Genomic DNA, 72,089 nt, shown 5'->3' on the forward strand with positions numbered 1-72,089 from the left:
CCCTCTGGCCCTAGACTCCCCCATTATAGGAAACATCCACTCTATCCAGAGCCTACAATATTCAACAGGTTTCATTGAGATCCCCCCTCGTTCTTCTAAACTCTATTGCCAGAGCCATAAAACGCTCCTCATATGTTAACCCTTTGATTCCTGGGATCATTCTCGTGAACCTCCTCTATTCGGTCCTCAATGCCAGAACATCTCTTTTCAGATGAAGGGCCCAAATCTGCTCACAGTACTCCAGGTGCAGCCTGAACAATGTCTTATAAAGCCTCAGCATTGCATCCTTGCTTCTGTATTTTAGTCCTCTCAAAGTGAAAGCTAACATTGCATTTACCTTCCTGATGCTGCAGCTAAACCTTTAGGGAATCCTGTACGAGGGCTCCCAAGTACCTATGCACCTCTGATTTTTGAAATTTCCCCCGTTAATAAAATAGTCCACGCTTTTTTTCCTTCCGTCACAGTGTGTGACCAAGTACTTCCCTACATTACTTTCCATCTTCCACTTCTTTGCCCATCCTCGCAATTTGTCTAAATCCTTCTGTCGACAACCTGATTCCTCAGCATTACATGTCCTTTCACCTCTCTTCCTATTGTTCACAAACTTGGCCACAATGACCCCTAGTCACCAGCAGCCAACCAAAAAAAGCCCCCTTTATTTCCACTCTTTGTCTCCTGCCAGTCAGCCAATCTTCTATCCTTTCCTGTAATACCATCGGCCCTTATTTTGTTAAGCAACCTCATGTGTGGCATGCTGTCAAAGGCCTTCTAAAAATCCAAATAAACAACATCCACCGACTCTCCTTTATTTATTCTAGCTGTTATTTCTTCAAAGAATTTCAATAGATTTGTCATGCAAGATTTCCCCTTTAGAAAACCATGCTGACTTTGGCTGATTTTATCATGAATGCCTCAAAGTACACTGAAACCTCAAGATTAATTATAGAGTCCAGCATCTTTTCAACCACTGAAGTCAGGAGAACTGGTTGATAATTTCCTTTTTTCTTTCTCCATTCGAATCAGAATCAGAATCAAAATCGGGTTTATTATCACTGACATGTGTCGTGAAATTTGTTAACTTAGCAGCAGCAGTTCAATACATAATATAGAAGAAGAAAAAAAAGTAATAAAAAATAAGTGAATCAATTATAGTATATATATATATATTGAATAGATTAAAAACAAATATATATATTAATGAAGCGAGGTAGTGTTCACAGGTTCAATGTTCATTTAGGAAACGGATGGCAGAGGGGAAGAAGCTGTTCCTGATTCACTGAGTGTGTGCCTTCAGGTTTCTGATGGTAACAGTGAGAAGAGGGCATGCCTGGATGCTAGAGGACCTTAATAATGGACACTGCCCTTCTGAAACACTGCTCCTTGAAGATGTCCTGGGTACTTTGTACGCTAGTATCCAAGATGGAGCTGACTAAACTTACAACCCTCTGCATCTCCTTTCAGTCCTGTGCAGCAGCCCCCCACCCCCCCACCTCACCGATACCAGACAGAGATGTAGCCTGTTAGAATGCTCTCCATGGTACATCTATAGACATCTTTGAGCGTATTTGTTGACATGCCAAATCTCTTCAAACTCCTAATGAAATATAGTTGCTGTCTTGCTTTCTGTATAGCTGCATCAATATGTTGGGATCAGGTTAGGTCCTCAGAGATCTTGACACCCAGGAAACTACTCACTCTCTCCACTTTTAATCCCTCTATGAGGATTGGTATGTGTTCCTTCGTCTTACAATTCATGAAGTCCACAATCAGTCTTTCATCTTACTGATGTTAAGTGCAAGGTTATTGCTGTGACACCACTTCATTAACTCCACTAATGCTTCCACATTCTCTTTAGCTCCTCTTTCAGAACCCTGGGGTGTGGTTCATCTGACCCATGTGACTTGTCTACCTTCAGACTTCTCAGCTTCGCAATCACCATAACTCATATAATAGCAACAAAAGCAACAACACTCAATTCTGCCCTCTGACACACTTGCATTTCTGGCAAACTGTTAGTGTTTTCCACAGTGAAGTCTGATACAAAATACTTATTAACTTCTTCCACCATTTCCTTGTTCCCCATTACTACCTCACCAGCATAATTTTCCACTGGTCTGTTTTCCACACATCTCTCCTTTACTCCTTATATATCTGAAAAAGACATTTTGTGTCCTCTTTTATATTATTGGCTAGCTTATATTTATATTTCATCTTTTCTCTCATTATGGCTTTTTAGTTCCCTTTAGCTGGTTTTCAAAAGTTTCCCAAACCTCTATATTTCCACTAAGTTTGGCTATATTATATGTCTTTTATGCTGTCTTTGACTTCCCTTATCAGCCACGGTTGCCTCATCCTCCTTTTAGAATACACCTTCGCCTTTGGGATGCATCTTTTCTGCACCTTCTGAATTTTCCCCAAACATTGCTGTTCTGTCATCTCAATTGCTAATAGTTTCTTCCACTCAATTGTGGTCAGCAACTCTCTCATGCCTCTGTAATTCCCTTTACTGTACTTTAATTCTGTTACAGGTACATCTGATTTTAGCTTCTTCTCAAACTGCAGGGTGAATTCTATCATATTATAATCACTGTCTCCCAAGGGTTCCTTTACCTTAAGCTTCCTAATTAAATCTGGATCATTACATAACTCCCAATCCAGGATTGTATTCCGCTAGTGGGCTCAACCATAAACTGTGCTAAAACGCCATCTTGTACACTTTCTACAGATAATCTTTCTTGGGATCTAACACCAACCTAATATTCCCAATCTACCTGAATATCGAAATCCCCCCGCATGACTATTGTAACATTGCCCTTTTGATATATCTTTTCTATTTCCTGTTGTAATTTACAGCCCACATCCTGGCTACTGTTCAGACGCCTGCATACAACACCCAACAGAGTTGTTTTACCCTTGTCGTTTCTTAATTCTACCCACAAGAATTCTACATCTTCTGATCCTATATCACTTCTTTCTAAGGATTTGATTTCATTTTTTTTTACCTGTGGAGCCACTCACCCACTCTGCTACCTGTCTGTCCATTGGATACAATGTTGAGCTCCCAATCATGATTTTCTTTCAGCCACGACTTGGGAGATGCCGACTTGTCAGCTTGAACCAGTCTGTCCATTCTCCTTTGAACTCTCAGTTGCAAGGTGTTTTTGCTCTCAAAACTGCAACTCACTGGATTTTTTTTTGTTTATCTCACCATTCTCTATAAACTCTGAGACTATTGTGCATGAAGACTTGAAGAGATCAGCAGTTTCTGAGATACTCAAACCACCCTGTCTGGCACCAACAATTATTCCATGGTCAAAGTCACTAGATGACATTTCTTCCCTATATTGTTTGGTCTAAACAACAACTGAGTCTCTACTCCTCATCTTTCTTTCTCTGGTCCTGTTGAAGGGTTTCGGTCCGAAGTGTTGACTGTACTCTTTTCCATTGCTACTGCCAAGCCTGCTGAGGTCCCCCAGCATTTTGTGAGTGTAACTAGGGAGTCACTTAATTTGGCCAAAATGAATTAGTCCTGATGTGCCCCATTAACCAACATCCTGACTATTTCAAACTCCTCTAAATTAAATCACTATTACCTTAACTTGTCTCCTACCCCAATTAAGCAACATAGGGTCCCAAATAAATGAAGTGAATCCCTGCAATTTTCTGGATTAGTTTTTGCTCTTTAAGAGTTGTCCCAAATAAGCAGCTGGCTCAATTAACTGATAGTCCAATTAATCAGAATGTCCCGTACTTTAATCATGAGGATAACCTCAGTGGTTGAATTTTCAGCAAAACACTGAGCTGTGGGGATATAATTGACATAGTTTTTTAGAAATTGCCCAATACTTGCTCTCTATACAAGTGACCGTTGGCAGAATCAGTTGCTTGCTCCCTTGAGGGAGCACTACAGCTAGCTGTCCATGAAGCTATTGTTGGGAATATTGGGGGACGCTTCTCAGCAGAACTGAGGCGAACAAAAGACTTGATGAAGAGGGATGGTCGACTTAACTGACAGAAAGGGCCAGATTGCCAGGGCAGGACTCCCTGAATTTCAACTGCCTGAAATAGATGGGGGAACGCAGACTGTAAAATAGATATATTAACTGACAAAAGTTAAGATTCAAGATTGTACGATGTCATTTCCAGTACAAAAATATAAAGGAGAATGAAATTATTGTTACTCTTGATCTGATGCAGCACAAAAGAGCATAATATGATAAAAATACAATTAATAAAATACTGTAACTAATAATAAAAAAAAGATTGCTTATATACATAGATTGATTGTATATCCAGGAAGTGATATTAAGTACAAAAGTATCTATACATAAAGTGACTGGCAGGATGGATGGGTGTGTGGAGGTGTTGATCAGCTTCACTGCTTGGGGAAAGTAACTGTTTTTGAGTCTGGTGATCCTGGTGTTATGTCAGAACCACCAGACTTAAGGAGAGATTGGACAAACTTGTACTCAGCATTTTAGGAACAGTTTATTCCCCTCTGCCATCAGATGTACATTGTCCAGCTCTCTTCAACCTCCTCAGAAAGTAGGGGCATTGGTGAGCATTGATTGTGCAGAATGTATACTGGGACCAAGAGAGATTGTACAAGATGTATATTCCCAGGAGTTTGGAACTGTTCACAGTTTCCACTGCTGTGCCGCCAATGTAAAGAGAGACGTGAGTGGTGTGAGCTCTGATGTCGACAACCAACTCCTTTGGCTGGTTGACATTGAGGAAGAGGTTATTTTCCTGGCACCAGGCCTCCCTCAAACTCTTCCACCTCCTTTTTGTAGGCCATCTCATCGTTGTTGGTGATATGTCCCACCACTGTTGTGTCAGCAGTGAACTTGATGAAGTGATTACTCGGGTGTCTTATAGGAGAAGACTATGAGAGAAAGGGAAGGAGGAATTTTCAGCGGCCAATTAATTTACCAACTCACAACTCTTTGGGTTGAGAGCAAACTGGAGCCTGACAGGACACTGAGCATCTGACATCTGACACTCAGATTTTCAATAAACTCATTCTTTCTCTGAATCTCCATTCCCCTCCCCAATGTTTTAAAAATCAGCAACAGTTCCCTAAATGCAATCGCCTGTGTGTTGATTACTGAGTGACCAAGATTTGGCAAATTGGAGATTGAATTTTGAAAAGCACTCTACGTTTCTAGGGCAACACACAAAATGCTGGAGGAACTCAGCAAATTAGGCTGGAGGGGAATATTGAATGGAGACTCTTCATCAGGACTGGTAAGGAAGGATGGAAAAAGCCAGAATAAGAACTTAGGTGAGGGGGTGAGTATGAGCAGGTAATGAAAAGTGAAAGCAGGTGAGGGGAAAGGAGCGTGGGTGGGAGAGGGGTATTTGTGTGAGAAGCTGGGAGGTAATAGGTGGGAAAGATAAAGGGTCAAAGAAGAAGAAATCTGATTAGAGAGGAGGGTAGACCATTGGAGAAAGAGATGGAGGAATGGCACCAGAGGGGGGTGATGGGCAGGTGAGGAGAAGAGAAGGAGTAAAAGGGGAGCCAGAATGGGGAATGGAAAAAGGAAAGCAAGAGAGGGGGAAGAAATTAACTGAAGTTGGAGAAGTCGATGTTCATAACATCAGGTTGGAGACAACCCAGGAGGACTCTGAGGTGTTGTTCCTCCAAGTTGAGCACGAGGCGAAAGATTTAAAGATTGGCTTTATTTGTTACCTGTACATTGAAATATCAAAGCACACAGTGAAATGTGTCATATGAGTCAACAACAAACAGTCTGAGAATATGCTGGTGTCAGCCCTCAAGTGTTGCCATGCTTCTGCTTCCGAGATAGCATGCTTCCGACTTACTAACCCTAACCCTAACCAGGACACCTTTGGAATGCTGGAGGATTGGTGGAAACCCATGTAGTCACAGGGTGAATGTACAAACTTCTTACAGCTGGAGGAGGAAATTGAATCCTAATTGGTGATCGCTGTCACTGTAAGGCATTGTGCTAAGTGCTACGCCATGGTGGCATAGTTCTTGCTCCTAGTTCCTTAAGGTATGTTCCTCATCGGTAACGTAATAATGGTCAATGTTGAGATCGGCCAGGAGAATTGGGCCATTTTGGAGGGGAAGATGTAATTATATTGTACTTTGTAGAGTGTTCACCAGTTTGAAGATGCTGCAGATGCTGGAATCCGGAGAAAAAAAATCAAAATGCTGGAGGGAGTCAGTGGCTCTGTCCAGATGGGCAGAAGGATCTGACTCTGTGCTGCTTTGCTGCTTTGCCCCATAACTCTATAACTCCAAAAAGTAACTCAGTCAGGGTGGATTGGTAGATTTGTAAATTGGTTTATTATTGTCACAGTTAATAAAGTACAGTGAAAAACTTCCATACTGTTCATAAATATCTCTTCATTACACAGTGACTGAGGTGGCACAGGCTAAAGCAATAACAGAATAGAGAATAAAGTGCAACACAGGTTATTAATAAGATTCAGGGTTTAATATCACTAGCATATGTCGTGAAATTTGTTATTTTGCAGCAGCGGTACAATACAATCATTTGTGGTGTGCTGTGCCGTTTGACGTGGGCGATCATGATCTTTCCATGATCACAATTGTTCTCACCAAATTTTTCTATGGAACTAGTTTGTCATTGCCTTCTTCTGGGCAGTGTCTTTACCCCAGCCATTATCAACACTCTTCAGAGATTGCCTGGTATCACAAGGACTTGTGATAAGCACCAGCTGTCCATATGACTACTCACCCCCTGCTCTGATGGCTTCACGTGACCCTGGCCCTGAGTGGGGGGCTAAGCAGCTGCTACACCTTGCCCGAGGCTGACCTGTAGACTAGCAGATAACATTGTAATACAGAATACAAAAAACTATAAATATAGTATACATGGTTCAAGATCATAATGAGAAGTTAAGTATCCTTCTTGTTGTACTAAGGGACCACTCAATACTCTTACATAACAGTAGGGTAAAAGCTGCCCTTGCGCTTGGTGGCATATGCTTTCAGGAATTTGTATCTTTGGCCCAAAGGGAAAGGGGAGAAGAGAAAATGTCCAGGGTGGGTGGGGTCTTTGGTCACGCTGAGGCAGCAAGAATTACAAATAAGCTATAGAGAGTTGTGGACACAGATCAGGACATCACAGAAAACAGCTTCCCTGATTGTCATACACAACAGTCTCTAGAGTTAACAGAGAATGGCGTGAAAAGCTTAAAAAACATCCAGTGAGCGGCAATCCGCTGGAGTGTGTAGAAGGCAGGCTGCTTTTGTTGATGTGCTGAGCTGCACCCACAACTCTCTGCAGCTTCTTACAGTTACTTTGCACCTTCTAATAACATCTGCTCCTCACTGACAATCAATACAGGCACACCTGAGAAGATGGCCTGTTGAACCCATGACATTTTAATGGTGCAAGTACAATTGAGCCTATTTAAATTAATGTGAAAAAAAGATCAGCTGCTGAGGAAAGTATTTAAAGCTTTTAACATGATTTAATTGTTAGTTTAACTAGTTTTAAATTGATTTTTGGATTTTAATTGTGAAAACACATTTAATAATTGGATTTTTAAATCTAATTTTCAGGTTGTGAATCATTTTGAATGCTGGCGAATAACAAGGCGGAGATGGCTTCACTGGCTGTGGGACTCTTTGTGTTTGAACCTACCGGCTAAGACGAGCACTGGGTGTCACAACCATCACTCTGCCATGGAATCTGGGTGCCCCTGCAGGCAGGCTGCTGAACAGGGTTGAAATCACGCTCTGAGCATGCACGTTCCAGCCAACTAGTGCTTCACTGTGGTTGTACAGTACTGTGCAAAAGTCTTAGGCACATATAAATCACTAGTGTGCCTAAGACTTTTCAATAGGTTTCAACAGGTACATTTAATGTCAGAGAAATGTATATAATCTAGATCCTGAAATCCTTTTTCCTCAAAAAACAGAAGAGTGCCCCAGAGAATGAATGACAGTTAAATGTTAGAACCCCAATGCTTCCCTCAGCTCCCCCCTCCCATGTATAAGCAGCCGGAAAGCGACGACCTCCCCCACTAGCAAAATAGCATCGGCACCCTCCACCGAGTCCTCAAGTGTGCAGCAAAACATCAATAAAGGCACAGACTTGCAGTACCCCAAAGACTACTCATTCACCCGATAATTCGACATACCACAGGCTCCTCAGTACTGTAGCACAGTAGTGTAGTAAAGTTATGTATGGCACTGTACTGCTGCTGCAAGAATAACAACTTTTATGACATAAATGAGTGATGATAGACCTGATTCTGGTATGGGTCTCTATTGTGGACTGAGAGTGGGAAAGGAGCAAGGAGAGAGGAATAATGGTTGGGAAAAGGGGAAGGGAGAGGGGAGGGAGTGGGAAACTCGAGGCACATTCTGTGATGATCAATAAACTAATTGCTTGGAATCAAATGACCTTGTCTGGTGTCTCAAGTTTGGGTATGTCTGCATTCCTGCCACCGCCGTGCACTCCTTCTCTCCTACTGTCCCACACCACTCCTATGGTGCTCCACCCTCACCATTCCCAAGATCTTTTGCTCCTTCAAGATTTACAAACACTCTCCTTTCCACATTGACAAATGCAGTACTGTTCAAAAGTCCTAAGCGCCTTAGCTATATACTTCATGTGCCTAAGACTATTGCACAGTACTGTATGTAACTCCTTTCCTCTTGATTCAATCTTGTCAGTTTTTGATCAAAATCAATGCTCCATGTTTGCCTTCATCCTTTTTCCGGGAAAGAAGACTAAAGGTTTAGACTGACATTGCAAAGGAGCATTATCTATTTCGTATTTAGTTATTGCTTCTGAGCCAAAGTGTTGGCGTTAGCTTTAGAGAGTTTTGTTGGATGAACATTTTATTGTTTTTCCTTTTATTCTGCACAGTCCTTATTAAAGTTCAGTGAACTGTTCATCTGTGTCTCCCTCTGCACTTGGGCCATAACCACACGCTTCTGTCACTGAGCTGTGCTGATGAGCTGAGATCTGGCTCCTTGGCAAAAGAAATTGGTCTGGAGCCCAAACAACAATAGAAGATCTGAGGTCCCGGGGTAGATGAAGACCTCCCCTAATCTGTGCTTTAGACTGAAGGAGAGATAGTGGCCTGGTTAAGGGAAGAATGCTGAGTAGTGCATGGGATATGTTTCTCATGAGAGACAGATGGGGTTTCAGCCTACTAGGTAGCACCTCAGACAACAAGGCACTCTGTCACTGAAATAACAAACCTTAACCTTTGTGCTTCATATTCAAATTTACAATCAGTGGTCACTTTATTAGGTCGTTGGTGGAACCTGGCGTGGTCTTCTACTGCTGTCGCCCATCCACTTCAAGGTTCGATGTGCTGTATATTCAGAGATGCTTTTCTGCACACCACTGTTGTAACGTGTGGATAGTTCAGTTACTGTCAGCTTGAACCAGTCTGGCGACTCTCGTTTGACCTCTCTCATTAACAAGGCATTTTCATCTACAGGACTGTTGCTCACAGGATGCTTTTTGTTTCTCTGTAAACTCTAGAGACTGTTCATGAAAACTACAAAAGATCAGTAGTTTCTGAGATACTTAAACCAAACCATCTGACACCAACAATCATTATATGGTCAAAGGTACTTAGATCACATTTCTTCCCCATTCTGATGTTTAATATGAACAACAACTGAACCTAGACCATGTGTGCATGATTTCATGTATTGAGTTGCTGCTACATGATTGGCTGATTAAATATTTGCTTTAATGTGCAGGTGTACAGGTGTACCTAATTAGGTGGCCACTTATCACATGGACATCGAAGCATATAGTGAAATGTGTTGTTGTATTAACAACCAATGCAACCAAGGCAACACATACAAAATGCTGGGGTAACTCAGCAGGCCAGGCAGCATCTATGGAAAAGAGTAAACGGTTGACGTTTCAAGCCAGGACCCTTCATCAAGACTTGAAAGGGAGGGGAGAAGTCAGAGTAAGAAAGTAGGGGGAGAGGAGGAAGAAGTACAAGGTGATAGGTGAATGGGAGAGGGGGTGGGGATGAAGTGAAGAGCTGGGAAGTCGATTGGAGGAGGGGAATCTGATAGGAGAGGACAGAAGACCATGGAAGAAGGAAAGGAGATAAGGTGACAGAGTGAGAATCTAGAATGGGGAATGGCAAAGGATAGGGGGAAGGCAATTGCTGAAGTTCATAAAAATCAATGTTCATGCTGTCAACTTTGAGGCTACCCAGACGAAATATCAAGTGTTACTCCTCTAAACTAAGTGTGGCCTCTTTGCGCCAGTAGAGGAGGCCATGGACTGGCATATTGGAATGGGAATGGAAAGTGGAATTGATATGGGTGCTATAGGGAGATCCCACTTTTTCTCCATCATCAAGGACATCTTCAGAACAGCAGCATCTATCATTAAGGATGTTCAACATCCAAGACATGCTCTGTTCTCATTACTACCATCTGGGAGGAGGTACAGGAGCTGGAACATCCATGATTCAATGACTTAGAAACTGCTGTTTCCCCCTCTGCCCTGAGAGAAAGTGCAATGCAGGTAAACAGTCAGGTGTAAGATTGTAAGAACATAGATTCTGAGGTCAAGAGGTCATTTTATCATACAAGAGGACCATTCAGTAATCTTATAACAGTGGGATAGAAGCTGTACTTAAATCTCACGGTACATGCTTTCAGGCTTTTGTGTCTGCTGCCAAGTGGGAAAGGGGAGAAGACAAATGTCTGGTGTGGTGGGGGGGGGGGGCTCTTTGACTATGCTGGCTACTTTACAAAGGCAGTGAGAAGTGGAACACAGTGGGCTGAGTGGAATTTGTGGAGGACAGGTGGGCATAAAAGAATTGTTGACATTTCAGGTCAGGATCCTTGCATTGGGATGGAGAATGGAGAGGGAAGTTAGGAGAGAGGTGAGGGGGTCAAGCATAATATAGGGGCTATTATGCTTCCCTGTAATAGCACTTACCACTACTGTTACTATCTGAAAATATAATTCTATGATTTAATAACTCAGAGTGAGGGCTAAGTATCATAAGAAGGTAGATTATGAGGTCAAGAGTTCATCTTATCATATTAGAGAACCATTCAGTAATTTTTCATCAGTGGGATAGAAGTGGTCCTTAAACCTCATTGTTAAAATTGAATCTAAATGGATTTTTGTATTTACTTGAAAGAGCATGCAGAATCATTGTGCCATACCTCAATAATCGGTTAATTTTGCATACCTCGGTACTGGAAATATCAACATAAACTTTTATGCTCTTGTTCCTTCACCCTTTCTTTCTAGTCCTGATGAAGGAGCTCATCCTAAAATATCAACTGTTTATTCGCCTCCATAGGTGCTTCCTGATCTGGTGAGTTCCTCCAGCATTTTGGGTGTTGCTATGGATTTCCAGCATCTGTAGGATCTCTTGTACTTTTATGCTCAAGCCTCTTCAGTTAGAACTAACATTATAGACTTTAGACTTCAAGGCAGAAGGACTACAACTGAGCCTCAGCTGTCACCCAGCTTCCGAAAGTCCTCTACCACTAATGGATCGTGTTCAAAGTGCAGTTGCTCTTGTGTATGCAAATGATGAAGAACGGCAAATAGACAATGAATGACCAGATGCTGTTTGAAGAGGGAATGCTCTTCTTTGAATAAGGCAGTGTGTTATCTTTTCAGATTATTTTGTCAAGAGGATTTCATGCAAATACAGCATGTTTATTTATGCAGGAAACTCCAAACAGCATCTTGCATTTATGAATAACATTCAACAAAGTCAAAGATTCTAAGATTCTTCACAGGAACGTGATCAAATCAATTTGAAATCAATTGAATCAGAATCAGGCTTATTATCACTGACATTTCTCATGAAATTTGATGATTTGCAGCAGCAGTACTGTGTAATATATAAAATATATGATAAATTACATTAGGTTCAAGTTCAAGTTTACTGTCATCTGTCTACAGACATATATATATATATATATATATATATTTATACACACATATAACTAAATGAAACAACATTATAAATAAGACGTGTGCATTAAAAAATAAAGTCGTGCAAACCAGAGCAAAAATAGTGAGGCTGTGATCTCAAATTCACTTTCCATTCAGAAATTTGATGGTGGAGGGGAAGAATCTGTTCCTAAAACATTGGCTGTGTGTCTTGAGGCTCTTGTACCCCCAATCTGATGATAGTAATGAGAAGATGGTATTTTCTGGGTTGTGTGGGTCCTTAATAATGAATGGCTTAATTCTGAGGCATCACCTTTTGAATATGTCCTCAGTGTTGAGAAGGCTAGTGCCCATGATGGAGCCGGCTGTGTCTGCAACCCTCCGCATCTTTGTCTTTGTCTGATTCTGTGCAGTGGCCACTCCATTACAAATGGTGATGCAACCAGTTAGAAGGTTCTCTATAATATATTTGTAGAAATTTGCTATAGTCTTTGGTGACATACCAAATCTCCTCAGTCTCTGCCATGCCTTCTTGCTATTGCATTTATTTGTTAGGCCAAGGTTAGATCTTCAGAGATGTTGACACCCAGCAACTTGAAATTGTTTACCCTTTCCACTGCTGACCCCTTGATGAACACTGTCTCATGTTCTCTCGACTTCCCCTTACTGAAGTCCACAATTACTTTCTTGGTCTTACTATTGTTGAGTGAAGGTTGGTATCACAACACCATTTAACCAATTCTGATCTATCTTGCTTCTGGACACTTCCTCTTCACCATCTGATGTTCGTCATCAACAGTTGTATCATCAGTGAATTTATAGATGGCAGTTCTGCTGTGCCTAGCCACATAGTTATGGGTTTAGAGAGAGTACAGCATTAGTCTAAAGATGCATCCTTGAGGTGCATTGGCAGTAAGGACAAGAAGATATTTCTGATCTGTGCTTACGCTGGTCTCCTCATGAGGAATTCAAAGATCCAGTTGCATAGGGAGGTACAGAGGCCATATTTTCATGGTTATTGATTAGAACTGAGGATGGTAATTGAACATTGATCTGTAATCAATAAACAGCAATCTGAAATGGGTATTGCTGTTGCCCAGAGGGTCCAAGTCCGAGTGGAAAGTCAGTGAGATTGCATTGGCTGTACATCTATTGTGGTAAAAGGCAATTTGCAGCAAGTCCAGGTCCTTGCTTAGGCAGGAGTATTCAACGTCTCAAAGCATTTCATCACAGTAGGTGTGAGTGCTAATGGGCATTAGTCATTGAGGCAGCTGATCCTGCTCTTCTTGGACACTGATATGATTGTTGCCCTTTTGAAGCAGGTGTCAATCTCTGACTATAGCAATGAGAGATTGAAGATGTCTAATTGGTTGGCAAAGGTTTTCAGTGTGCTACTAGGTACAACTTCAGGGCCTGACACCTTGCAAGAATTCACCCTCTTGAAAGATGTTCTGACATTGGATGATATTGGGCTGGATTTTACTTGATCTGATCTCTCATTTGCACTTGACCAGAAGCCACTCCCTGACCCTATTCACAAATTAGAGCAGCACAAGTCAACAAATACAAAATGCTGGAGGAACTCAAGAGGTCAGACAGCAGCTAAGGAAGAAAATAAACAGTCAACGTTTCATAGTGCGACCCTTCCCTTGGCCTGAAACATCAACTGTTTATTCTTCACCCTGGATACTACTTGACCTGCTGACTTTTTCTAGCACCTTGTGTGTGTTGCTCTGGATTTCCAGCATCTACAGAATTGCTTGTGTTTATTAGAACGTTAGAAATTTTTTGACAAGAACAGGCTTTTCAACCCAACAAAGAAAGATTGCCAAATTCCAATTCACATGGTTTGCAGAAAGTCCCAACTGGTCCTCGGGTGGTGCTCCCTGGATCTGTACAGATCATCTTTAAATGGTGTATTGGTGACAAATTGGATAAATGGATTTAAATAATTAAAAAGATAAAACTTACTTCAATAAAATAATTAATTAAATGCATTTATAATATTAAATAGCTAAGAATTAACATTAAGTAAATAAATAATAAACAAACATGCTAATCCTTTCTCTAAGATGGGGTATCTAGTTGTTGGTGCTTGTGTAGGATGTGCTGAATTCACATTGCAACAGCCACTAGAACTGATAGGTCTCTTCTGATGTGCATCAACTGCTTCAAAGATACAAAGATTGAACAATTCATATTAATTTATCACATGTACATTGAAACATACAGTGAAAGGTGTCATTTGCGTTAATAACTGAGGATGTGCTGGAAGCAGCCCGCAAATGTCACCACACATTTATCCGCCAACCTTCCAACCTTCGTGCAACAATATTATGGTGTTTGGTACACTCTTCATCCAGGTGGGATAAAAGCAGCCTAGTAATTTGCGAACCAATTAGACATCCTCAGTCTCTCAGTGCTACAGTCAGAGATCACCACCAGCTTCAAAAGAGTAACAATCAGACCAGTGTCCAAGAAGAGCAGGATCAGCTGCCACAATGACCCAGTAGCATTCACACCTACACAGCCAACTCAGAACTTTCTTTATAAGTTTATCAAAGGTAACTTCTCCAAGTATCATCACCTTGTTGTTGTGGAGAGGCTTGTGAGTTCCTAAGGTCCTCAGAGCGATGACTTCTTGAGCTGAGCTCCTGGTTGGGCCACCCGTGGTGATAAGGTCAAGACAGATGTTCCAGGCAAGGAGGGATCCATACAAGACCTCAGTAGTGGATCTGGCACAAGATGACACATCACATTGACAGTGAAAGGGAAGGACGGCTGTAGTAGTGAAGGGTCTCCAGTTGTCTTGTGTTCCATGCCACCGGTCACTGACATCAATCTGTCAAGGACAGTGGACCCAGCCTCCTCATTTTAAAAGTAGTCACTCTCAACCATTCTCCTTTAAAAGAATAACCTCTTGGCATAACATTATTCTCGACACGAATGATCACAAAACGACTATAGAAGCACTACAACTCAAATAATGTAAAATACAACAATTAATACAGCAACACCTATTACAAGAAAACACTCAATATGAGATTATAGGATAAGAGCTGTGACAAACTAATATTAATTGCCAAGTAAGACTGCATTTCCTTGTTCTAACAACAGTACACAGCTTTTAACTCTTAACTAACTGCAAATCTCAATTGGTGTTCCCTCCAATTTCTCAGCCTCTCCAATTGAGTCATGTTCCCATTCCCATTCAACAGGAATTTCTTCCCCAAGGACTGCTCCACCCTTTTTTTTTGCTTTTGGAGCCCCACACATGCTGTACGCTCATTGAAAATTGGAGGCTCAGATTTCAGATTTGTCTGTACATTGAAACATGCAGTGAAATGCATCAGACAGCATTTGATGCCGCCTGATGCATGTCACTGCAAGTTTTGATATACAGTTGATAAATAACAGAATTAACAGTAAATGCTTTGGGCCAAGACCCCTCATTAGGACCATCAGAATGTGCCATTTGCTTTAACTATTGATGTGCTTGGAACACATTGCAGTGCCAACACAGGATGCCCACAATGCTCAGCACAACAATACAAGCAACAAAACAACTATAGATGGGTAGAGCAACGATGGCACTTGGCAGCAATTCCTTCGAGGTCACCTGTGGAAACAAGTTAATTTTTACCTTTAATGTCTCTCTTCTTCCTTCAAGGCGGATGGGGTTCTATCGAAGACCCTGACCTAGAGCTATACTCAAACTTTGGTTCTTTGCAGTGATGAGACCCACTCCTGGGGCTCAGTGATTGGCTATTTTTCAATGACCCAGGGATGCAGCCTTGAGTGCACCTAGGAGTGCTGAGGCTTTGCAGCCCTGGGAACGAGCCAATTCTGTGCCAATGCTGCAAACTGAAGAAAATGGAACATCAAAAACAGCAGATCAGCTGTTGGAGGTTCTGTACTCAGCGGATCACATGCTCCCTCTCTTTCTCTCATTCGTGGAGGAGAGTTTACGGTTGATTCTTGAGTCGAAGAACTCTTGAAAAGAAGCAACATGGTAGACTTTAGCATTGCAAATCAATGAGTTGTTTGTCTTTGTTGGTACCCCCTCTGTGAAAGTGTGACAGTTCTCTGTCCCTTTATGGGGGGGGGGGGAGGGAGAGTGAGAGGGAGAGAGAGAGAGGGAAAGAGAGAGGGAGAGAGAGAGAGACACTGTAGTTTGTTAAAATGTAGGGTGAAGGATTAGTTTTTTGTTGTACTGCAGATCATGGTCTTTCTTGGGCCCTCTGCTGTTGTTTGCTTGTGATGGCTTGTGCCAGGTAAGTGGGGGAGCGGGAGGGTCGATGCTATGCTGATGCTTGTACTTAGGAAGGGCGAGTAGGTGGGGCTTTGGAGTTCTAACGTTTTTATGTCACTCATTCTTTGTGGCTCTCTTCTGTTTTCAAGGATGTCTGCCAAGAACAAGAACTTTAGGGTATATTTTGTACAATTTCTCTGATATTAAATGGAATTATTGAACAGCAACAACAGCAATACAAGCCACCCCCTCCCACCCACTCAGACAGAAAGAAAGGTTGGAAGATCACGGAACAACTGCCCACACTGGAGCTCAATCCTATCCATATGTAACAGCTGACTAGAAGCGAGGTCCAAAGGAAACACCTTACTGGCGGAAAGAATGGTATACAGGCTATGAGGTTCAAGAGGGAAAAGGCAATTCAGCTATTAAAATCAAGGTCCATGGAGTATACTGCAATAATCAGTAGACACTTTATAAAAATAGACTGCAACTTGAGACAACATCTTGGCTAGCTCTCAGCTCCTTATTGGGAATACTGCACTGCCTGGGGTGTCCTATAATTGGGGCAAAACCACTCTTCTTGTGCGTAAGTCATCTCACGGAGAAGACCCACCTAATTGTTTGCTGTACCAGCATGTGAATGTTCAGTGATCTGTAAGACTGTAATCCATAGGAGCAGAACTAGGTGAATTGCCCCATCCAGTCTGCTCTACCGTTCTATCAAGTCTGATTTATTATCCCCCTTAATCCCATTCTCTTGCCATCTCAAGTAATTTTTGACGCCGCTACTAATCAAGAACCTATCAACCTCCACTTTAAGTATACCAATCACTTGGCTTTCACAGCTGTCCATGGCAATGAATTCCACAGATTCACCTCCTTCTCTGAGAAATTCCTCCTTACTTCTGTTCTAAAGGGAGCTCCTTGAATTCTGAGACTGTGTACTCTGGCGCTAGACTTCCCCACTACAGGAAACATATACAGGGATATTCAAGTTCCTCCGAATGCTGATGCACTTTAACCTCTCATCCAGTAAAATATACTCCTCATTTATCTGACCACAGTTTTCTGCATTGTATTTCATTTGCCATGTCCTTGCCCAGTCAATTAACCTGTCAACATCCCCTGAATCCCTGGTCCAGATGATTATGTTGAAGTTGTATAAGACATTGGAGAAACCTAATTTGGGTATTGTGTGCAGTTTTGGTTAGCTACCTACAGGAAAGATGGACAAAGTTGAAAGCGAACAAAGAAAATTTACAAGTAAGTTGCCTGGTCTGGAAGACCTGAATCTTAAGTGAAGATTGAATAGGTTAGGACTTTATTCCCTGGAATGTAGGAGATTGAGAGGATATTTGATAGAGGTATACAAAATTATGAGAGGTATAGATAGGATAAATGCAAGCAGGCTTTTCTACTGAGGTTGGGTGGAAATACAACCAGAAGTCATGGGTATAAGGTGAAAGGTAAAAAGTTTAAGGGGAACATAAGGGGAAACATCCTCACTCTAAGGATCATGAATGTGTGGAATGAACTGCCAACACAAGTGGTGTATGCAAGCTCAATTTTAATATTGAGGAGAAGTTTTGATAGATACGTGGATGGGGGGCTATAGAGGGCTATAGATACGTCGATGGGAGTAGGTTGACAGGGGTAGGCAATTAAAATCATTTGGCAAAAATAAATGAATGCTTATACCTCGGCTCAAGATTGATTGCAAACTTTTCCTGCCACTAAAATGAAATTAATTGGTCATAATTACACGATATTCCTGTCCCCCTTCTAATCCTACATTATCAGTTCTCTGAACCCCTGACACCACATCTGTAACCACTCCTTACTGGTTGCATCATGGCCTAGCATGGGAACGCCAATGCCCAAGAATGAAAAAGTCTACAAAAAATAATGGATGTAGCCCAGTTCATCACAGGAAAAGCCCTTCCCACCACTGGGCACATCTACAAGGAGCACTGCCACAAGAAGGCAACATCCATCGTCAAGGACCCCCACCACTCAGGCTATGCTCTCTTCTCACTACTGCCATCGGGTCGGAGGTACAGGAGCTGTAGGTCCCACACCACCAGGTTCAGGAACCATTATTACCCTATAACCATCGGGATCCTGAACCAGAGGGGATAAATTTACTCACTTCAACACTGAACTTATTCCACAACCTATGGACTTACTTTCAAGGACCCTACAACTCTATTATATATTTTACTATTTATTTATTATTATGATGATTATTATTTTCTTTTTGTATTTGCACAGTTTGTCTTTTGCACGTTGATTATCTGTTTTTGTTTTTGTGTAGTTTTATTGATTCTGTTGTATTTATTTGTTCTACTGTGAATGTCTGCAAGAAAATGAATCTCAGGGTTGCATATGGTGATGTACCGTATGTGTAGTTTAATAATAAATTTACTTTGAACTTTGAAGGAGGACTGTAATATCAGGATCAACGACATTGCAATTTCTTCCCTTGATTGTTTCAGCATCCTTGGTTTATTTATCTATTTAATGAACTACAGAGTGGAACAGGCCATTCCGGCCCTGCAAACCGCACAGCGCAGCAAACCCCAATTTAACCCCAGCCTAATAGCAGGACAATTTACAACTACTGCTTAAACTACCAACCACGATGTTTTTGGGGAGGAAATTGGAACACCCGGAGAAAACCCACACATTCATGGGGAGAACATAAATCTCTTTATCTTACCTGGATCTGGTGATTTATCCACTTTCAAAATACTGAAATTTCTCTTTTATTATTTTTATTCTATCAATATTTCATCTCTTTTTAAACAATGGTATTGGCATCATCCACTCTTGAAGCCATAAAATATTCATTGAGAACCTTATGCATGTACCATGCCTCCAGACATCCATTACCATTTAGATCTTTAATAAGCCCTACATTTTCCTTGGCTACTTATTTCTACTTATGTACATGAAATATCTTGATATTTTCTTTGATGTTATCTGCAGCTTGTTTTTCATCCATCCTGTTATCTATCCCAGTTTCCCATTCAGTTCACTCCTAGAATTTCCGTACTTTTTGAGGTTTTCTGCTATTCTAAACACTTAGTATCTTTTATAATATTCCCTTGTATGCCCTTTCTTATCTGGAGTCAAGGCCTCTTCTCCCCACTCGAAAATCAGTGACATGTGCATGGAATGAAAAACATCTGAGGGTACTGGGCTGCAAAAGGTTATTGGGTCCTGGGATTGTATGCCCGTGTGAGGCAAGAGGGCCAGTGATTTGGTGAGTCCGGCAATTGAGCCTTGAATCTGTGGTCCTGTCATTGGCTAGTTTGAGGGTCAATAGCGAAGATCGAAGCCTGAAGGTGAATCAGAAGTCCAGAAGTTGAATCCTGAATGCCAAAGCCTGGAGACTGGAGACCTGGAGGTCTGTCTTGAGGCTGAAAGCCTTGCCTATAGGTATGGGTGGATCAGAGGCGAGTTTTGCTGTTGTTGTTTTGTTGCTTGTTGTGTTTTGTGTTGCTCTGCTGGGCATTGTGGGCACGCTATTTTGGCGTTGAAATGTGAGGCAACACTTGCTGCCCCAGCACATCCTTAGGCTGTGTTGTTAGTTGATGCTTTCAATGTAAACATGATAAATAAATGGTGTGATGTGATCTGATCTGATATACCTTATCATCCAGGAACCTCCAACAATGCCATTCTATGTGGGAACATGCTTGGAGGGAAACCCTTGAATCTCTTTATTTCATTTCATTGTTTATTTTGTTCAGCAGTACAGCATGGAACTGACTCTTCTTGAACTGCTCTGAGACAGAATAATCTCCAAGTAGCTCTTCCTCGCCCACTTTTGTCAAGTCAAAGCCAAATTTATTGTCAAGTGCACAAATATGTTTTTGTATGGGTGTAATGAAAAACTTATTTCCAATAGCATCACAGGCACAAAGAATCAGATAAGCAGCATTCGTAATAACAGCAAAAAAATTAAACATGAACTATACACAATAATCTAACTGAATTATGCTTTCATCAAAGTGTTCTCCCACGATATATGACTTACCTGCCCATTTGTATCCCTAGAACAAATCCACAATAGACTTTGGATGCATCTTTTTGGCCAATTACATCATTTCTGAGAGAAGGTTCTTCGGAATACAATTTAGGAATTCTGTGCTCTCTATGCTTTACACTGACTGTATTTCAGATGATATAAAGTGATTAAAATTGCACATTACAAATGCTCTTGTCTTTTTGCATATCAGAAATTAACCTTCATGCCTATTCTTCTGTCTCTCTCAAGCAGTTTGGAGATTTCTCGTAGCCTCCCAGCAGTCTGCCTTTCTCATTTGTAGTTCAAAATATGTGATGACCTTCTTAGCATATTATCCCTTTCACAACCCAGGACACTGATTGATTTAACCACTATTATTCTCCTGTTTCCAATCCTCCATTTTTATCACCCCCTTCCATCTCATCTGTTCTGAAAAAGTGAGCAGTTTCAAATTCCATGGTGTCAACATCTCTGAAGATCTATCCTCAGAGACAAAATATATTGATGCAGTTATGAAGAAGGTACATCAGTGGCTATATTTCATTAAGAGTCTGAGGAGGTTTGGTATGTCACCAATGACTCTAACAGATTTCTACAGATGTACCATGGAGAGCACTCTAACCAATTGTGTCACCATCGGGTATGAGAGGCATCTGCACAGGGTTGGAAAAAGCAGCAGAAGGTTGTAAACTCAGCCAGCTCCATCACGGGCACTAGTGTACCCAGCATCGAGGACATCTTCAAAGAGTGATGCCTCAAAAAGGTGGCATCCATCATTAAGGACACCATCACCTTACATGTGCCCTCTTCTCAAAGCTACCATCAGGAAGGAGGTACAGGAACCTGAAGACACACACACAACATTTTAGGAACAGCTTCTACCCCTCCGCCATCAGCTTTTTAAAAGGACAATAAACCAACCCATGAAAACTACCTCACAATTTTTGCTCTCTCTACATATCTTTTTGTAATTTATTGTATTTTTATGTGTTTCACTGTAATGCTACCGCAAAACAACTTTCACAACATACCGTATGTAGGTGAAACTATGCCTGATTCCTGGTGACAAGGAATACTGTTCTACCTGTCTCCGTAAGCCATATTTTGTTTCCATTATACTCTTTCATGTGTCTGTCAATGGTCACTGCTCAGCTGTGTCAATTGGCCAACTCGTGAGTCCAGCAAGTCTATTTTCCAATCCTGGCTTGCTCAGATGTCCAATTCTGATAAACAGGAGGTAAAGGGGTGACCTTATGGAGGCTTATAAAATCATTAGATCATAGATAAGGTAAATAGCTCCAGTCTTTTCTCCAGCATAGGGGAAGCCAAAACCAGAGGGCAAAGATTTAGAATGAAGGGGACCTAAGCGGCAAATTTTCCTTATAGAGGGGGGCAGGTAGATGGTACAATTCGTCAGAGTGGCCTAGTATAATTATGACATTTAATGATATTTGGACCAGTATTAATATAGTTTAAGTATTAAGGCCATAAGAATTAGGTCAGTTGGACCATTGAGTCTGCTCTGCCATTTCATCATGGCTGATCCAATTTTTCTCCCAGTTCCAATCGACTACCTCCTTTTTATATCCCCTCATTCCCATGACCATAAGATATAGCAGCAGGTAGGCCATTTGGCCCATCGAGTCTGCTCTGCCATTCAATCATAGGCTGATCCAATTCTTCCCGTCATCCCTACACCCCTGCCTTCATCCCATACCCTTTGATGCCCTGGCTAAACAAGAACATAACTATCCCTGCCTTAAATACACCCAATGACTTGGCCTCCACAGCTGCTTGTGGCAACAAATTCCACAAATTTACCACCCTCTGACTGAAATAATTTCTCGCATCTCAGTACTACATGGACATCCTTCAATCCTGAAGTTCTGCCCTCTTGTCCTAGAATCCCCTACCATGGGAAATAACTTTGCCATTTCTAATCTGTTCCAGCCTTTTAACATTCGGAATGTTTCTATGAGATCCCCCCTCACTCTCCTGAACACCAGGGAATACAGCCCAAGAGCTGCCAGATGTTTCTCATAAGGTAACCCTTTCATTCCTGGAGTCATTCTTGTGAATCTTTTCTGAACCCTCTTGAATGTCAGTATATCCTTTCTAAAATAAAGAGTCCTAAACTACACACAATACTCCGTGTGGTCTTACGATGCTGTATAGAGCCTCACCATCACATCCATGCTCTTATATTCTAGACCTCTACAAATGAATGCCAACATTGCATTCGCCTTCTTCACAACTGACACAACCTGGAGGTTAACCTTTAAGATATCTTGCTAAAGGGCTCCCAAGGCCCTTTGCATCCCTGCATTTTGAATTCTCTCCCCATCTAAATAATAGTCTACCTGTATATTTCTTCCACCAAAGTGCATGACCATACACTTTCCAACATTCTATTTCATTTGTCACTTCTTTGCCTATTCCCTAAACTATCTAAGTCTCTCTGGAGGCGCTCTATTTTCTCAACACTACTCACTCCTTCAACTATCTTTGTATCTTTGGCAAATTTAGCCACAAGTCCATTAATACTGCAGTCCAAATCAGTGACATACGTCATAAAAAGCAGCAGTCCCAACACCAGCCCCTGTGGAACTCCACTGGTAACTGGCAGCCAGCCTGAAAAGGATCCCTTTATTCCCACTCTCGGCTTTCTGCTGACCAGCTAATGCTCCACCCATGCTAGTAACTTCCCTGTAATTTCATGGGCTCTCATCTTGCTAAGCAGTCTCATGTGCCCTTGTCAAATGTCTTCTGAAAATCCAAGTACATCACATCTACTGCATCTCCTTTGTCTACCCTGCTTGTAATTTTGTCAAAGAATTGCAATAGGTTTGTCAGGCAGGACTTTCCTTTCAGAAAACCATGCTGGCTTTGGCCTATCTTGTTATGTGCCTCCAGGTACTCATAATCTCATTCCTAACAATCGATTCCAACAACTTCCCAACCACTGATGTCAGGCTAACAGGTCTATAGTTTCCTTTCTACTGCCTCCCACCCTTCTTAAATAGCGGAGTAACATTTGCAATTTTCCAGTCATCCAGTACAATGTCAGAATCTATCGATTCTTGAAAGATCATTGTTAATGCCTCCGCAGTCTCTCCAGCTACTTCCTTCAGAACCCGAGGGTGCATTCCCTCAGGTCCAGGAGATTAATGCCCTGACCAATCAAGAATCTATCAACCTCTGGCTTAATCACATGTAAAGACTTGGCCTTCATAGCTGCCTGTTCCAATGAATTCCACAGATTCACCACACACTGGCTAAAGAAATGACTTCTCATCTCCGTTCTAAAGGGACAGTCCTCTATTCTGAAGCTGTATCCCCTGGTCCTAGATTCAACATTTGATATGTTTCAATTAGGTCACCCCTCATTTTTTTGAATTCTGATGAAGTTCTAGAGATTCTAGAGCCATTAAACACCCTTCGTATGACAAGCTACTCAATCCTGGAATAATTTTAGTGCTTTCCTCACAACTGCAAATTAATCTTTAGTGAATCTTGCTCAAGGACTGCCAAGTCCCTTTGCACCTCAGATTTTTGAATTTTTCTCTCTATTTAGAAAATAGTCTACTCTTTTTTTTTCTTTTGCCTCTACGGTCATATGGTCTTATGGTCTTAAATAGGGAGATAGTCAGAATGCTTTCCTTCAGGTACAAGTGCCATATACTAAGGGACATGAATTTAAGGTGAAAGGGAAAAGGTTTAAAGTAGATATGTGGCAAGTACTGGTGAAGGGTCTTGGCCCAAAACATTCACTATTTAGAAGGAAATGTGGTGATCATAGGCAAATGGGATTAGCTCAAATAGGTAACTTGATTGACATAAATGAGTCGGATTGAGGGCCCCTTTCTTTGCTGTATAGCTTCATTTACTCTACAGTCTAGTTATCTGGAAAAAATTATTCAAGATTCAAGACTGTTTAATATCATTTCCAGTTCACAAGTGTAAAGGAGAACAAAATAATTGCTACTCGAGATCTGGTGTAGCACAAAAAACCCAGTAAGATAAAAATGCAATAATAAAAATCACATAATAAATATAAATGTATAAGATTTCTTATACACACAGAATTATTGAATGTGCAAAAAAATGACATTAGGCACAGGAGTGTCTGTACATAAGGTGAGAGTCAGGAAATAATAAAGTAATGCTGAAGTTAGTGGGTGGAAGTTAATGGGCTGCCGGCAACAGTGGTGGAGGCATGTATGATAGGGTCTTTTAAGAGGCTTTTAGATAGGTACATGGAGCTTAGTAAAAGTAGTGGGCTATTGGTAAGCCTAGTAATTTCCAAGGTAGGGACATGTTCAGCACAACTTTGTGGGCTGAAGGGCCTGTATTGTGCTGCAGGTTTTCTATGTTTCTATGATCTGTCTTACTGCTTGGGGAAAGTATACATTTTTGAGTCTGGTGGTCCTGGTGTGGATTCTATGTAGCCTCCTTCCATGGATAGGGTGGGTAGAATCCTTCATAATCTTACTGGCCCTTTTCTAGCACGTATCTGTATATATGATAGTAGTTAGGCTAGTGCCAGTGATGCATTGGTTATTTTTGACTACACATTGTACATCCATAAAGTGATGCTAGGTACAGGAGTATCTGTACATAATATGACTGACAGGAAAAGATGAAGTAGTGGTGGGTTAGTGGGTGAATGTTTGATCAGGGGAAAGTAATTGTTTTTGAGATAATACCTTTGAGTATATAATAATAATGGAATCTACCTGTATATTGACAAGCCCATATTCTTATATTACAGTAGTTTCTACAAGTCAACACAACATCACTGGCTGCATTTCATTTTATGTCATATTGGAGCCATGATATGGAACATCTCATCACATCAGTACACAAAGGTGAAAACAACAGAATGCAGAATAAAGTGTTACAGTTACAGAGAAGGTACAGTGCAGGCAGACAATAAGGTGCAAGGGTCACGATGAGATAGACCGTGAGGTCAAGAGTTCAGCTTTTAGCTGTGAGAGGTCCATTCAAGTGTCTGATAACAGCCGCTGTCTGTAAGGAGTTTGTATGTTCTCCCTGTGACCACATAGGTTTTCCCTTGGTGCTCCAGTTTCCTCCTACAGTCTAAAGACATACTTGGTTGGTAGGTTAATTGGTTATTGGAAATTGTCCCGTGATTTGGGGGATTGCTGAGTGGCATGTCTTGAAGGACCAGGAGGGCCTATTCTGCATAATAATGGTGGGATAGAAGCTATTGGTTATATGAGGTTGGGGAGGTGGGGATGGGGTGGGGAGGAGCAATGGAGAGAAAAAAATGGACTTTGGTAGAAGGAATAAAGGTGCTGACTATTTTCTCAACAGGGAAACGAACTTGTTTAAGGTTAACTTGTAGGTTGGGTTGGTGGTAAGGAAAACAGTACAAAACTAACATTCATTTCGAGAGGACTAGAATGTAAACACAAGGATGTAATACTGGGGCTTTATAAGGCATTGGTGAGACTGGACTTAGAATATTGTGAGCAATTTTGGATCCTTATCCAAGAAGAGATATGCTGGCATTGGAGAGGGTCCAGAGGAAGCTGTCTATGCAGATTATTTCATTACACCGTGCATTGAGGTAGAACAAGCCATAACAGTAACTGAACGCAGAATAGAGTGTTACAGTTTCAGAGAAAGTGCAGTTGAAGTAGACAATAAGGCCATGATGAGGTAAATTGTGAGGACAGGAGTCCTTATTGTGCTTGATACTCAATATTTTGATAACAGTGGGATAGAAGCTGTCCTTGAGCTTGGCTTCAGTACCTTCTGCCCTGTGGGAGGGCTGAGAAGAGACAAGGCGAGGGCAGATGGAATCTTCGATTATGTTCAAAGTCAAGGTAAAATTTATTATCAATGTTTGCATGTTACTATATACTAAATTGAGATTTATTTTCTTGCAGGCATTTACAGGAAAATAACGAAATACAATAGAATTAATGAAAACTATGCATAAAATACCCTACCTGCATATTGACAGACCGATATATAAATTAACACTAATAAACGACCAATACGCAAAAGAAGGCAAATCATGCAAATAGTAAAGAAAAATAGAACGCCGATTCTCCCCAAGACTTACCCTCGATACTGATTGACTGCATTCACGGTCTGTTTTGGTTTCTAATGTTTTAACTCACCTCTCGCCACATCTCACTTGGAGTATTGTGAGCAGCTTTGGTCCACTTACCTTAAAAAGGAGATGCTGGCATTGTAGAGTGTTCAAAGGAGATTCAGGGGAATGATCCCGCGAATGAAAGGGTTAATATATGAGTAGAGATTGAGACCTCTGAGGCTGTACTCGCTGGAGTTTAGAAGAATGGGGGACGGGGAGGGGGGATCTAATTGAAATGTATAGAATATTGAAATATAGCGAGTGGACATGGAAAGGATGTTTCCTGTAGTGAGTGAGTGTAAGGCCCAAGGGCACAACCTTAGTATAGAGGGACGTCCATTTAAAGCTGAGATAAAGAGGAATTTATTTAAGCAGAGGGCGGTGAATCTGTGGAATCCAATGCCATAGACGGCGGTGGTGGCTAACTCACTGGGTATATTTAAAGTGGCGGTTGACAGGTTTTTGTTCAGTAAGGGCGTCAAACGTTACGGAGAGAAGATATGAGAATGGGGTTGAGAGGGTTAATAAATGAAACATGACTGCATGGCGGAGCAGACTCACTGGGCCGAAAGGCCTAATTATGCTCTTATGGGCTCTTTATAGTCTTCCATTTACTCTTTCAGTCTAGATAGGTTTTGAACCGAGAGTCGGCTACCTACCTACTCTACCACCCCCCCCCCCAACAGATGCAGCCCGAGCCGCTGAATTTCTTCTGTAGCTCGCTTTAGTTTTTGCCCTCTATTCTAGCACCTGCAGTCTCCGTCTCTCTATTTAACTGCTGGAGCCTACATTGGCACAGAAAACATCGCCGCAGCTACTAAAGGGTTAATTTAGCCTAACCGGAGTCCTCCAATGAGACGGTGAATTGGGGCTGAAGATCTGTTACATCAAACTACACTCCCGCCTTTCTACCGGAGACAGTGAAAATTCACAAACAGCCGAGAGTGGAAGGAGTAAAGGGCGGGAGCGGAGTCGCGGAAACTAGAGCCGGCTTTGGCAAGCCTTTACTGTGACAGCATGTCTCCTGCTTGCCAGACTCGAACTGAAGGATCAATGTGCGTCTTTACGCATATCGCTCGTTAACTCCCTTCAAAACAATGCTCTCTGCCGCTTTCCCTTCTGCTGCCCAATGCTGAAGATAACCAGAACTTACCCGTCTGCGATTCGCACAAGGTACGAGCAGGACAATGGCTAATTCTCACAAAAACACCTGTCTGAGGTGGCAAATGATGACCCTGATAATCTCGTTTTGCGCCTGGGATATTATCACAGGGCAGATTCGCTACTCGATTCCCGAAGAATTGAAACACGGCGCGTTTGTTGGGAACATCGCCGACGATCTAGGACTGGATGTCAGGCAACTCTCCGCCCGCAGGTTTCGCATTGTCCCCGCCGCTAACACCCAGTACTTGGAGGTGAATCTGGAGAACGGGATTCTCTTCGTAAACGAGAAAATGGACCGGGAGCAGTTGTGCGACCAGAGCTCCAGTTGCTTCCTGCATCTGGAGATCGTAGTGGAGAATCCGTTAGAGTTGCATCGCGTGGAAGTGGAGATACTGGACGTAAACGACAATTCCCCTAGTTTTCCTTGGCGTGAATTCCGTTTGGAGATCGCTGAGTCCGTGGCACTCGGGTCGCGCTTCCCGCTTGAGAACGCGCACGATCCGGACGTGGGCACCAACTCGCTGCAAAGCTATCGGCTCAGTCCCAACCAGTACTTCAGCTTGGAGGTTCAGACTCGCAACGAACGTAATAAGTTTCCAGTGCTGGTTCTGGACAGATCACTGGACAGGGAGAATCAGGCGGTGCATCAGATGGTTCTCACTGCTCAAGACGGCGGCGTCCCGGAGAGATCAGGTACAGCTCAGGTCATAGTTACGGTCCTTGATGTTAACGATAACGCCCCGGTCTTTGACCAGGCTGTGTATACTGTGTGCCTGGTGGAAAACGCCCCGAAGAACACTTTGGTGATTAAACTTAACGCTACCGACTTGGACCAAGGCTCATACGGAGAGGTGACCTATTCATTCAGCAACCATGCGCCCGCGAGACTGCGCCAACTCTTTCGGGTCGATGCCCATACTGGAGAAATTTGGGTCAAGGGAGTGGTGGACTACGAAGAGGCGAGTGTTTATGAGATTTATGTGCAGGCGAAAGATAGGGGTCTTTACACAGCGGCCGTGCATTGCACAGTGGTTGTGGAAATCATCGATGTCAACGACAACGCGCCCGAGGTGATACTGACTTCAGTGTCCAGTCCGATTCGGGAGGACGCTTTGCCAGGCGCCGTGATCGCCCTTATCAGCGTGACCGACCGTGATTCCGGAGAGAACGGAAAGACTACTTGCCACATCCCCGCCCATCTCCCTTTCAAACTCCAGTCGTCTTTCAAGAACTATTATACTCTGGTTACGGATGATCGCCTGGACCGCGAGAGAGTTTTCGAGTATAACGTGAGTATTACTGTCACAGACTTGGGCACCCCTCCCCTTTCCACTGTCAAAACCATTCTCGTCAAGGTTTCGGATGTCAACGATAACGCTCCCCGTTTTGCACACCCGTCCTACACCGTATACCTGATGGAAAATAACGCGCCTGGAGCGTCTATCTGTTCTGTCTCCGCCTGGGATCCGGATTCTGACCAGAACGCCTATGTCTCCTACTGCATTTTGGACAGTAAAATAAAGGGCACTCCCGTTTCATCATATGTTTCCATCAACTTAAACACGGGCAACCTTTATGCATTGCGCTCTTTTGACTACGAACAACTCAAGAATTTCCAGGTCCAAATTCAGGCGCAGGACGCGGGGTTTCCATCGCTGCACAACAACGTTACGGTGACGGTGATTATCCTGGATCAGAACGACAATGCTCCCGAGATCGTGTCCCCACTGCCGCCGAATGGCTCGGTAGAGATGGTGCCTCGTTCCGCTGATCCCGGTTACCTCGTTGCAAAAGTAACGGCGGTCGACAACGACTCTGGTCAGAACTCCAGGCTGAGTTACCTACTGTTCCAAGCCACAGATCCTGGACTCTTCAGCTTGGACCCGTCCATCGGGGAGATCCGGACCACGCGCCGCTTTGAAGACCACGATTCCCCTAGACAGAGGCTGGTGGTCCATGTCACGGACAATGGAAAACCACCTCTCTCCACTTCGGTCACCATCAGCGTCTCGATAGTCGACAGTGTTCCAGAGATCATCTCCGACTTAACCGATGGGCCCCAAACCATTGAATACTTCTCTGATTTCAACCTTTACTTAATTGTCTCGTTGGGATCCGTCTCCTTTGTGTTCCTGCTGGCCATTATCGCTCTGGTGACCATCAAGTGTCACAAGGATAGACACGGCACTCTTGGTCCCCGCTGTCCTCTCAGTACCTGTTGCTCCCGTGGACCCAGCCGTTGTTGCTGCCTCCGTAGAAGACATTCCAGGGACGTGCTGAATAACTCACACACCAACTTTCAGATACCCCCCAGTGCGAAAGCCCCGCCGAACTCCATGGAGGTAGGCGGTAGCGGCTCACTTTCCCAGACATATTGCTACAAGGTATGCCTGAGTCCCGAATCGGCAAAGAGCGACTTAATGTTCCTCAAACCTTACAGCTCCTCCACGCCCGCCGGAACTAGCACGAAGCCTGCCAGCCCCTACGTGACCACATGGAGGAAGCAGGCATTAGATGGGCCGAATATTGGAACCAATCTATCCAATGAGGTGAGTTACACAAGAAAGGTGATCCTTTCTTTGTTCTTTGAATTGGAGGGTCTCACCTCACCACTGGGCGTAATTAAACTTTATGTTGAATATACACTCAGTGGCCACTTTATTAGGTACAGGAGTGGAACCCAGCGTGGTTATCTGTTGTTGTAGCCCATCAGCTTCGAGGTTCGTCCGTACAGTGCATTTAGAGATGCTTTCCCGCACACCACTGTTGTAACACGTGTTTACTTGAGTTACTGTTGCCTTCCTGTCAGCTTGAACCAGTCTGGCCATGGCTTATTTTGCCCACACACAGGATGTTTTTGTTTGTTTTCCACACCACTCTCTGTAAACTCCAGAGAATGTTATACGTGTAAATTCCAGAAGATCAGAAGATTCTGAGATAATCAAACCACCCGTTCAGGCACTAACAATCATTCCACAGACAAAATCATTTAGATTCATCTCCATTCTGATGTATGGTCTGAACACAACTGAACCTCTTGACCATGGCTGCATGATTTTATGTACTGAGTTGCTGCCAGATGATCGGCTGATTAGATTTTGCATTATAGGTGTATACCTAATAAAGTGGCCACTGAGTTTTAAACATGGATAAGTTCTGGATTTGGCGGGTTATAAAATAACCAATAGCTAACTAGGTGTTTAGCGTTAGAATAGTGGCTGGTCTGTGAGAATCCAATAGTCAGTTGAAGCCGGGAGTTCCCAACCAGCGCCAACTCGGACGCGCTAACTAAATGGGAGAGCACTGCTTGATCAGTGCGATTATTGGACCAGCGAGCGCCATAAACGGGTTATTGTCACGTCTGGAATGATCCATAACCTGTGATTTATCTTTTTCACAGGTTTCGGGTCTCCATGGTGCGTTGTTCATTCCTTGAACGGGAATTAATGAAGAGATCCTTTCTTGCGTGATTTCCCCAGTGTAGTTCAGGACGTAGCGCTCACAGACTTTTAACTTAACTGTGAATTCAAAGTACTTTATCTATCTTGGCCTGCTGAAAATTGCTTCCACCACGAATAGAATCTGCGTCTAGACTACCTACAGTAAATTAGAGTGGCAGGGACACTGGGTCTAGCAAGCCCAAAGCAAATCTGATGAGCAATGGTATTTAATTAACCGCTTCAAAGGGAAAAGCCCTGTACAGAAACCCTTTGAACTGTTTGATAACTTCCAGCGGGGGGAAATGTTTTAAGAGGATTGGACAGTCATTTTGGCAATAAAGTGATCAGCAATGATTAAGTTGAGCTTAATAGATAGAAAAGCAACCATACTGATCACCAGCCTTCAAATTACAGCCTGCCTGCCCCTGAGGTGGCATGGAATGGAAATTATTTTAAAGCTTTGATTATTTGAGACTTTGAACACTTGCAGTTGCGATTTCAGTACCAGACATTGAAGGTCTGATCCTTTGTCCAAGTTCAAGTTCGAGTTTATTGTCATTCGACTGTATATATATATATATATATATATATATACCGCCAAATGAAACAACGTTCCTATTGGCAAGATACACAACACAGTACATATAACGTACACAAGGCTATAACGTAATATTACTATAAATAAATTAACAAATAATAAAATATAGTGCAGAAGATTGACATTTTACATAAGGTGCATTTACCACAGAAGTTAGAGAGTAAACTGTAGAACACTACTGGCGCTTCATATGTGGTGAAACCTAAGTGACGGCAGAGACTTCAGTAGTCTCACATTCCTTGTCGTAATTCTACGGTACCTTCTTCCAGATGACAGGGTGTCAAAGAGATTGAGGGATGAATGGGAGGGATCCTTGGCAACACTATACAGCACTTCTGATGAATATCTCAGATGTGTAGAAGAAAGACCATGGTGATCTTCTCAGCAGACCTCTCAATTCTTTGCAGGGTTTTGCGGACAGATGCCTTGCAATTCCCGTACCAGACTGTGATGCAGGTATGGTGGTGGCAATGGTCCCCTATTACCCACTCACCTGTTTCAAGAACCAACTAGAAGAAAACTATATTTCAGATAGATATTCCTGAGGTCAATACGAGTATTTTAATTATATTGTGTAAGATTCTTGTGAAATCAAAACGTTTGATTTTAAGAAATACAATTTTAAGATGTTGTTACCAGATAAGGTTAATATACAGAAAAGAAGAAAAACAGGATATTCCTCAATAGTTTGCCTAGAGCTAAGGTATAATTCATCCATATGCAATAACTTTGGAAAAAGGGCATTTCTGCTAGAGATGTGCACAGGCTGGTAAAGGGTAAGTCGAACCAATATGACCGCACGTTTGATTCATGTCAGATACGGTTTCTTCACTATCCCTCAGTGCCAGTGGCAGTGTGTAAATCAAAAGCTGCCCTTTTCGGTGAAGGAGCCTTTTTTTCTATTGATCAAAGAATTCTGCCCTTCAACTATTCTCGTTATTAAAAGCCTGGAACTGCATAGTCATCCCTTCTGTTAAATCAAGCATTTCAGACTTTTCGTGGGACTTAATTGCAATGGGACTTTTTAAATTTAGAGGTGGCTAATTCTCAGTTCGTTTTGCAGTCTGAAATATTTCAACTTCTCTAGTGTCCATTACCGAAATATTCATTGCGGGATTTAGTTGCTGTCCATTGTCCTGAAGTTGTGTGTCTTTTCGTGTGCAACCCAACATGTAATCATTAGGAAACACAAACCAATGACCACTTTATTTGGTATCTTCTGTAATTAATAAAGTGGCCACTGAGTATATGTTGCTGGTCTTTTGCTGCTGTAGCCCATCCACTTGAAGGTTTGACGTTTTGTATGTTCTGTTGTAACACATGGTTACTTGATTACCTGTTGGCTTCGTATCAGCTTGAAGCAGTCTTGCCATTCTCCTCTGACCTCTCTCATTAACAAGACATTTTTGCCTACATTTTTGCTCACTGGAGGTTTTCCTTTGGTTTTTACACCATTCTCTGTAGAGACTGTTGTGTGTGAAAACCCCAGGGGATCAGAAATCTCTGCGATTTTCAAACCACTCCGACTGTCACCACCAATCATTCCATGGTTAAAGTTACTTAGATCACATTTCTTCCCCGTTCTGATGTTTGGTCTTTACAGCAACTGAACTCTTGATCTTGTCTGCAGGCTTTTATGCATTGGGTTGCTAAACAGATATTCGCATTAATTGAATAGGTTTGCAGGTGCACACAACAAAGTGGCTAATGTGTATAGGATATTTAAAATGGAACTTCCATTGCTCATCCTGCCTCTAGGTGAACTTTTTGCCATTTTGTGCCTGTCATCTATTAAGCGATAATACATTCACTTAATTTCATTTCAACTTCACTTCAATTAACTTTCTGCAGAGTACACCTGCAACTGGGAACCGATTCTTCTACCAGGTGATTCTTTGTCGTCCATTGCTCCATAGGGAGGAGCTACACCGCAGAGTGCTATTGGCATCAGAGCCAAACAGCATAGTAATTTTGGAACCTGCGATGCACAACATAAGGCAATACTCTGTTGCAATTGAACAGTGGTCTGTTAACGATTTTTTTTCATTATACAGTACAATCCCACCGTGCCAAAAGCAGTTCAATTGCCTTTTTTTATGCTGTGCAGTTTTATTACATTTTCAGGTTTTGGAAATGGAGTTTCTAAGGGCAATGATCACAGTTGCTGTGGGTTATAATGGTGCGTTTAATAATGTTATATTTGATATTTATACATTATTCAATGATGCCTCTCTCTCTATATAGTTCCGTTATGTGACTGAGGATTAATAACTGCAGCATAGTGCCACAGGCATTGTGTGCTTGCTAGTATGACTCTGGGTCAAAAGTGTCTAGAAATATTTGGGGCTGGTTTATGTGTACAATGTCGCTCTCAATGTATGATGTGTTATGTGTGTGAATCAGCATCAGGTTTAATATCACTGGCATATTTGTGAAATATCTAGTTTTGCAGCAGCAGTACATTGTAATACATAATAAAATATATAAATTACAATAAGGCTAGATATATATTACACACACACACACACACACACACACAAACACACACACACACACACACACACACACACACACACACACACACACACACACACACATACAGATTGGCATGTGTGACGTTGTGGGCATCACTGAATCGTGGCTGAAAGATGATTATAGCTGGGAGCTTAATGTCCAAAGATACACATTGTAACAAAAGGACAGGCAGATAGGCAAAGGGGTGGGGTGGCTCTTGTGGTAAAAAACTGAAATCAAATCATTAGGAAGAGTTAACATACGATTGGAAGGTGTAAAATCTGGGAAATTCCAAGGATAAAAAGACTATGATGGCAGTAATATACAGATTTCCAAACAATAGTAAAGATGTGGGTCTACAAATTACAATGGGAGACAGAAAATTCATGTCAAAAGGGCAATGTTATGAAAGTCATGGGGGATTTAAATATAAAGGTAGCTTGGAAAACTTGCGTGCCTGCTGTATCCCAAGAAGGAGAATTTGTAGAATGCATATGAGGTACCTTTTTAGAGCACCTCGAGGTTGAGCCCAGTAGAGGATCAACTATTCCAGGCAGGGTGTTGAGTATTGAAACAGAATAAGGTAAAGGAACCCTTAGGGAAAAGTGATTATAATATGATAGAATTTCACCTTACAATTTAAGACAGAGAAGCTAAAGTCAGATATATTTGCATTACATTGGAATAAAGGGAGTTACAGAGGTATGAGAGGTGAGCTGGCCAGAATTGATTGAAAGGGAACACTAGCAGGGATGACGGAAGAACAGTAATGGCTGGAATTTCTGGGAGCAATTCGGAAGGCACAGGATAGATTCATCCCAAAGAGGAAGAAGTATTCTGTAGGAGATTTGCACAACTGTAATTGACAAGAGAAGGCAAAACCACTATGGAAGCTAAAGAGAGGGCATATAATAGAGCAGACATTATTGGAAAGTTAGGGTATTGTGAAGCTCATAAAAATCAACAAAAGGCAACTTAAAAAGTCATTAAGAAGGAAAAGATGGAATACAAAGGTAATAAGCTAACCATTAATATTAAAAAGAATACAGAAAGTTTCTTCAGATATGGAAAGTGAAAAGCAGAGGTGAAAGTAGATCTTAGACCACTGGATAATGATACAGGAGAGGTGGCTATGGTGAACAAAGAAATAGTAAATAAATTGAATAAGCATTTTGTGTCTGTCTTCATTGTGAAGACGCCTGCAGTATGCCAGAAGTTTGAGAATGTTGGGAGAAGAAGTGAGTGAAGTAGCCATTACAAGCGAGAAGGTGCTTGGGAAACTGAAAGGTCTGAAGATAACTAAGTAGCCTGGACTAAATGGTCTACACCCCAGGGTTCTGAATGAGATGACTTAGAGATTGTGGAGGCGTTAGAAATGATCTTTCAAGAATCAATGGACTCTGGCATGGCTCCGGAGGACTGGAAAACTGCAAATGTCACTTCACCTTTCAAGAAGGGAGAGAGGCAGAAGAAAGGAAATTATTGTACAGTTAGTCCAGCCTCAGTGGTTGGGAAGATGTTGGAGTCAATTGTTAAGAATGTGGTTTCGGGATACTTGGAGACACATGATAAAATAGGCTGTAGTCTGCATAGTTTCCTCAAGTGAAAATCTTGCCTGTCAAATCTGTTAGAATTCTTTAAAGAAGTAACAAGCAAGGTAGACAAAGAAGATCCGGTGAATGTGGTGTACTTGGATTTTCAGAAGGTCTCTGACAAGGTGTCATATATGAGGCTTAAAAAGTTAAAAGCCCATCGAAGATGGAGAGAAAAAATCAGGTACGAGCTCAGTCTAGCCAGGAATATAAAAGGGGATAGCAAAAGCTTTTTTAGGTATGTGAAGAGAAAGAAGATAGTTAAGAACAATGTTGGCCCCTTGAAGAATGAATTAGGAGAAATTGTTATGGGAAACAGGGAAACGGCAACAGAATTTAATGCGTACTTTAGATCTGTCTTCACCAGGGAGGACACAAGCAATCTCCCAGATGTATGGATGGGCCAGGGTCATAAGATATCAGAGGAATTGAGACAGATTGACATTAGGAAAGAAACTGTAGAAAACTGTAGGAAAGACTGGTAGAACTGAAGGCTAATAAATCCCCGGGTCCAGATGGTCTGCATCCGAGGGTTCTAAAAGAGGTGGGTCAGGAAATTGCGGATGCATTGGTAATTATTTTCCAATGTTCCTTAGATTCAGGATCAGTTCCTGAAGATTGGAGAGTCGCTAATGTTATCCCACTTTTCAAGATGGGAGGGAAGGAGAAAACGGAGAACTATCGCCCTGTTAGCCTAACGTCAGTCGTGGAGGAGATGCTTGAGTCCATTATTAAGGACGAAATAGTGGCACATCTTGATGGCAGAAATAGGATTAGGCCGAGCCAGCATGGATTTACCAAGGGCAAATCATGCTTGACTAATCTGTTGGAGTTTTTTGAGGGTGTAACAAGGATGTTAGATGAGGGTAAGCCAGTGGATGTTGTGTACCTAGATTTTCAGAAGGCATTCGATAAGGTGCCACATAGGAGATTTGTGAGTAAAATCAGAGCTCATGACATTGGAGGTAGGGTTTCAACATGGATAGAAAACTGGTTGGCAGATAGGAAGCAAAGGGTAGCAGTGAATGGGTGTTTCTCGGACTGGCTGGAGGTGACTAGTGGGGTACCACAGGGCTCTGTATTGGGACCACAGCTCTTTACGATTTATGTGAACGATTTAGATGAGGGCATTGAAAACTATATCAGCAAGTTTGCTGACGATACTAAACTGGGTGGCAGTGTGACATGCGAAGAGGATGTTAGGAGAATACAGGGAGACTTGGATAGGCTGGGTAAGTGGGCAAATACTTGGCAGATGTCATTCAATGTGAATAAATGTGAAGTTATCCACTTTGGAAGCAGGAACAAGAGGGCAGAGTATTGTCTGAACGGTGTAGAGTTAGGTAAGGGAGAAATGCAAAGAGACCTAGGAGTCCTAGTTCACCAGTCAATGAAGGTGAATGAGCAAGTGCAACAGGCAGTGAAGAGGGCAAATGGAATGTTGGCCTTTGTTACAAGGGGAATTGAGTACAAGAGCAAGGATGTCCTTTTGCATTTGTACAGGGCCCTGGTGAGACCACACCTGGAATATTGTGTACAGTTTTGGTCTTCAGGTTTAAGGAAGGACATTCTGGCAATTGAGGAAGTGCAGCGTAGATTCACTAGGTTGATTCCTGGGATGGCAGGGCTGTCTTACGCAGAGAGATTGGAGAGATTGGGCTTGTACACGCTGGAATTGAGGAGATTGAGAGGGGATCTGATTGAAATGTTTAAGATAATTAAAGGATTTGATAGGATTGAGGCAGGAAATATGTTCCAGATGTTGGGAGAGTCCAGTACCAGAGGGCATGGATTGAGAATAAGAGGTCAGTTATTTAAAACAGAGTTGAGGAAGAGCTTCTTCTCCCAGAGAGTTGTGGAGGTGTGGAATGCACTGCCTCGGAAGATGGTGGAGGCCAATTCTCTGGATGCTTTCAAGAAGGAGCTAGATAGATATCTGATGGATAGGGGAATCAAGGGATATGGGGACAAGGCAGGGACTGGGTATTGATACTGAATGATCAGCCATGATCTCAGAATGGCGGTGCAGTCTTGAGGGGCCGAATGGTCTACTTCTGCACCTATTGTCTATTGTCTATTGAAGATACTATCATGGATAATGTGGTGGCTGATTAGCAGGAGGCAGAAAGTGGGAATAAATTGAGCCTTTTCTGATTGGCTACCACTGACTAGTAGTGTTCCAAAGTAGTCTGTGTTGGGACCACTTCTTTTTACGTTTTATGCTAATGATTAGGATATTGGAGTTTGCAGACAGGACTCAGATACGTGGAGAGGCAGGAAATTTTGAAGAAGCAAAGAGTCCACAGAAGGACTTAGACAGATTAGAAGAATGAACAAGGAAATAGTAGATGGAATATAGTGTTGGGAAGTGTATGGCCATGCACTTTGATAGAAGAAATGAAAGTGTAGACTATTTTCTAAATGGAGAGAAAATTCAAAAATCTGACGTGCAAAAAGTCTTTGGGTAGATTTAAGGCTGAAGATGATAAATTCTTGATTGGGCAGGGCGTGAAGGGATACAGAGAGAGGGCAGGAGATTAGGGTTGAGAGAGAAATGGAGTAAAGAATGTTGGGAATGGTGAGGTTGAGCACCATGGGAGGGGTATGGGTGAGGTTGCAAAAGAACTTGTGCCAGAGGTAGGAGGTGGTCCAGGTACAGACATGTCCAGCCCTGAGACACAAGGCAAGGTCATTTGATTCTAAGCAATTGGTTTAATGATCATTACAGAATGTCTCTCTGATGCTTCCTGCTCCCTCCCCTCTTCCCACTCGCAGTCCACAACAGAAACCCATATATGAATCAGGTTTATTATTATTCACATCTGTCATGAATTTTCTTCTCTTTGCTGCAGCAGTACCATGCAATATATAAAATTGCTACAGTATTGTGCAAAAGTCTAAGGTACCCTAGCTATAGACATGTGTCTAATAGCTGAGCTATTTGAATATAGTGGTGAGTTTGTGGAATTCGTTACTGCAGGCGGCTGTGAAGGCCAAGTCAATGGGCGGAGTTAAAGTGGAGGTTGCTAGGTTCTTGATTAGTAAAGTTGCGATGTAAGGGCGGGCAAATGAAGTTGAGGGGGAAAATAAATCAGCCATGACTGAATGACATAGCAGACAATAGAACAAATAACCTCATTCTGCTCCTGTGCCTTGTGGTCTTACTTACGAAAGTACCAGTGCTGACATAAACTAAGTGGCCACTTTATTAGGTACACCTCTACATCTGCTTGTTAATGGAAATACCTGATCAGCCAATTATGTGGATAAAAGTTCATAAAAAGCATGCAGATGTGGTCAAGAGGTTCCATTCTTATTTAGACCAAATATTAGAATGGGGGAAAATCTAAGTGCCTTTGACCATGGAATGATTGCTGGTGCCAGATGGGGGTGGTTTGAGTATCTCAGACAGTGCTTATCTCATGGGATTTTCACATACAACAGGGTTTACTGAGAATGGTGGAGAAAAAGAAACATCCAGCCAGCAGCAGTTCTGTGGGTGAAAAAGCCTTGTTAATGACAGAGGTCAGAGGAGAATGGCCAGATTGGCTCAAGCTGACAGAAAGGTTGCAGTAAGTCAAATAGGCACATGTTACAGCAGGGGTGTGCTGAATTGCATCTCTGAATGCACAGCATGTTGAATCCTGAAGTGGATGTGCACCAGCTGCAGAAGACCACGAACAGGCAGCACCTAATAAACTGGGCACTGAGGGTAAGAGCTGTAGTAATTATTTTATATGAAGTTTGGCAGCCTGGCTTTTGGAAACTCCACATGTTTTGGGCAAAGTTACAGATGCCACTAAGTGCTGGGCCCAAGAGAGAGAGAGAAGCAATTGTATTTGACAGTGGGATTGCTTGCTGATACTGTAACTATTCAGAGCAAAGTGATACAGGAGAATCAGAAGCAACTGACTGAAATAAAGTTAACTTTCCAGGTAGTTGGCACAAAAACAAACAGAATAACAGGGAATACACTCATCACTTATAAACAGTAACATCTCCAAAGTCATTGGAAAAGAAGTTTCCAGAAGGACAATGAAGCCTATTTTTGGTGATAGAATATCAATTGTACAAACTCTAGTATCAAATAATCCTTATGGCACAGTAAGAGGTCACTTGGCCTATTAAGTCTGAGTCAATCTGAGCAAGAACAAAGTTAGAAGCTCAAAGTCAATTTATTATCAACGTACATACATGTCACCAGACACAACCCTGAGATTAATTTTCTTGCGGGCACTTACAGTAAATACAAGAAACACAATAGAAGTAATGAAAGACCCTCCCCAACAGAACAGACACGAGCCAATGTGCAAAAGACAACAAACTGTGTGAACACAAAATGAGAAAAATACACACAAAACAATAATAATAAATAAAGAAGCAATAAATATTAAGAAAATGAATACCATAGTCCTTGAATGTGAGTCAATAGGTTGTGGAACAGTTCAATGCCGGGCAGAGTGAATTGAGTGAAGTATTGCTTCAGGATAACTACTTCTGAACCTGATGGTGTGGATGCACTGCATGGAAAGGAAGCCTGCAATGCATAATCCAATATACTGCATGGTCCCTATAGTTCATTTCTGAATTAATGCAAGGATTTAATGTTGAGGCTTTATAAACCATTGGTGGGTCCCTTATCTAAGAAAAGGTGTGCTGACATCAGAGAGGGTTCCAAGGAGGGTCACAACAATGATTCCAGAATGAAAGAGTTACTATATGAGGACTGATGGGTGGCTCTGGGTCTGTACTCACTAGATTTCAGAAGAATGGGGGGGAATCTGATTGAAGCCCATGGAATACTGAAAGGCCTTGATAGAGTGGATGTTTCCTATGGTGGGGGAGTCTAAGACCAGAGGAGACAGCCTCAAGGGCACCCTTTTAGAATGGAGATTAAGAGGAATTTCTTTAGTCAAAGATTGATGAATTCATGGAATTTGTTGCTATAGGCAGTTGTGGAGGCCAAGCCATTGGGTATGTGTAAGACAGCGGTTGATAGATTGATTAATCAAGGCATAAAGGGATATGGGGAGAAGGAAGGAGATTTGGTTTGAGAAGAAAAATATATCAGCCATGGTGAAATGCTGGATAAGATTCAATGGGACAAACAGACCAATTCTGCGCTTAGATCCTATGGTCTTAACTCTAGTCTCTCATTCCTGACCCTTCTCCAATGGAAACAGCCTCACTTTATTTACATTTGTCAAGATGATCCATTAAATTTGTCTACCTTTATCCACACTGTGCAAATTTATGTTATGAAATTAAGCAGAGCCTGTTTAGTGAAAGGCTTAGTAATTAGTAGGATTGTACAGTACACATCCAGCCCTTTGGCCCACAATCTGTTGCTTCTTTAACCTACTCCAAGATCAATCTAGCCCTTCCCTCCCACATAGCCCTCCATTTTTTTATCATTGATGTGCCTGTCTAAGAGTTCCTTGAATGCCCCCCAATGAAGAATGGGAAGTGTTAAGTGTTTTTGATGATGTGTGGTGTTTTTGCCAAACATGACATTTAGTCACATGGCCAAAAAGCTCAATTTTGGTTTCATCAGGCAACAGAACATTCTTCCAGTCCTCCACATACCTTCTGGTAAACTCTAACTAAGATTTCATATGAGTTTTTTGTCAACAGTGGCTTTCTCTTTGCCAGTTTCCCATAAAGCTGTGACCAATGAAACACCTGGGCAACAACTGTTACATGTCTCTTGGTGGCCTCCCTCACTAGTCCACTTCTTGTACAGTCATTCACTGTTTGAGGACAGCCAGTCTAAGCAGATTTACAGCTGTGCCATATTCTTTCCATTTCTTGATGATTGACTTAACTGTACTCCAAGGGATATTCAGTTGCTTGGAAATTTTCTTGTATCCATCTCCTGACTTGCACTTTTCAATAACCTTCTCGCAGAGTTGCTTGGAGTGTTGTTTTGTCTTTGTTGTGTAGTTTTTGCAAGGATACTGACTCCCCAGCAGTTGAACATTCCACATACAAATTCATTTTTACTACAATCAATTGAAACACCTTGACTGCAACAGGTGATCTCCAATTAATTAACTATGTGACTTCCAAAACCAATTGACTGCACTAGTGATTATTTGGTGTGTCATATTAAAGGGCATGAATACTTATGCAAACAATTATTTTGTGTTTTCAATTTGTAATTAATTTAGACCACTTTGTAGAGATCTGTTTTCACGTTGACAGAAAAATGTCTTTTTCTGTTGATCATTGTCAAAAAAAGCCAAATTAATTCTACCGATATTCAATGTTGTAAAACAATAAAACACAAAACCTTCCAAAGGGGGTAAATACTTTGTATAGGCAATGTAGCCAGGGTGCCTAAGACTTATGCACAGTATTATATTTGTCAATATATAGAGCGGAGAGCATGTCTGTAACTCTGGCGGCAGCAAAGGATGTTGGGAATGGTGCGGGTGGAGTGTCGCAGAATGTTGTGTGATGGGGCAGAGAAGGATTGCCAAGGTTTGGGGTGGCATGCTTGCAGACACCCCAAGCCCTGAGACACCAGGCAAGGTCATTTGATTCCAAACAATTGTTTTTTTCTTCATTACAGAATGTCTCTCTGGCGCTTTCTGCTCCTCGCCCTCTCCCTTCACCTTTTCTCAACCACGATTCCAGTCTTGTTGCAGCCTTTCCCACTTTCAGTTCACAATATCAAAATCAGGTTTATCATCACTTACACAGGACACAAAACTTTTTGAGAGCACCAGCAGTGCAGTTCAATGCAAAAAAAAGCTATAGTACTGTGCAAAATTCTTAGGCACCCTAGCTATATATACCGTTTTATGCAAAAAACATTTGCACAAAACTGTATATGCCTCTACCAATACCCCTGTCAAGGCTTTCCACACACCCAGTACTCTCTGTTAAAAACATACCTCGGATATCCCACTATACCTTTCTCCAATCAGCTTAAAATTATGCCTCTTGGTATTAGCTACTTCTGGTCTGAGAAACTTCTCTGTTTGTCCACTCAATCTATGTCTCATCATCCTTAGAAAAATAGAGGGCTTTGTGTAACCCTAGATAATTTGTTAAGTAAGTACATGTTTGGCACAGCATTGTGGGCTGAAGGGCCTGTATTGTGCTGTAGGTTTTCTATGTTTCTATCTCTAACAATTCACGTCATTCTCCACTCCAAAGAGAAACGCCCTAGCTCACTCATGCTATAAGACAAACTCTCCAGTCCAGGCTGCATCCTGGTAAATCTCAAATGGAAGCTGATGAAGCTGATTTTGCCTAGAATTACAAAGTTCATCTTTTTACCTCGCAGATGTATATTAGAGTTTAAATCAATATCTCATTCCACCGTATCAAAAATACTGAACCCAGCAATTCTGATACAGTAATATGCGTATGGGTATTCTATGGTCGGGAATGGAATGGTAATTTATATTAAATTACTGAATGTTGATTCAGAAAGTTTTAAACTTTTATTTTAAAGTTGCTTAATCAGAAATGGAATCAGGTTTATTATCACTGACAGCTAGTGTGAAATGTATTGTTTTGTTACAGCAGTACAGTGCAATACATAAAAGATTACAGTAAGAAATATAAATATATAAATAAATAAATATATTGTGCAAAAAGGGAGGTAGTGCTCAGGGTTCATTGTCCACTTAGAAATCTGATGTCAGAGAAGAAGAAACTGTTCTCAAAATGTTGAGTTTGTGTTTTTAGGCTCCTGTACCTCCTCCTTGATAGTAACAATGTTCTTGTCCAATCCTATCCTTAATTCAAAGGGCACTGTTAATGACCTGCTCTGACTACCCAGTGGAATCCACACTGGAGTCTGCACATACCTGCTCAGAATATTGGCATTCTGCTGCAGTAGTCATTTACAGGGCTGCATCATAGGTAGTTTTAGAAGGCTTTGGAAGAAAATTGGTTTTATTCTTTGCTAATGGACCAGTCAACTGGAAGATCTGTCGGGCTTGCCGATGGAGCAGGGGAGGTGCTGATGCATGAAATAGGATTCCAGACCATCCTCCCTAGAGGGGAGCTGTCCAGGATGTCTGAAAAGCCACAATAGGGGGAGGGGTGAAGGGAGGGAGAGTCGGGTAGAGTGCAAACTGAGAGAATGATGCTTGCTGAAGTTAACATCCAGATACCTTCATAAAAAAGTGCACTAGGAAGTGACCGACATGATGAATGCAGCTGATACCCAACAGTTCTCTCTGTCAAAGTAGTTGGTCTCAGTCCTTGTTCATGTCGCATTTAATTTTCATCCACTATAAGCTACTGCTGTTGCCTTACATCATTCAACCACACAGAGCTTTGAGTGTTTGTGCTGATTGGGAGATGTCTGGGCACCTTATGTACAAACATTTCTGCATCTAGCATTATCTTATGTATATAAAATCCACCTATGTATATAAGCTATCTTATGAACTGATATTTATTGTGGTCTTTTTGATTATTATATTCCTTAGTGTGCTTTTTTATTGGATCTTTGTTTTCCTTTACACTTATTTACTGGAAATGACATTAATCAATCTTGAGTCTTGAATCTTCAATCTTGGGTAAGGACTGAAGCTGCAGTTTGTAATTAAAGTTCTCTTTGCAGTGATGTTACTTGTGATAAAAAACTTTGAAGCGGAAAGAGTTTTTTACAAAATTCAGGTGCAGCCACTCATCCATTGCACATCTGACGTTATGTAGCATATGCACTGGAGTTATTACTTTAGATGCTGTCATATTTCTGTAACACTGTGCTTGTGGAAGGGAGTTCATAACAAGAAGAAGTCCCAGATTCCAGATTGTTTATTTTTATCCATCAGTGCATATAAAGGAGAATAAAGTGACTACTACTCCGTATCTGATGCAGCATACAACAACACAAAATCATAAAGAACACACTAAAACACAATAAATATAAATATATAAGATAGTTTATGTACATAGACTGATTGTATGTACATAATGTGACACTAGATACAGGTGTATCTGTACTTAAGCAGAACCATATGGAGTATTGGCTGAGGTTATAATTTTGTTAGAATTTGTTAAGTACTATAAGTGAAGCAGCTGCTCCATTTATTGAAAATGCAAGAATTTTCAAAGTCGAAGTCAAAAGTCAAAGTAAATTTATTATCAAAGTACATATACTTTGGGCACTTAATTATATATCTGAGTATACGTAGCCACTAAAGTATATGTAGCCACTAAGTGTATACTCGTAGTCTTCTTCTGCTATAGCCCATTTGCTTCGTGGTTTGATGTGTTGGGCATTCAGAGATGCTCTTCTCCACACCACTGTTCTAGTATATGGTTATTTAAGTTACTGTTATCTTCCTGTCAGATTGAACCAGTCTGGCCATTCTCCTCTAACCGCTTTCATTAATAACTCATTTTTGCCTTCAGAACTGACACTCACTGGATGCTCTTTTGTTTTTCACATCATTATTTGTACATTCTAGAAACCGTTGCAGTGAAAATCCGAGGAGATCTGCAGTTTCTGAGATATGCAAACCACCCCATCTGGCACCAACAATCATTGCACAGTCAAATCACCTAGATCATATTTCTTTCCCATTCCGATATTTGGTATGAACAAGAACTGAACCTCTTGTCCATGTCAGCATTCTTTTAGGCATTGAGGTCCTATCACATGTTTGGCTGGTTAGGTTCTTACATTAACGAGCAGGTGTACCTAATAAAGAGAACACTGAGGGTATATGTCATCATACCTTGAGATTTGTTTTTAGAGTAAAATAAAGCAATAAAATAGTATTTATGAAAAATATGCATAAAGACTGACAAGCAATGTGTGAAGGAGGACAAATCATGCAAATAATTTAAAAAATGTAAATAAATAATGCTGAGAACATGAGTTGTAGAATACCTGAAGGTGATTCTATTGGTTGTGGAATCAGTTCAGTGTTGAGTTGATTGACGTTATCCCCACTGGCTCAGAAGCTCAATGGTTGAGGGGTAATAACTGTTCCTGAACTTGATGGTGTGGGACCTGAGGATCCTATACCTCCTGCTTGATCGTCGCAGTGAGAAGAGAGCATGACCTAGAGGTCTTTGATGATGGACGCTGCTTTCTTATAGCAGTGCTCTTTGTAAATGTGCTCAGTGATGGGGAGGGCTTTGCCTGTGATGGACTGGACTGTGATGGACTGGACTGGACACTCCTCATGCTGAAAGTTATTTATGCTTATGAAGAAATAGCTATATTGTCAATAGAAGTCTTCTTTTGATCAGATATGTAGTATTGATCTAGCTCTGTTTTAATTATAGCCACTCATTATCAAAATCCCAGTAATTTCTATACATGGCATGTGAATATGCTGGCAAGGTGTAAGAGATGATAAGAGGCATAGATCGATTGGACAGTCAGACATTTGCCCAGGGCTGAAATGGCCAATACAAGGAGTCTTAACTTTAAGTTGCTCTAGTTTTCCAGCATCTACAGAAGCTCTAGTGTTTATAACTTTAAGCTATTGAGAAGGAAAAATAGGGGGGATGTCAAAGGAAGGTTTTTTTACACAGAGAGTGTGGGTGTATGGAGTGTACTGCCAGTGATGGTGGTAGAGGTAGATACATTTGGAATATTTAAGAGACTCTTAGGTAGGTGCATGGCTGAAAGAAAAATGGAATGCAATGTGGGATGGAAGGGTTGAATTGACTTTAGAGCAGATTAAAAGTCAGCACAACATTGTGGGCTAAAGGACCTGTACTGTGCTGTATTGTTCTACAGTATGTTCTAATGTTAGCTTGAGCACTTAGTCTTTATCCTGTTAAAGTGGTGGTGAGCTATGCTGTGTTCTGTGTCGGTGTTACTGCAGTGTTGCCAGATAGAAATCTGGCATGTTATGCAATTGTTTTTTTAAAAATTGGGTGTTTGATTGGCTTCTTTTTTTTACTGGGTTCTACTGGGTTTCTTTGTTTTGTGGCTGCCTGTAAGGAGACAAAGTTCAAGGTTGTATATAGTACACATGCTTTGATAATGAACGTACTTTGACTTTGAAGAAATGGCCAAGATAGGAGGCCAGATATAACAGAGGATGGTAAATTACTTGAATTAAATTTGCATGTGTTTGTATCGGCCTGCTGTCCGTTGTCTTCTGGTGGAGATACTATGAATTTTGGGCCTAACGTATTGATGCAACCATAAAGGAGGTATGACAGCAGCTATATTTCATTAGAAGTCTGAGGAGGTTTGGTATGTCACCAACGACTCTTGCAAATTTCTACAGATGTATCATGGAGAGCAGTCTAATTGTTTGCATCACCATATGGTATGGAAGGGCTACTGCACAGATCAGAAAAAGCTGCAGAGCATTGCAAACTCAGCCAGCTCCATCATGGGGACTAGACTTACCCCACATTGAGGATACCTTTAAAAGGCAGAGCCTCAAAAATGTGGCACCCAGCACCCAAGACATTCCCTATTCTCATTAATTACCATCAGGGAGAATGAACAGGAGCTTGAAGATGCACACTCAATGCTTTAGCGATAGCTACTTTCATTCCGTTGTCAGATTTCTGATCGGTCCATGAACCTATGAATGCTGCCTCATTGCTTTGACTCTTTTTGCTCTACTTATTTTTATACATATTTCATATTGTGTTATAGTAATCTTAAACCATAAGAGCATAAGATATAAGACAGAGTTAGACCATTCAGCCCATCAATTCTACTCTACTATGTGATGATGACTGATTTATTTTTGATGCCCTTACTAATGACGAGCCCATCAACTTTCATTTTAAATATACCCAATGGCTTGGCCTCCACAGCCATCTGCGGTGATGATTTCCATTAAATCACCATCCTTTAGCTAAGGAAAGTCTTCCTCATCTTGATTCTGATGAGATGTCTTTTAATTCTGAGTCTGTAACCTTGGTCCTAGATCTCTCAGTACTGAAAACATCAACTCCACATCCATTCAGTACAGGCATTTCAATACTGGGTAGGTTTCAATGAGTTCCCCTTTCATTCTTCTAAACTCCAGCACGTGCAGGTGCAGAGTTAACTAAACCCTTCATTTATTAACCATTTCAGTCCCAGTACCATTCTTATGATCCTCCTCTGGACCTTCTCCAATGCCAGTATATCCTTTCTTAGATATGGGTCCCAAAACTGCTCATGATATTCCAAGTGCAGTCTGCCTTATAAAGCCCCAGTATTACCAGAAGACTATAAGGCACAGAAGCAGAATTAGGCCATTTGGCCCATCAGGTCTGCTCCACCATTCAATCATTGCTGATCTTTTTTTTCCTTCCTCAGCCCCACTCCCTGGCCCCATAACACTTGATGGCATGACCAATCGAAAACCTATCAATGTCCACCTTAAATATCCAACGACCCGACCTCAGGTGCCTGTGGTAACAAACTCCACAAATTCACCACCTCCTATCCTGAGGCTGTGCCCTCTTGTCCTAGACCCTCCCACTTTGGGAAACATCCTTTCCACAACTACTCTGTCTAGGTCTTTCAACATTCAAAAGGTTTCAATGAGATCCACCCTCATCCTTCTAAATTCCAGTGAGTACAGACCCAGAGTTGTCATATGTTCGTCATAGGATAACTGTTTCAGTCCCTGAATCATCCTTGTAAGCCTCCTCTGAACCGTCTCCATTGCCCTGCATATCTTTTCTTAGAATCACAGCCCAAAACTGTTCACAATACTCAAGATGAGGCCTCACCATTGCTTTATAAAGTTTCGGCATCACATCCATGCTGTTATACTCCAGGCCTCTTGAAATGAATGCAAACACTGCATTTGACTTCCTCGCCACTGACTCAAACTGCAAGTTAACCTTGAGGGTGTTCTGCACAAGGATTTCCAAGTGCCTTGCATCTCAGACTTCTGGATTTTCTTCCTGTTTAGAAAATAGTCTATACATTTATTTCTATTACCAAGGCCATGCATTTTCCAACATTGTATTTCAATTGTCACTTTCTTGTCTATTCTCCTAGTTTGTCTAAGTCCTTCTGCAGCCTTTTTGTTTCCTCAGCACTACCTGTCCCTCCACTAATCTTTGTATCATCTGCAAACTTGGCAACAAAGTCATCTGTTCCATCATCTAAATCATTGATATACAGCAGGAAAAGAAACAGTCCCAACACCAACCCCTGTGGAACACCACTAGGCTCTGGCAACCAACCCGAAAAGTATCCTTTAACTTCCATTTGTTGCCTACTACAAACCAGACCGTGCTCTAACCATGCTAGTAATTTTCCTGTAAAACCATGGGCCCTTAACTTGATAACTTGTGTGGCACCTTGTCAAAGGCCTTCTGAAAATCCAAATATACAACATCCACTACATTTCCCTTTTCTATCCTATTTGTAATCTCCACAAAAAATTCCAACAGGTTCATCAGGCAAGATTTTCCCTTAAGGAAACCATGCTGACTTTGTCCTATCTAGTCCTGTGTTACCAAGTACTCTATAACCTTCTTTAATAATTAACCCCATCATCTTCCCAACTGGCCTTTAATTTTTTTTCTGTTGCTTCCCTCCTTTCTTAAAGACTGGAGTGACATTAGTATTATTGCACTTTTCTGAAACCATGCCAGAGTGCAATTATTCTCGAAAGATCATTACTAATGCCTCTACAATCATTATCGCTACTTCTTTCAGAACCCTAAGGTGCAGTACATCTGGTCTGGGTGACTTATGTATCTTAAAGTCCTTCAGCTTTTTGAGCACCTTCTTCCTTGTAATAGTAACTGCACTCACTTCTCTCCCCTCACACCTTTCAGAATCAGAATCAGGTTTATTATCATGTGTCATGAAACTTGTTAACTTAGCAGCAGCAGTTCAATGCAATGTATAAAATAGAAGGAGAAAAAATAATAAATATATATATATATATCAGTATACATATAATGAATAAACTAAAAATCATGCAAAAAACAGAAATAATATATACATTAAAAAGTGAGGTGGTGTTCATGGGTTCAATGTCCATTTAGGAATCAGATGGCAGGGGGAAGAAACTGTTCTTGAATCGCTGAGTGTGTGCCTTCAGGCTTCTGTACCTGCTCCCTGATGGTAACAGTGAGTAAAAGGGCATGCCCCAGGTGTTGGAGTCCTTAATAATGGACATTAGTTTTCTGTGAAACCACTCCTTGAAGATGTCCTAGGTACTTTGTAGGTTAGTACCCAAGATGGAGCTGACTAAATTTATGACCCTCTGCAACTTCTTTTGGTCCCGTGCAGTACCCCCTCCACCCATACCAGACAGTGATGCAGCCTGTCAGAATGTTCTTCACAGTATATCTCTAGAAGTTTTTGAGTGTATTTGTTGACAAGCCAAATCTCTTCAAACTCTTGATGAAATATAGCTGCTGTCTTGCCTTCTTTGTAGCTGCAGCAAGATGTTAGGACAAGATTAGATCCTCAGGGATCTTGACATCCAGGAACTTGAAACTGCTTCTGATCCTCTATGAGGGTTGGTATGTGCTCCTCTCTCTTATGTTTCCTGAAGTCCACAGTCGGCTCCCTCATCTTACTCAAGTTGAGTGCAAGGTTGTTGCTGCGGCACTACTCCACTACTTGATATATCTCACTCCTGTACACCCTCTCGTCACCATCTGAGATTCTACCAACAATGGTTGTATCATCAGAAAATGTATAGATGGTATTTGAGCTATGCCTTATCATACAGTCTTGGGTAAGTAGAGAGTAGAGCAGTGGGCTAAGCACACACCTCTGAGGCACACCAGTGATGATTGTCAGCGAGAAGGATATGTTATCACCAATCTACACAGGTTGTGGTCTTCCAGTCAGGAAGTCGAGGATCCAATTGCAGAGGAAGGTACTGAGGCCCAGGTTCTGTAACTTCTCAATCAGGATTGTGAGAATGATGGTGTCAAATGCTGAGTTACAGTTGATGAACAACATCCTGACATAAGTATTTGTATTGTCCAAGTGGTCTTTTGCTTTTACAGTAGCTTTGACTTCCCTTGTCAGCCATGGCTGTACTATTTTGCCATTTGAGTATTTCTTTGCATTTGGTATAAATCTGTCCTGCACCTTCCACATTTTTCCTGGAAACTCAGGCCATTGCTGCTTTGCTGTCAACCCTGCCAGGAGATCCTCCCAATTTACTTTGGCCAACACCTCTCTTATATCATGTACAAATAAGCTGGATGTACTCAGCACGTCGGGCAGCATCTGTTGAAAGGATCAGTCAACGTTTCAGGCCGAGACCCTACGTCAGGACTGAAGGATGCTGCCCGACTTGCTGAGTTCATCCAGATTATTTGTACGTGTTATTTGACCACAGCATCTGCAGTATACTTTGTGTTTACCTCTCTCATACCTCTGTAATTTCCCTTACTCCACTGAAATACTGCTAAATCAGACTTTACTATCTCTCTGTCAAATTTTATGTTGAACACAATCATATTGTGATCACTGTCTCCCAAGGTTTCCTTTACCTTCTGCTCTCAAATCACCACTGTTTCATTATGTAACCCCCAACCCAGTATAGCTGATCCCCTAGTAGGGACAATAATACACTGCTCTAAAAAGCCATTTTGTAAGCATTTAACAAATCCACTCTCTTGAGATCCATTACCAACCTGATTTTCCCAATGTACCTGTATTTTAAAATCTCCCTTGATTATTACAACATTGCCCTTTTGATACGACTTTTCTATTTCCTGTTGTAATCAGTAGACCACATCCCAGTTACTGTTGGGAGACCTGTATATAACTGCCATACGAGACCTTTCACCCTTGTAGTTTCTTAACTCAACCCACAAGGATTCAACATCTTCCAATCGTATGTTACATCTTTCTAATGATTTGATTCTATTTTTTACCAAGCAGAGCCATGCCTTCCCCTCTCCCTACCTTCCTATCTGTCCGATACAATATGTAACCTTGGACATTCAGCTCCCAACTCCAACTATCCTTCAGCCATGATTCAGTGATGGCCACAGCATCAAACCGACAGTCTGTAATAGTGCAACAAGATCATCCACCTTATTTCGTATACTCCATGCATTGAAATATAACACTGTGAGTGCTGTATTTGCTACCCTCTTTGATTCTGCATCCTTAATGCACTGAAACTCACCCTCTTGGCTTATTATTTTGCTCTTACATCTGCCTGCCCTTCCTGACAGTCTGACTGCATGCTATCTTTACTTTTTTTTTTACCATCAGTCCTGTCCTGAGCCCCTTCACTCTGGTTCCCAACTTTCTGCCAGATTAGTTTAAACCCTCCCCAACAACTCTAACAAACCTGTGTGCAAGAATATTGGTCCCCGTCAGGTTTAGGTACAACCCGTCACTTTTGAACAGGTCATACCTCCCCAGATCCCAATGATCCAAGAACTTGAAGCCCTGCCCCCTCCACCAGCTTCTCAGCTATGCGTTAATCAGCCAAATCATCCTGCTTCTACCCTCACTGGCATATGGCACAGGCAGTACTCCAGAAATCTCTACCCTGGAGGTTCTTCTCAGCTTTCTACGCAGCTCTCTAAATTCTCTTTTCAGAACCTCTTTGCTTTTCCTTCCTATGTCATTGGTACCAATATATACCAAGACATCTGGCTGCTCTCCGTTCCTTGCCAACATGCTGTGGACATGATCAGAGCCATCCCTGACCCTGACACCTGGGAGGCAACATACCATCCGGGTGTCCCGTTCACGTCCACAGCATCTCCTGCCTGTCCCTCTGACTACTGATTCCCCTGACACTACCACTCCCCTCTTCTCTCTCTTTCCTTTTTGCATCATGGTCCCATGCTCAGTGCCAGTAACCTGGTCTCCGTGGTATTCCCCTGGGAGGTCATCCACAACAGTATACCATTTATTGAGGGGAATGGCCACAGGGGTTCTCTGCACTAACTGCCTATTCACTTCCCGTTCCTTCTCCTGACAGTCACCCAGCTATCCGCTGCCTGCAGCTTAGGGGTGCCTACTTCCCCCAACTCTGATCAATGACCTGCTCTCAATCCCATATAACTTTGCCTTTATTTTTTCTCCTCTTGAAATGAATTTTTACTGTATTGCACTGTACTGCTGTGGCAGAACAACAAATTTGGCGACATTTTGTCAGTGATAATAATCCTGATTCTGATTCTGATTCTTTCAGTCATGTGTTACCATGATTTCTTAAAAATTCACTTACGGGATGTGGGCATCGCAGCTAAGCCTGCATTTATTGCCCCTCCCTAGTTGCCCGTCAGAAGGTGGTGATGAGCTGCTTTCTTGAACCGCTGCAGTCCCTGAGGTGTCGGTACACCCACATACTGTTAGGGAGGCAATTCCATGAATTTGACCCAGTGACAATGAAGGAATGGCAATATGTTTCCAAGTCAGGATGGTGAGTGACTTGGGGGGATTTCCAAGTGGTGGTGTTCCCAGGTATCTGCAGTTCTTGTCCTTCTAGATGGTAGTAGTTGTGGTTTATAAATGGCATGCAAGCACAGCCAGTAAATGTTTAAGATGGAATGTGTGAGGGGTGGTGTTCTGGTCAGTGTTGAGCTTCCTGGTGTAATTAATCCTAACTCCATCAAAGCCACACATAATCCAAAAAGAAATATCATAGACCTTAGAACAGTACAGCACAGTGCAGTCCCTTCAGCTTATGCTGTTATGCCAATCATTTAACCTGCTCTAAGGTCAATCTAACTGGTACCACATAGCCCTCCATTTTCTATCATTTAAGATTTTCTTAAATGTCTCCAATGTTTCTGCCTCCAGCACCACCCCTTGCAGGTTGTTCCACACCCCCACCACCCTGTGTGAAAACAACTACCTTTGACAGCCCCTCTATACTTCCCTGAAACCACCTTAAATTTACATTCCCTTGTATTAGCCATTTCCACCCTGGGAAAAAATCTCTGGCTGTCCACTCAATTTATGCCTTCTATCATCTTTTACTCCTCAATCAAGTCACCTCTCATTCTCCGTTGCAAAAAGAGTAGCAGGAAAGGAGCTGGGTTTTAGAAAAGCAAAAGAGAGGTTAGAGTTCGAAGAGATTAAAGACCAATTTTATTTCTCGTATGTACATTGAAACATCAAAACATAGAGTGAAAGGTGTTGTTTGTGTCAAATCATATCAGCAAGGAATGTGTTTGGGGCAGCCCACACTGCTTCTGCTTCTGCCAGCAACATCGGTTGTTTACAACTCACTAACACTAACACGTGCGTCTTCGGAAATTGCGAGGGCATCAGAGCACCCAGAGGAATCCTGTGCAGTCATGGAGAGAACACAATAAACTCCTTAAAGGCATTGGAGTGAATCAAATCCCGATCAGAGATCTTTGGTACCGTGAAGTAATTGTGCCCGTTTCTAACTTACCTCTACTCAATTTACCTTTTTGATTAAATAGCAAAACAAGTTATTTGGAACCCAGAAAGTTTGCTGACATAAAAAAAACATAGAATGAATCAGATCAGCAGTTTCTTGACTCTGGTGAGATACCCAGAAGGTCAGGTTATGAATCTGAAAGACTTCACAAGCTGCTATCAAAAAATAGTTTCTTCATAATAAAACACACGGGAGCTGCAATGTCAGAATCCTTTTTGATTTTGTTTGCAAGCATGATTAGCAAAGATTTGTGATATCACTCAGTGTTGCTGTTGAGTCTTTGGGCATTAGCATGCTGCATTCGATAGTGCGGCAGGGGTGAGGGGCTGGTGGTGGAATCTGTGTTAAAAGAATGTTGAGTGATAGCCACAGATACCATAGTGCTGTCAAACTTGCTGTTCATTGATCACTGAACATGCCAAAACTGTTCAAATTTCAAAGTAAATTTATTATCATAGTACATATGCCCAGTATTTGTCACCATATACTACCCTGAGATTCAATTTGTTGACAGGCATTCACAGCAGTACAAAGAAATTCAATAGAATCAATGAAAAACTACACACAAGCAGCTAATGTGCATAAGAAGACAAACTGCTATACCAAAATAAAGATAATAATTTCATACACACATAACATACCAAAATCAACAGGTGAAAAACACCAGAAATATGCTGAATTTAAAGAAGAAACTGAAAGACTATGAAACATGAACAGGGTATACATTGTCCCAAAAGTACTATCTACAACTGGTATCATCCCAAAGTCACTACACAACAGCGATGAACAATTAGGACTACACAAAAATAATGCTTTAAATCTCCAGAAAGCTACAATATTAAACACCATTAGAATAGTCTGATAGCTCCTAGCAACCGAAAATAAGTGTTTTTGGATATGCCCATACCTCAGGTTTTACCAGCTTGAACTGAGAAAAAAATACCATAATAATAATAATAATAATAATAATAATAATAAAGTAAATAAATAATACTGATAGTGTTCTTAGCACCTGGGCCATTGCTGAGGGAAGATTAAGTTACCCAATGCTCACCCAATCCCATAATATTAGCCAGCGCTCATGTCTGCAGAAAAGGAGGAGGATCAGACAGTTAATGTGATGTTATACAGGGAAGAGCAATGCTATTGGCTTATTGTAAGATCACTACTTGGAATGATCGAAATGTATGTTAAAATTAAACTTTTAAATTACATTCTGGGACTCATCCAGCTCCATTATGGCATTATAGCTTACACACACACACACACACACACACACACACACACACACACACACACACACACACACACACACACACACACACACACACACACACACACACACACACACACACACACACACTACATATGCATGTACATAGATAAGTATGAAAGATTCCAGCTTCAAGATATTTTAACATCATTTCCAATACACAAATGTAAAGGAGAACTAAATAATTGTTACTCTAGATACAATGCAGCACAAAAAAACCCATAAGATAAAGAACAAAAAATAAAAATGCACAATAAATATGAATGTATAAGAAATAAGATGTCCATAAGGTGATACTGGCCACAGAAGCGTCTGTACATAAGGTGACTCTGGCAGGACATGGTACAGTTGTGGTGGTTGGGGGTACAGAGAGAAGGTTTACCGGGTGAAGGTGTTGATTAGTCTTACTGCTTGGGGAAAGTAACTAATTTTTTTGTCTGGTTCTCCTGGCATGGATGCTACGTAGTGGCATCACTGAAGGAAGTGGGGCAAACAGGTCATGAGCAGGATGGGTATAAACAAACGAATAAAACCACTTGTGTGGAGGGTGAATGAAGTAAGAAGCTTATATTTAAACTTAATTTATCTGCAGCCTCTTATTCAAAGAAATAACTTCAGTCTAAACAAATATTCCCCATGGCTAAAATTCTCCAACTATTGCAGTTTCCTTTGAATTTCTCAAGTAGACATTTATTTATACACAATATAGCTTTGTACTAACTGGTTTTAATTCAATTGTAGTATTACCTTGTTGCTCCTAATTCTATGCATTGGCAATATGCACTTAGTGGCCACTTTATTAGGTACCCCTGTACAGCTGCTCGTTGATGCAAGTATCTATTCAGCTGATCAGCAGCAATTCAATGCATAAAAGTATGCAGACATGGTCAAAAGTTTCAGCTCTTGTTCAGAAAAAAGATCAGAATGGGGAAGACATGTGATCAAAATTATCTTGACTATGGAATGATTGTTGGTGCCAGTCTGGGTGGTTTGAGTATCTCAGAAACTGCCGATCTCCTGGGATTTCCGTGAAAATAAAATTCCAATGAGTAGTTCTGTGGGCAAAAATGCGTTGCTAGTGAGAAAGGTCAGAGAAGTATGATCAGACTGGTTCAAGCTGACAGGAAGGCGACAGTAACTTAAATAACCATGCATTACAACAGTGGTACATAGAGGAACATCTCTGAATGCACAACATGTCAAAGCTTGATGTGGATGGGCAACAGCAGCAGAAGACTACACTGGGTTCCACCCCTGTACCTAATAAAGTGGCCACTGAGTGAGTCCTGAAGAAAGGTTCTTGGGCCAAAACATCAAATATCTATTCATTCTCCAGATGCTGCCTGACCTTCTGAGTTCCTACAGCATTTTGTGTTTTGGATTTCCAGCATCGTCAGACCTTCTCGTGTTTATCACTGAGTGTATATGCTGTCTATACCTTAACTGTTACCATCAGATGCATTTTGGATTCCTTCTCACCTGAGGATTTTTTTGTGGTTTCCAAATAGAATATCTCACACTTAGAATCATGGAGTTCTAGAGAGGTACAGGCCCTTTGTCTCACGAAGTTCACACTGACAATCAACTGCCTAAATTTATCAACTCTCCACATATTGTACCAATCAGGGCAATTTACAGCAGCTAATTAACCAATCAAACTACGTGTTTTTGGGATGTGGGAGGAAACCAGAGCACCTGAGGGAAATCAGATCACCCAGAGGAATTCTGTGCAGCCACAGTGAGAATGTGCATACTCCACATAGAAAGCAGCTGAGGTCAGGACTGTATCTGGGCCTATGGCCTAAAATAAACTCGTCAATGTTAAATTGCATTTGCCATTTGTTTGCTTATTTGACCAGTCCATTGGCATTTTCCTGCCATCTACAGGTTTCTGAAGTGTGCATAGTGTTTAATGGCTGTGGGCCTGTACTCTTGGACTTTAGAAGAATGAGAAGAGTTCTTATTGAAACCTACTGAATATTGAAAGTCCGAGATAAAGTGGACATGATAGGATGTTTCTGGTAGTATGACAGAATAGAAGGACATCACTTTAGAACAGTGATGAGGAGGAATTTCATTAGCAAGAGGGTGATGAATCTTGGAATTCATTGCCACAGATGGAGTGGAGGCCAAGTCATTGGGTAGAGTTAAAGTGGAGGTTGATAGGTTCTTGATTAGCAAAGGTGTCAAAGGTTACATGGAGAAGGCTCAAAGGTTAATTTATTATCAAAGTATACAACTCTGAAATCCATCAGTTCTCCAGGTAGCCATGAAACCAAGAAAGGGATGAATGGCAGCATGTCATCAACAACCCCACCCACCCCGCAAGTCCCTCATCCTGCACAAAAAATCTGAACAAAACAGATCAGGCGCATCGATCCCCAAATTCCTCCTCCCGTACAAAAAAAACCCAAACAGAATGAATCAGGCACATTGTCTCTCCAAACTGCCCTACCTACACAAAAAAACCGAGATGGCAGGAAAAGTGGTTTGAGTGGGATAATAAATCAAGCAACACACACAAAATGCTGGTGGAACACAGCAGGCCAGGCAGCATCTATTGGGAGAAGCACTGTCGACGTTTCGGGCCGAGACCCTTCGTCAGGACTAACTGAAAGGAAAGATAGTAAGAGATTTGAAAGTAGGAGGGGGAGGGGAAAATGCAAAATGATAGGAGAAGACCAGAGGGGGTGGAGTAAAGCTGAGAGCCAGAAAGGTGATTGGCAAAAGTGATACAGAGCTGGAGAAGAGAAAGGATCATGGGACGGGAGGCCTCGGGAGAAAGGAAAGCGGAGTGGAGCACCAGAGGGAGATGGAGAACAGGCAGAGCGATGGGCAGAGAGAGAAAGAAAAAAAGGGAGGGGGAAAAAGAACAAAAAAAAACTAAATATATCAGGGATGGGGTAAGAAGGGGCACTAACAGAAGTTAGAGAAGTCAATGTTTATGCCATCAGGTTGGAGGCTACCCAGCCGGTATATAAGGTGTCGTTCCTCCAACGTGAGTGTGGCTTCATCTTGACAGTAGAGGAGGCCATGGATAGACATATCAGAATGGGAATGGGACGTGGAATTAAAATGTGTGGCCACTGGAAGATCCTGCTTTCTCTGGTGGACAGAGCATAGGTGTTCAGCGAAACGGTCTCCCAGTCTGCGTCGGGTCTCGCCAATATGTAAAAGGCCACACTGGGAGCACCGGACACAGTATACCACACCAGCTGACTCACAGGTGAAGTGCCGTCCCACCTGGAAGGACTGTCTGGGGCCCTGAATGGTAGTGAGGGGGAAAGTGTAAAGGCAGGTGTAGCACTTGTTCTGCTTGCAAGGATAAGTGCCAGGAGGGAGATTGGAGGGAAGGGATGGGGGGGACAAGTGGACATGGAGTCGCATAGGGAGCGATCCCTGTGGAAAGCAGAAAAGGGGGGGGGGGGAGGGAAAGATGTGCTTGGTAGTGGGATCCCGTTGAAGGTAGCAGAAGTTATGGAGAATTATACGTTGGATCCGGAGGCTGGTGAGGTGGTAGGTGAGGACAAGGGGGACCCTATCCCGAGTGGGGCAGCGGGCGGGATGGGTAAGGGCAGATGTGTGGGAAATGGGAGAGATGCGTTTGAGAGAAGAGTTGATGGTGGAAGAAGGGAAGCCCCTTTGTTTAAAAAAGGAAGACATCTCCTTCGTCCTGGAATGAAATGCCTCATCCTGAGAGCAGATGCAGCGGAGATGGAGGAATTGTGAGAAGGGGATAACATTTTTGCAAGAGAGGGTGGGAAGAGGAATAGTCCAGGTAGCTGTGAGAGTCTGTAGGCTTATAGTAGATATCAAACATCAATAAATAAATCAACCATGATTGATTAGTCTAGCACACTTGATAGACTGAATAGCCTAATTCTGCTTCAACATCTTATGGCCTTATGGTTCTTACTATCAATTAAATAGCCAATAAACCTTCTTAGTCAGGCTCCCTCCATTTAATCATGTCATCATGATATAGATCGTGTGCAGGCAGATGAGATTATTTTCATTTGGCATCGTGGTTGGCACAGATATTATGTGCTGAAGGATCTCTCTGCTGCACTGTTCAATGTTCAAGCGACTTAGTAATGAGTCATCCACAGCCCCCCTGAGAAAGACTTCTGAACTAAAACTCTCTCAATCGTTGGTGGTTGTCTATGGGATTCAATGATGACAGGAGACCTGCTTGGGAGCGTTATCATTACTCATGTAGTTCATGAAATTTGCTTTTTTTGTAGTAGCAGTACAGAGCAACACATAAAATTACTACAGTTCTGTGCAAAAGTCTTAGACACCTGAGAGATATATATATGTGCCTCTGACTTCTGCGTAGAACTGTACATATTATTAAATTAAATTAGTGCAAAAAAAGAATAATAATAGTGAGGTAGTGTAATGTCCATTCAGAAATCTGATAGCAGAGAAGAAGAAGCTATTTCTAAAATGCTGAGTAAGAGTCTTCAGGCTCCTGTACCTTTCTCGTGACTGTAGCAATGGGAAGAGAGCATGTCCTAGGTGACAGGGGTTCTTAATGATGTATGCCACCTTTTTGAGGCATCAATTTTGAAGATGCTGTTTAACTCCATGACTCTATGCAGAGTCTCTGTATCCCCTAACAGTGTGGGATAAATTTTAGCTGCGCCAAATGATGTATCTATTTTCAAATCGGTAAATCTCCCTCTGAAGAATTCTTCTTTCAGTGGTGATTGCAATCCCCTGTCATATTGTGTTGAAGTGCTGAGAGAATTGCTTATATATTTGCTTCTCAGTCTCACACATCGGGCATGTGGGGCTTGTCATCTGTTATTGGCATCTCATCTAGGAGAAGGAAAACTCTGATCTCAAACCTCAATTGTCTTTCAACTATACCCACTCACGGGGAAGGCTTCAGGAGTATTCTCTGAGGGCAAATCCAGAGCTGGAGTCCCCTAGGCAGTCCCACTTTGAGTTCAACACTCACTGTCAACTCTTACAAGGCCGCTGGTGGCCGAACTATCGGTCTCTGCCGTTCTTTTGGATCAATCAGCTGCGTGGAGAGGGGAGCCTGCTACATGGGCAACAGCTTGCTCTCCATATTGTACTGCCTGGCTTGGGTACTGACCTGCGTATTGACTGATTGTAGACAGCTCGGATGCAACATCCATAGTTGACTCTGACCAATGAAGGCTGCACTCACTCACACTAGTAAATTAGTAAATTAGAAAATTTATTATTGAACTATGTATATGTTACAGAATACTTCCAGATGTTTGTAAACTCAGCCAGCTCCATCGTGAGCACTAGCCTCCTCACTGTTGAGGCATCGTTAACAGGCAATATCTCAAGAAGCTCGCATCTGTTATTAAAGACCCTCACACCCAAGGAATGTCCTCTTCTTATTATCGAGGAGCTACAGGAGCTTGAAGACACAATGTTTTAGGAAGAGCTTCTTCCATCCTACCATCAGATTTCTCACCAGTCCATGAATATTACTTCACTATTTGCTCTTATTCTCCTTTACGTGCCCTGTAGTATGACATGGGCAATCAAGGCTTCCATCTATTTTTAATCTGCCTGCGGGAAAGGCCGCCTTTCCGCTATTGTTCTTAATTCTTTCCCTATCCATGACCATAGAACATAGAACATAGAATAGTACAGCACATTACGGGCCCTTCAGCACACAATGTTGTGCCGACCATCAAACCCTGCCTCCCGTATAACCCGCCACCTTAAATTCCTCCATATTCCTGTCTAGTAGTCTCTTAAACTTCACTAGTGTATTTGCCTCCACCACTGACTCAGGCAGTGCATTCCACGCACCAACCACTCTCTGAGTGAAAAACCTTCCTCTGATATCCCCCTTGAACTTCCCTCCCCTTACCTTAAAGCCATGTCCTCTTGTACTGAGCAGTGGTGCCCTGGGGAAGAGGCGCTGACTGTCCACTCTGTCTATTCCTCTTAATATCTTGTACACCTCTATCATGTCTCATCTCATCTTCCTTATCTCCAAAGAGTAAAGCCCTAGCTCCCTTAATCTCTGATCATAATCCATACTCTCTAGACTAGGCTGCATCCTGGTAAATCTCCTCTGTACCCTTTCCAATGCTTCTACATCCTTCCTATAGTGAGGCGACCAGAACTGGATGCAGTACTCCAAGTGTGGCCTAACCATGATTGTTCTTAGCAAATCTTCTGCAGAAGTGGTTTGCTATTGCCTTCTCCTGCGCAGAGTCTTTACAAAACAGTTGACCCAGCCATTATCAATTAGTGGCCCCAGCCAATTATCACAGTAGTCATATATGGTGTGATATGCAACCATCCACTATCTGCTCCCATGGCTTCATGTGACCCTGATTGGGAAGGTGGCTTGGTGGGAAGTAGGTGCTACACCTTGCCCAAGGGTGACCTGCAAGCTAGTGGAGGGAAGGAGTGCCTTAGAAACATAGAAAATCTACAGCACAATACAGGCCCTTCAGCCTACAAAGCTGTGCTGAACATATCCCTACCTTAGAGCTACCTAAGCTTTACCCATAGCCCTCTATTCTTCTAAGCTCCATGTACCTATCCAGGAGTCTCTTAAAAGACCCTATTGTTTCCACCTCCACCACCTCTGCTGGCAGCCCATCCCATGCACTCACCACTCTCTACGTAAAATACTTAACCTTGACTTCTCCTCTCTACCTACTTCCAAGCACCTTAAAACTATGCCCTCTTGTTCTAGCCAATTCTGCCCTGGGAAAAAGCCTCTGACTATCTACACGATCAATACCTCTCATTATCTTGTACACCTCTATCAGATCACCTCTCACCCGCCATTGCTCTAAGGAGAAAAAGCCAAGTTCACTCAACCTATTCTCATAAGGCATGCTCCACAATCCAGGCAACATCCTTGTAAATCTCTTCTGCACCCTTTCTATAGATTCCACGTCCTTCCTATAGTGAGACGACCAGAATTGAGCACAGTACTCCGAGTGGGGTCTGACCAGAGTACTATATAGCTGCAACATTACCGCTCGGCTTGTAAACTCAATCCCACAATTGATGAAGGCTAATACACTGTATGCCTTTTTAACCACAGAGTCAACCTGTGCAGCAGTTTTGAGTATCCTATGGACTCAGACTCCAAGATCCCTCTGATCCTCCACACTGCCAAGAGTCTTATCATAAATACAATATTCTACCATCATATTTGACCTTCCAAAATGACCCACCTCACACTTATCTGGGTTGAACTTCATCTGCAACTTCTCAGCCCAGTTTTGCATCTTATCAATGTCCTATTGTAGCCTCTGACAGCCATCCACCCTATCCACAACACCTCCAACCTTTGTGTCAGCAGCAAAATTACTAACCCATCCCTCCACTTCCTCATCCAGGTCATTTACAAAAATCACGAAGAGTAGGGGCCCCAGAACAGATCCCTGAGGTACACCACTGTTCACTGGCCTCCATGCAGAATATGACCCATCTGCAACCAATCTTTGCCTTCTGTGGGCTAGCCAGTTGTGGATCCACAAAGCACTGTCCCCTAGAATCCCATGCCTCTTTACTTTCTCTTTAAGCCTTGCATAGGGTACCTTATCAAATGCCTTGCTGAAATCCATATACACTACATCTATGGTTCTACCTTCATCAATGTGTTTAGTCACATCCTCAAAAAATTCAATCAGACTCGTAAGGCACGACCTGCCTTTGACAAATTCATGCTGACTATTCCTAATCAGGTTATGCTTCTCCAAATGTTCATAAATCCTGCCTTTCAGGATCTTCTCCATCAACTTCCCAACCACTGAAGTAAGACTCACTGGCCTATAATTTCCTGGGCTATCTCTACTCCCTTTCTTGAAAAAGGGAACAACATGCACAACCCTCAAATCCTCCAGAACCTCTCCCATCCTCATTGATGATGCAAAGGTCATTGCCAGAGGCTCAGCAGTCTCCACCCTCTCTTCCCACAGTAGCCTGGGTTACATCTCATCCAGGTTCGGTGACTTACCCAACTTGATGCTTTCCAGATTCTCCAGCACATCCTCTTTCTTAATATCTACATTCTCAAGCTTTTCAGTCCACTGCAAGTCATCCCTACAATCGCCAAGATCCTCTTCTGTAGTGAATTCTGAAGCAAAGTATTCATTAAGTACCTCCACTATTTCCTCCGGTTCCATACACACTTTTCTATTATCACACTTGATTGGTCCTATTCTCTCACTTCTTATCCTTTTGCTCTTCACAAACTTGTAGAATGCTTTGGAGATTTCCTTAATCCTGTCTGCCAAGGCCTTTTTGTGGCCCTTTCTGCTTCTCCTAATTTTGGTCTTAAGTTCCTTCCTGCAAGCCTTATAATCTTGGAGATTCATATCATTACCTCGTTTTTTGAACCTTTCGTCTGCTCTTCATTTCTTCTTGACCAGATTTACAACAGCCTGTGTGCACCACGGATCTTGTACCGTACCATGCTTTTCACGTCTCATTGGAACGTATCTACTTTGAACCCCACGCAAAAATCCCCTGAACACTTGCTACATTTCTTTGATACGTTTCCCTGAGAACATCTGTTTCCAATTAATGCTTCCAAGTTCCTTCCTGATAGCCTTATATTTCCCCTTACTCCAATTAAAAGTTTCCCTAACTTGTCTGTTCCTAACCGTCTTGTCGTGGCTGTCCCTTGAGGTTGAAGATGATGGTCTGGTGATCTATCACAGAACGAAGACTCTTGTGTGTGTATTTGTTCAATGTGTACTTGATGTTGCGCTCCAAGAAGCACACGATTCTTCACAAATCAACCAGCTGATTCCAATGGCATGGAAACCACAACAATTGGAGCTGATGGGTTTGTTGTAGCCTTCATCCGCCTTCACAACTGTTGAGTTCAAAGTAACTTCATCTGCCTGTTGCACGTTGAGGTCTTGGTTGGATGTTCGTTGTCAGGGACTTCACCCTCGATCTTACCGCCATGGGTGACCCTACCAGGAGCATAGCTCCAGATGGCATTGCTCTTGGGATCTCAGGACCACACAAGCCTCTCCACCACAACAAGGTGTCAATCCATGGAGAAGAATCCCTCTGCAATGCTATGGCAAAGGAGGTAAAATTGTGATCACTATCTCCAAAGTGCCCTCCCACTGACAGATCTGAGACCTGACCAGGTTCCTTTCCCAGTACCAGATCAAGTACAGCCTCCCCTCCTGTAGGCTTATCTACATATTGTGTCAAGAAACCTTCCTGAACACACCTAATGAACTCCATCCCTTCTAAACACCTCACTCTAGGGAGATGCCAATCAATATTTGGGAAATTGAAATCTCTCACCACAACAACCCTGTCATTTTTACTCCTTTCCAGAATCTGTCTCCCTATCTGCTCCTCAATGTTCCTGTTACTATTGCGTGGTCTATAAAAAACACCCAGTAGAGTTATTGACCCCCTTTCTATTCCTAATTTCCACTCACAGAGACTCTGTAGACAACCCCTCCGTGACTTCCTCCTTTTCTGCAGCTGTGACACTATCTCAATCAGCAGTGTCACACCCCCACCTCTTTTGCCCCCTTCCCTATCCTTTCTGAAACATCTAAAGCCCAGCACTTAAAGTAGTCATTCCTGCCCCTGCATCATCCAAGTCTCTCTAATAGCCACAACATCATAGCTCCAAGTGGTGATCCATGCTCTAAGCTCATTTGCTTTATTCATGATACTCCTCACATTAAAATAGACACATCACAAACCACTGGACTGAGCGCATCCCTTCTCTTTCACCTGCCTATCCTCCCTCTCATACTGTCTCCAAACTTTCTCTATTTGTGAGCCAACCTCCCTTTCCTCCGGCACTTCGGTTAGGTTTCCACCCTCCAGCAATTCTAGTATAAACTCTCCCCAATAGCCTAAGCAAATCTTCCTGTCAGGATATTAGTGCCCCTCGGATTCAAGTGCAACCCATCCTTTTTGTACAGGTCACACCTGCCCCAGAAGAGGTCCCAATGATCCAGAAATCTGAAACCCAGACCCTTGCTCCAACCCCTCAGCCACGTATTTACTCTCCATCTCATTCTATTCCTATACTCACTGTCACGTGGCACAGGCAGTAATCCAAAGATTACTACCTTTGAGGTCCTGCTTCTCAATTTATTTCCTAACTCCCTGTAGTCTTTTTTTCAGGACCTCCTCCCTTTTCCTACCTATGTCGTTGATACCAATATGTACCACGACCTCTGGTGTTCTCTTTCCCACTTCAAGATATCGTGGACGCGATCAGAAACAGCCAGGACCCTGGCACCTGGGAGGCAAACTACCATCCATGTTTCTTTCCTGTGTCCACAGAATCACCTGTCTGACCCCCTAACTATAGAGTCCCTATCACTGCTGCCATCCTCTTCCTTTTCCTTCCCATCTGAGCCACAGGGCCAGTCTCTGTGCCAGAGGCACAGCCATTGTTGCTTCCCCCAGGTAGGCCATACCCCGCCAACAGTACTCAAGCAGGAATACTTATTGTTAAGGGAGTCAGCCACTGGGATACTCTTTAGTACCTGCTTCTTACCCTTCCCTCTCCTGACTATAATCCACTTCTCTGCCTCCTGTGGTCCTGGGGTGACTACCTGCCTATAGCTCCTCACTATTAGTTACTCACTCTCCCTGACCAGATGAAGGTCATTGAGCTGCTGTTCCATTTCCCAAATGCAGTCCCTGAGGAGCTGCAGCTCGACGCTCCTGGTGCAGATGTGGTCGTCCGGCAGGCCGAGAGTCTCTGGGACTTCCCACATCTGAAAACCAGGCTCACACCCATACTCTCTGTCTTTATTTTAAACAGATAACCTACCTGGCCTCGACCCTTTATCACTGAAGCCCCATTGAGCCAAAGCCTTCCTACTCTCTCTCCCACTACTCCTAGCCCAGTCTGTAAAGCTGTCTTCCTTTTAAACTAGCCGACCTTCATGCGGTTGCACAGTTGTGCCCTGTTCAAACTGCCGAAGAAGTAACCATCACCTTCTCAACTTTGCCTGCTTTTAAACTCTTCCTGCTGTTCTCACTGACCAACCTCCATGCGCTTGCGCAGACGGGCCCCGTTTAAATTGCCTTATACCTCCATTGGTGGAGACATATTTCCACCCAGTTATTTATTTATTTATTTTAAAGATATTTGTTACTCTAATATAGAATTTTTAAATGTATTACACTGTCTCACTGCCACAAAACAACAGATTTCCCAATATACATAAATCTGATTCTGACTCTGATAAAAGATTACCATTTGAAGTAGAAAAGTCAAATGCTCACCAGGGCCCTTGTTAATATTTATTCCACAACTATTGTTACTGCAAACAAATGATGTGTTCATTATCTCAGGTTAGTATGAGAGATGTTGCTGAGTGTAAATTTGCTGCTCCCATGTACGAAGAATAATTTGGTGATCTGTGATCTCGAGTCAGGTAGACACCGATGGAGGAAAAAGCTTTTCTTGTTTCTGTAGCACATAGCATCATGCCTAAAGGGGTGGGAGTTATTTTGCTGCCTTTATTAACTCCCGTACTTTGGGTATCCTGCAATGCAGTGAAATTAGGCTGCCCTGTCATGCTGTTTTTACCTTTTTTTTCTTTCAAGATGACACCAACAATTATTTTGAGGCTATTGGGTTGTTTTTTCACTGAATAGAATACCAAGCTTTTCCGTAGTTCTGAAGTGACAGACTCTCCATTCTGGAAGGCAAAAAGAAATGAGACTCCAACAATTTTAATTAATTGCTGGCTTTCTGGTTCGAGATGTTGTTTACTATATCCACCATTCAGGTTATGCTTTCTTCTTGCTGCTGCTATCAGGAAGAAGGCGGAGGAGCCTTAGGATGCACACCACAGGTCAGGATTAGTTATTACCCCTCAACCAGAGTGGATATGTTCACACAACTTCACATGCTCCATCACTGAACAATTGCCACAACCTCTGAACTCACTTTTAACCACGCTTCATCCCATGTTCTTGATATGGATCTTTTATTTATTTATTCATTATTATCATTACATTTTCACTTTTCTATTTGCACAGTTTGTTGTCTTCTGGTTGTTTGTCTTGTTATCTATGTGCAGTTTTACATTGATTCTATTGTGTTTCTTTGAATTTACTCATTTATTGAGATACTGAATAAGCCCTTCTGGCCCTTTGAACTGCGCCATTCAGCAATCCAACGATTTAACCCTAGCTTAATCACGAGACAATTTACAATGAGTAATTAACCTACCAACCAGTACTTCTTTGGACTATGGGAGGAAACAGGTGCACCCAGAAAAAACACACACCGTCACAGGGAGATTGTAAAAATTCCTCACAGGCAGTGGCGGGAACTGAACCTGGATCACTCACACTGTAAAGCATTGCGCAAACCACTATGCTACCATGCTGCACTGGGAATGCCTGCAGGAAAATGGATCTCAGAGTTGCATTTGGTGAAATATATGTACCATATTCTATCCTGAACTTCATTGTTTTTGTGGACATTCACAATAAATACAAAGGCTGTGCAATAGAATGAAAAACCACAACTAAACACAACAAGATTGACAATGTACAAAAGAGAATACACTGTGCAAATACAACAAAGAGAAAACACTAAAATAATAATAATAAATATTGAGAATGAGATTGTAGAACATATGAAATTGAGTCCATAGGTTTTGGAATCAGTTCAGTGTTGGAGTGCGTGAAAATTAAGTGAAGTTATCCCCTCTGGGTCAAAAACCTGATGGTTGAAAGGTAATAACTGTTCCTGAACCTGTTGCTGTGAGTCCTGAGGCTCCTGTACCTCCTTCCTGATGCAGCCGCCAGCAGAAAGAGAGCATGGTCTGGATGGTGAGGATGCTTGATGGCAGATGCTACATTTCTACAACTGCACTCCTCGTAGATGTGCTCAATGTGAGGAGGGCTTTACCTGTGATAGACTGGGCTTAACAAAGATAGGCTGAATGTTTCAGAAACAGGTCTTCCCCTTCAACGTCAGATTTATGAACTTTCCATGAACCCATAAACACTATTTTGCTCAGTTTTGCACTACTTGTTTATTTTCATATATTCTTATAGTAATATTTATGTATTGCAATGTACCACTTCCAATAAAACAACAAATTTCATGACATGTGCCACTGATAATAAACCTGATTCTGATTCTGATGTGGATATCAATAGAGTTCACTAGAATTTCCTTCATTTTGATAGATTGTTTTACTTCCATAAAAGTCCTTTTCTGGAGTCTTTATTTTCATTGACAAATATTTCATGTTGCATTGCTTATCTGCTGTGTTATTTTATAAAATTATTTCCACAGGTCCATTCTAGACAACTCTGCATTCATTCCTCTGTAACTTCCTTTATTTAAGACACTATTTCCCAATCCAAATGAAGGTGAAGTGTCCTTCGTTCATCATCTGCTGTATTGTATGATGTGGGCGATCATGATCTCTCCATGATCATGGTTGGCCTTGGCAAATTTTTCTACAGAAGTGGTTTGCCAGTGCCTTTTTCTGGGCAGTGTCTTTTCAAGATGGTGACCCCCAGCCATTATCAATACTCTTCAGAGGTTGTCTGCCTGGCATCAGTGGTCACATAACCAGGACTTGTGATGTGTACCAGCTTCTCATACGAACATCCACCACCTGCTCCCATGGCTCCTTGTGACCCTGATCAGGTGCTAAACCATGCCCAAGGACTAGCGGAGGGAAGGAGCGCCTTACACCTTTCCTGGTAGAGATGTATCTCCACCCTGCTACCCTGTGAAGTGCCATTTTGGAAAAATGTCTCATTACCTGAGTTATAGGGAAAGGTTGAATAGGTTAGGACTTTATTCCCTGGTGCATTGGAGAGTGAAGAGAGATTTGCGAGAGGTTAAATTGGGAGGAACATACACCCGGTGGTCACTATATTAGGTACAGCAGTACACCTGCTTGTTAATGCAAATATCTAATCAGCCAATCATGTGGCAGCATCTCAATGCATAAAAACACACAGACATGATCAAGAGGTTCAGCTTTTGCTCAAGCCACACGTCAGAATAGGGAAGAAATATGATCTAAGTGACTTTGACCATGGAATGATCGCTGATGCCAGACAGGGTAGTTTAAGTATCTCAGAAACTTTTAATTTTCCAAGATTTTCACACACAGCAGTCTCTAGAGTTTACAGTGTATGGTGGAAAGAAACAAAAAAAAGCATCCAGTGAACAGCAGTTCTGTGAGTGAAAATGCCTTGTTAATGAGAGAGGTCAGAGGAGAATGGCCAGTCACAGGATGACAGTAAGGTGACAGCAGCTCTGCACACCTCAGTACAACAGCGGTGTGCGGAAGAGCATTTCTGAATGCACAACACATTGAACCTTGCTACAGCAACAGAACATACACTGAACATACACTTAGTGGTCACTTTATTAGGTACAGGAGGTGTCTAATACATTGGCCACTGAATGTAGATAGGGTAAATGCAAGCAGTGGCTTGACGAAGGGTCTCAGCTTGAAACATTGATTGTTTTCTCTTTTCCATAAACACTGCCTGGCCTGCAGAATGCCTCCAGCATTTTGTGTGTGTTGCTTTGGATTTTCAGCATCTGCAGATTTTCTTGTGTTTGTGAGGCCCTTTCCTCTCGAGTTTTGGTGAAAAAAGACTGGAGGTTATGGACTAAGGGTAAGTGGAACATGAGGGAGAGCCTTCACTCAGAGATTTTTGGGTAAGTACGTGGATGATAGAGGTATGGAATGGTCAATAGAACAAGGCAGAATAATAGCTCAGAGTGAACAAGGGTCTGTTTCCTACGACTTCTCTTAGATTGTTGGTGATAGCTACATAAGTAGCCCTCATACCTCTCCCATCCATGTACCTATCCAAATTCTCTTAAATGTTGAAATTGAACTTGGATCCATCTCTTCTGCTGGCAGCTTATTCTGCACTTTCACTACCATCTGAGTGAAGAAGATCCTCCTCATTTTCCATTTAAGCTTTTCACCTCTTCACTCTTAACCCAAGACTTGTAGTCTCACTTAACTTCAGTGGAAAATTCCGATTTACATTTTCCCTCTCTATATGCTTCATAATATTAAATAACTCAATCAAATCTTCCCTCAATTTCTTTGCTCTAGTGGATAAAGACCTTACCTACTTAACCTTTCCCTGTCACTCAGGTCTCTGATTCCTGGCAACAGCCTTGTAAAGGACTTATGTCCTCTATTGTTTTTGATACCCTTTTCCTGTGTATGTTCACTTTATCTATGGTGTTTATAATTTTACACACCACTATAAGGTCCTCACTGAGTTTCCTATTCTCCAATGAGCAAAGTCCGAACCTGCCCAACCTCTCACTATAACTCAGGCACTTGATCCATTTTCAACAACTCTGAAGGTTCCTACAACCACAGAAGGATTATTTTAGTTGGGTATTTAATTACTTGGAGTACAAAGGTGATGATCCATTTCGACCAACTCTGAAGGTTCCTACAACTGCAAAGGCCCCTACCTTCAGCTAGTTCCATGCAATGACATCTACTTGAGTGAGACAGGCTGTGTACTTCTTAACAACTGTTGAACTCTGATGTTTTTTTATCCAGGGTTCTTTCAGAAGTCAAGAAAGTGGCATAAAGCTTGTTGCTTCATGATTGTTCATTAAGCAGTAAAATAACAAGGAAAATTGAAAATGTAGAGTAAACAAGTGGAAATTGGAAATGTAGAACTGCACAAGTCTAGTAATTAAGAACAAAGAACAGGAAAAGACTAAAGAGAAGAAAGTGTAAAAACTAATGAAGATGGTGGGGCAAATTGATCAACTCTTTATATACAATAGATAAAATTATTCCATTTGTTGAAAAGAGTTAATCAATCAGATCGCCTTTAGTCAAATAATGCAATACTAGAGAAGCTTACAGAATCATACACTGGGGGGATGGGGGGAACACTGAAAAATTGCATATACATACTGTGACCACTAGGAACATTATATACATAATATAGTTACATAAATATAGGCAGCTACACAAAACACTAGCAGGCAATTACTGTAATTGCTAAACTGCATAGAAAGCAACAATCCAACAGATCCATTCAGAGTCTTAATGATCTGTATTTGATAATTGGCTGTGCCTCTTGAGACTCTCTGTTGGTTAGTGTTAACCATAGAGGTTGTGTCATAGCTGTCAACATTATACACAAACCAGTAGACAAGCCAGAGCAGCACAATATGGAAAGCAAACTGTTGCCCATATAGCAGGCTCTGCCTCTCCACGCAGCTAATGAATCCAAAAGAACAGCAGAGACCATTGCAGGTTGGCCCCAGGAGTGTTGCAGGGCTTGCCAGCCAGTTCTGAACTGGACATGGGACTGCCTTGGAGACTCCAACTCTGGATTTTCCCTTGCGGTTTACTCCCAAAGCTTTCCCCATGAGAGGGTATAGCCACAAGGCAGTGGAGGTTTGAGATGAGAATTTTCCTTCTCCCAGGTGAGCTGCTAACAATAGATGATGAACCCCATCTGCGGGAAGTGACTGGTTTTAAGGCCCCAGTAACCTGACTTACCCTTCTTTAATGAAAGTTGCTCTTCAGATTAAGGCTTGAAGTACAAAACAATATTGTCCAGCCAAATCTCAAACTACCTGCACATCATTGTGTAGATTGTTAGTAATTGTCCCTAGATAGCATTGTTGATGAAATCTCCCATGTCTCTGTTGATAACTGAAAACAGACCAATTAAGTTGCTACTAGTTGGATTGTATTTGTTCTGCTTTATGTGAACAGAGGATACTGTAACCAGGCAATTTTCCATCCTGTCGGAGAGATGCCCAGTTTTGTACTGCACTGAAACAGCTTGACTGGAAACATAGCTACATTTATGGCACAAGACGTCAGCATTGTGCTGTAATTTTATTGGG

At 42.0% G+C, this 72,089-nt stretch overlaps 1 protein-coding gene across 1 annotated transcript; it reads left to right on the forward strand.

The window, feature by feature from the left end:
• The first annotated feature begins 22,962 nt into the window (after window positions 1-22,962).
• LOC132405228 (protocadherin-10-like) lies at window positions 22,963-30,930 on the forward strand. Its single transcript, XM_059989914.1, has 4 exons — window positions 22,963-23,007; window positions 27,078-27,154; window positions 27,514-30,043; window positions 30,895-30,930. Exons 1-4 carry the CDS (start codon window positions 22,963-22,965, stop codon window positions 30,928-30,930), a joined length of 2,688 nt encoding a protein of 895 aa, XP_059845897.1.
• The last annotated feature ends 41,159 nt before the right edge of the window (window positions 30,931-72,089 follow it).

The sequence above is a fragment of the Hypanus sabinus genome, chromosome 15, assembly GCF_030144855.1.
Source record: "Hypanus sabinus isolate sHypSab1 chromosome 15, sHypSab1.hap1, whole genome shotgun sequence".
Classification (NCBI taxonomy): Eukaryota; Metazoa; Chordata; class Chondrichthyes; order Myliobatiformes; family Dasyatidae; genus Hypanus; species Hypanus sabinus.

Coding starts and splice junctions, on each gene's coding strand:
- LOC132405228 (XM_059989914.1), top strand. CDS start 22,963: ATGTCTTCTGAAAATCCAAGTACATCACATCTACTGCATCTCCTT. Junction 23,008..27,077: donor CACATCTACTGCATCTCCTT/TGTCTACCCTGC, acceptor CCTCTATTCTAG/CACCTGCAGTCTCCGTCTCT. Junction 30,044..30,894: donor GAACCAATCTATCCAATGAG/GTGAGTTACACA, acceptor TCTTTTTCACAG/GTTTCGGGTCTCCATGGTGC.